The sequence below is a fragment of the Castor canadensis genome, chromosome 5, assembly GCF_047511655.1.
Source record: "Castor canadensis chromosome 5, mCasCan1.hap1v2, whole genome shotgun sequence".
Lineage (NCBI taxonomy): Eukaryota > Metazoa > Chordata > Mammalia > Rodentia > Castoridae > Castor > Castor canadensis.
In genome coordinates, this window is record NC_133390.1 from 145,077,022 (window position 1) to 145,149,110 (window position 72,089).

At 37.6% G+C, this 72,089-nt stretch overlaps 1 protein-coding gene across 4 annotated transcripts; it reads right to left on the reverse strand.

Annotated features, from left to right (window-relative positions):
* Window positions 1-23,562: 23,562 nt before the first annotated feature.
* On the reverse strand, window positions 23,563-54,094 carry Btbd3 (BTB domain containing 3). 4 transcript variants are annotated; one of them, XM_020179629.2, is made up of 5 exons: window positions 53,953-54,094; window positions 31,653-31,935; window positions 31,074-31,164; window positions 30,384-30,502; window positions 23,563-27,513 (listed from the first exon to the last, which is right to left on the reverse strand). In XM_020179629.2, the coding sequence occupies exons 2-5, from the start codon at window positions 31,793-31,795 to the stop codon at window positions 26,481-26,483; spliced, it is 1,386 nt and encodes a 461-aa protein (XP_020035218.1). In that variant the 5' UTR covers window positions 31,796-31,935; window positions 53,953-54,094; the 3' UTR covers window positions 23,563-26,480. The 4 variants fall into 4 exon arrangements, with proteins under 4 accessions (XP_020035218.1, XP_073930440.1, XP_073930439.1 ...); XM_074074339.1 differs by lacking the exon at window positions 53,953-54,094 and adding an exon at window positions 53,277-53,294; XM_074074338.1 differs by lacking the exon at window positions 53,953-54,094 and adding an exon at window positions 32,258-32,655.
* Between the last annotated feature and the right edge of the window lie 17,995 nt (window positions 54,095-72,089).

The window sequence follows — 72,089 nt, forward strand, 5'->3', positions numbered from 1 at the left end:
TATTTTGGTTTTTTACTCAAGGAAATTTCTGCTTGGACTTTATCCATGTACCAAAAGGCTTGACCCCCGTACAACCAAAAGCCTGCTTAAATCTTCCATTCATCTCAGAACCATTTGAGAACTACAGTCCAGTTTAATGCCCATCCAGACATCATATATGTCTCCCAGACTGCAATCTGGTCATTATCACTAAATGATGTCTGGCAAATTCTGATGATGATAGAGATTTCATTCACATACTTGAGAGTAAATAGGTAAATCCCAAATGAATACACATGTTGGACCTGAGTTTAACAAAGCGTTGGTCAAGGGATGGAAAGCAGGAAGATAAATGAGAAATTTGCTTGCAGGACTCAGAATACACTTCCTCTCCTAGCAAGTTCATTTCCACTCTGGTTGGTACATATTCTCAAATGTCTGAATGGAATTTATACCATTACAAGAATTTGCCAGATATTATATAGTAATGGTGGCCATTAGGACCTTTTAAATCTCCTTCTGTAACCAGTCACAGTACCTTTCCAAATCTTCCTTATTGATTCTGCCCAACCTTCACACTATCCATTATGAGAGGCATCCTGAATTCTCCCTGGAAGGAGATGGTTTCCCTTGTCCAATATACAAGTTTAGCACCAACAGAGACAATTTTCGTACTTTGGTTATTCATCAACATGTTTGAATTAGATGTAGTCAAATAAGCATTATTTATAAGTCTTTCCTGAATATCTTTTGTGAGCCTCATCTCTGTGCTATATAAAATAGATAATTTGATTACTGACCCATGAGGACAGAGGACCTTAAGGAAATAATTTGAACCAGAAGTAAAAATTCTACTTCCTACCTGCTTTCTTCTCCTTTCTCCCTTTGATTTTCTTCTCCCTAGATTAGGTACCAGTTGAGCCACAGGGATGCAAGTCAAAGGGGTGGCTGATCTATCTTCAAGGAGGGTAATTTACAATTAGCAGGGCTTTAGATAATAGTTGGGAGATAAAAGATAAATTAAAATTAATAATCCAGAGTCTATTCTGGGGCTAGTACATGAGAAAAACAGAGCCAGAAAACTTTTGAGCCACTTAACATAACCTTGCTAATTAACAGCTAAAGGCTAAAGCCCAGAGATAAAATGATTTTCTCAAATGTAACAGCTAACAAGTAACAAAAAAGTACATCTGAGCATTTGCATTAAGCAGAACTTCAAGTTTCTTCTTATTTTTTCAAGAAAGAACCTGTCTCTTACTGCACCCCTTCTTTTTATTTAAAGGAGACCTAAGTATGTGGGTTTACACTAAAGTTATTTGTGAGTTTGGAAGGATTATTTGAAAAGAGTGATTTTTAAACCAGGCAACAGACTAGAATTACCTAGAAATAGTTTGAAAAATACCAAGACTCATGTTTCACACTTTGCAAGATCTGACTCAGCAAGTCTGAGGTGAATTTGAACTCAGGAGTCTTGTGATTGCTAGGCAGGCACTCTACTTTCTGAGCCATGCTACCAGCCCCTTTTTGTTTTAGTTATTCTTTGAATAGGGTCTTGCCTTTATGCCCAAGCTGGCCTGGACCTCCATCCATTTTTCCCAAGTAGCTGGAATGACATGCACGTGCCACTACACTCAGCCTGAATTGGTTGATATGGGGTCTCCTGAATTCTTTGCCCAGCTGGCCTCAACATGCCATCCTCCAGAGAGCTGCCTCCTGAGCAACTAGGATTACAGAGGTGAGCTACTAAGCTGGGCCAACCAGAGAGTATATTTTTAAATTGTTACCCAAATGCATCCAGATGTTGGACTTGCATTTGACAAAGCTTTAGTCAACCTCAGACTAAGAGGGAATGGAAGGTAGGAAGAGAAAATAGGAAATTTACTTACAAGACAGACAATTTCTTCCTTCCCTACAGATAACATAAGGGATTTGAGTGCATGCCTACCACATACAGGTGTGTGGGTGTGTGGGTGGTGTGGTATATTGTGTCTGGATAAGTGGGGGAAACAGAGAGGGATTTATATCATAGCCTACATAAGCAATGCTTTTTGATGTTGTGTAGTATACAACTACACAGCTGTACCTGGTTTCCTTGCTTTGGCCAACTAATACGGAAATTCTCAGATACCCATTTTATTAGACCTTTGCCTTTGAAACACTGCCAACTTGCACTAGACTAGAAATAATGTAAATGATACAAAGTTTTGGATGGTCTTTCTAGCAACTCAATTTTTCTTCCTGAGAATTAGAGTTCATCTGAAATTGTGTATGCTTTTCCATGTCTTGTCATAGTGTTATAATTCATGTTTAATTTCTCATCACAGTGGAGTGAAAATCATTTTATTTATTTTTAGAGATGTACCAGATGGATTTTTTTGCTACTATTTATGGTAATGTTGTACACCAAAGTTTGCATTTCTATTTAATGTTAAAATTAATAGATAGCAACTAAGGTAGACCCTGCATACTTTGGAATGATGTGTCCCAAAGTTCTTCATGAATCTACAAATTTTCAACTACTACTGAAGATATAATTCTCAAACTGGGTGAGAACAGAGTTTTAAAGAGTTTTGTTGGACTCTCCAAGGACTTTGTGCAGCTTAACTGAAGCATAGTCAACATACCAATACTATTTTTATATAAAGCATGAGCTACAAAGGTTAACAAAAATCCTAACTGGTGGGAATAGGGAGAAAATAAACAGAGAGCACTTCAGAAGATATAAATTAAAAAAATAAAAACCCTTGAGTAACTGTCTACTGAAATATGTAATTTCTCCAATAAGAGACAGTAAATTATAACTGAAAATTTTAAGTAACCCTTTCAGGCTGCTGCATATTCCATAAACATAGGATTAAAGTTACAGATCTGGAGTTCTGTTGAATATTACCTTTCTCTCTTTAATTTATATGAAATTTGACTTTCTGACTAAAAACCACCTTCTCCAATTATTTGAATTCTCTTCACTTCCACAGAAGCACCAGCACCTGGATTTCTTGAGGGAGGAGTCACTTTAACGAGAAGCAAACTATTATTTTGTTGAATTGCAGTTTCATTAAGGTGTCTATGTTCCAAAGAGAAAATTATATAACATGGGCTTGAATAATATCAGAATTTACTCTGTGGAGTTCAAGGGGGGAATGTTGGCTTGATATAGGTTTCCACAATATAATGAGGGCTGTAGTAATTTTCTTTTGCAGATCTTTCTCTTCCATTACTTACTGTGTATTGCCCTGGTGCTCGGTCTGGCTTCCCTCTTGATAGCAAGAACATTGTCAACATCTCTGAGGGCTTCCATCTACTTCCTTGTTCATATTCAGCAGCAAGACAATAGAGACAGAAAGTTAAGCTTTGTTCTTGACATTTCACTCTAACTCTGGAAAATTAATTGCAAAGATGGCTCCAATTCTTCACACCCATTGTGTTCCTCTCATCATGATGTGCAATCTATTCCCACCTGTTGCATCTGGACTGGCCTCATGAGTTACTTTAACCAATAAAATATAGTGGATGTGACAAGGTGCTAATTCTTAAATTAAACCTCATGAGCATTGCATGTTTTCACCCTCTTTTGGAGTTCTGCCTTCACCATAAGAATAAATCTTAGCTACCCTGATGGGGAATGACAGATCACATGGAGCAGAAATAAGCTACATCAGCTGGGCCTAACTCAGACCAACCTACAGCCAGCTTACCTTCAAACACATGAGAGAGCCCAGCCTGGAGCACCAGAACTACTTCCTACAAGCAAGCCCAGTTGAGATCAGATGAGTCACACAGCTGACTTGTAAGGTTATAAGCCACAACAAATGCTTATTCCTTAAACTATCTGAGTACTGCGGTGGTTTGTTACATAAGAATAGCTAACTTATACATCAATCTTGTCAGGTTTCCTTGATTGCCTTGTTTTGAGTCATAGATTCCCCACTAAACCAATGACTATGACTGGACCTAATTCAATCAATGCCCACCTTAAGCTGTAATGAGGAAATGGAAATGGAAACCTAAATGAACATCAAGGGGATGGGGAAGAAAGATGAATGCAATCACTGTGGACAAACAACCTGTTCACCACCACTTCATAAGAGCTCCCAGGTGGGTGATGATGAAATGAGATGAGGGTACAGAGGTAGTCTTGGTGGATTAAATGACTTCTAATTCAAAAGGCAGCGTCACAAATCATTTATATAAAATGTCTTATCTTAAAAAAATTGCAAATTAACAAACTGCTTTGAAAATAACAGAAAATTCATGTCAAATCTACCAATGTCAATGTTTTAAGCACTTAGCAATTTCTCACACTCCATATAAAAAATATTAACAGACCAAATCTCATGCTTTTTAATCTCATAAAGCCTTCAAATAAGAGAGCTGCTTGCACTGAGGGCACACTTCCCAAAAGTGTGCAATATAGGCATCCAAGGTCCATAACCCACACATCTTTTTTATCTGAATGCTTTCTGAAAAAGGGGGTTCCTCAGGCAATACAAATCAATGCAATAAGACCACTAGGTAACTCTACTTGGAAACACTGTCAAGTGTTGCATCAATATTTTTTTTACATTTATGTTCTAATTTTTTTTCTTGAAATGCAGCTGGAAGGGTTTTAAAATCATCCTTTTACAAAAAAGGAAACAAGAAAGAAAGAATATGCATTAGAATCATGGTGGACTAACAGGTATAAATGTCTTAAAAACATCACCCAGTACAAAATCAGTAATAGAAGTTGGACTTCAAAGGGCAGACATCTACCATTAAGTGAAGGGAAATAGTGTTGCCTTCCAATTGGGGGAAGATATAATCGTGGGGTTTTGGGAAGCAAACATTCCATACCCTGCATTTTCTGTTTTGAATCTCCCTTCTGCTGTTGGAAGAAAAGCGCTAAGGAATGTGTGTGCTGGGAGAAGTAATCTCAGTTCTAAGAAAATGATTTAATGGCATTTAAAAAGTATTATTTGTGTGTAGTCAGTTTTTATTACTAGACAGCATATCAAAGCTTACAGGCAGCCTCTGGCAACCAATGAAAGAAGGTAACTCCAAGGGATTTTGACATGAAAATTAGCCAGAGAGGTTGGAGAGGATTTAACATTAAAAATTCTGTGTACATTCAAGGACTCATTCATATAAAATTAAGGAAAATTGGATTAGATTAAACAGCTATGGAAAAACGGACCTGTGAACAAAGGTTTTGGCATCTTGAACATTTCCTTATAAACCTGAAATTTTTAAAGAGACCTAGTAGATTGTTGTGGAACATTAGCAGTGTTGATACTCTCAATCCATCACAACTGTCCATATCCATGTCCCACAGTGTCATCACTCTTATCAGGTGACTCTATAATTGGCCATGTGCTTCTAACTTTGGCAAATGGGACAGCAGTAAATTTGACACAAATAAAGACTTGAAAAGAGCTTGCTTATTTTCTCTGTCATGGATTCCTGTCATCATGTTTATGAGCAAAGACGAGCCTTTAGTAGTCACATGAAGCTGATCTGAGTCATCCAAGCCTAGTGGGATTTAAATCCATAAGAATATTGTGTCCATAGAATCTGTGAAAAGGGACATACTCTCTGATGTCCTTATTTCTGGCACTTATTTCTGGCTGTGTAACAAATTTTCCTAACATGCGGGGGCTTAAAAAAACACATTTATTATCCTATGCAGTTTGTGTGGATCAGAAATATGGGTAAGCTTAGCAGTGTGGCTCTGATTTGGGGTCTTTCAGGAGGTTGAAGTCAAGATGCTAACTGAAGGCTTGAGTAGGGCAAGAGGATCTACTTCCAAGATGATTCACCCTCAAAGATAGATATCAGTAGCCCCCAGGTTCTTGCCAGCTGTTGACAGAGGTCTCAGTTCTGCCCCACTTGGATGGCTCCATTGGATGGCTTCAGTGTCCTCACAACCTGGATACCAGCTTTTCAAAGCTATTATGTCTTTTATGACATAGTTGTAAAGTCACACACACCATTATTTGTGTGATATCCTGCTGAATTCACAGGTTAGCACATTCATTGTATGGGAAATTACCAAAAGGTTTGAATACCAAGCCCCTGAGATCATTAAAGGCTGTTTTAGATGCTGGTTGCTAGAACAATTTTATAGATTTAGACCTACAAGCTTAGTACATTCCCTTCTAGATCAATCTCTCATCCTACCTGACTATCTTCCCTTACCAGTTTTCAGCTTCCAGAGAGTGCTAGTTCAACAACTCGTGCTGAAGTCCACAAACTCACTGGCCACCACAGTCAAATGTCGAGATTCCTCTATTTCTTCATCAGTCAGAGAACTTGGCAGAAGTGGATCTTGTCTTTTCACATGTTTAGTTCTTCCAGCTTGTCCTTCTGTCAGCAAGTTACCACTCTTGCCTCACTGGCTCATATGGTTGTATCTCTGCAGGTCGTTCGTGGGCACCACTTCTTTCTGATGCTTCTGTGGTTGCTGCCACTGCCACCTGAACCTCCAGCCCTGGATGCCTTGTGGGGTTATGCTACCAGAGCCACACACCATCTTTGAGCTCTGATCCCCACCTCTCTGGCTGACTGAAAGGAAGTATCTCTTCACACCTGTAAATGGATGCATCATGCCTGCATGTGGTCCCTCGGACATCTCTCTCCTTACCACGATGCAGGGAGTCCCCTCCTCCACCCCAGACGGAGCTCTCAAACTAAACCTAATACTTCCACTCTCCTCTTCTTGTCCAAATTACTGACTTCTAACCATTTTTGTAATGTTTTTTGAGGTGGGGATTCTTGACGGTACTGGGATTTGAATTGAGAGCCTTGTACTTGCCAGGCAGGTGTTCTACCACTTGAGACATATCCCCGTCCTTTTTTGGTTTAGTTAATTTTTGGATAGGATCTTGAATGTCTGCCTCAGACCATAATCCTTGGACCTACACCTCCTGCATAGTTGAGATTAAAAGCTTGAACCACCACAACCAGCTTATTTGTTGAGATGGGGTCTTGTTAACTTTTTGCCCAGGCTGGCCTCGAACCTCAATCCTCCTGATCCCCATCTCCCAAGTAGCTGGGATCTTCCTTACTTTTTTTTTTCCTTTGGACCCCAGGATACTTCCTGCAGTCTACCTTCAACTGTTCTACCCTTCAAGTCTATTGGTTATAAAACATTACTCAAAGTTTTCGTTAAAATTTTTTATAAAATTGATTGCTCAAAGCAAATGAATTTTGAGGTGATTTTTTTTTTTAACATAGCTAACTGATACACAGACTTCCTAAAACTGAATTTACAAGCTAGTTTCTTTGGGTCGGCAGTGCTGGGGATTGAACCTAGTAACTAATGCATGCTAGGCAAGCACCCCGAGACTTTATTTAGCTGTAGATTATTCCACTTTTAAGGGACTTTTACTTTGCAGGAGTATTTTTTTTTTTTTACATTCCCATGGAATATTTTTTTTTAAATTTGTTTGCAGGCATATTTAAAATGAGAGATTCTCAACACAGGTCCTCCTGTGTATACCTCTCCCATCTAGGGCTTTACTTTGACCTACCTGGTCCTCCACACCACAGCTCAGAACTAGATCTCAGATGGTGGTACAGAGCTGGCAAAGGTTTGACTCAGCTCTTGGTCTCAAGGCTGCATCTGTGCCATCCATCTCCCCATGCCTGCACTTATGAGGAGTGATGGTCAAGTGCAGCACTGGGTGTGGTTCTTTTCAGTCTCTTTTTATTGAGTTTGGGAAGCTACTCTCAGCCTGTGACTTCTAGCAGGGAAGTCATCAGAGGAAATGTCTCACAGAGCACATGGACCTTTCTAGAACCTATTGGCGGTGTTGAGATCTGAGGATAGAAAGATTGGAACTTCAGTCTCCTCCTCATTGTGTGTGTGTGTTTGTGTGTTTATGTGTTTATTTCATTCATTTCCTTTTCCTAAACATATTTATTCTGTTTTTCAATTTTACATTTTTAATATCTAACCTTTGTTATTATTTATTCAGAGAATTGGGGAGGTAGGTGGGAAGAAATGAAGCATTCACTTATCATACTCTCCTGACCTGGGAATCCTGGTTTATGTTTCTGAGAGATCTCACTGGCTGCTATATGAAAAGCAGACTTGAGTAAGCTGGGGTTGGATGCAGGGAAATGTGTTAGAAGGCTTTTTCTGATAAGAGACAATGGTGGTGAGGGTTCACAGGAAGGCAGAGAAGTTGCAGAGAAATGGGCTGATGAGAGATATGTTTGCAGTGTCAAAAAAGCAGGATTTTCTAATGAATTTGATATGTGTGAATAAAGAATCCAGGATGACTCTGTCTTAAGAAAGCACATTGAAAATTGTGCCTGTCACTTAGATTGAGAGGATGAGCAGGTAGTTTTTTTGCTTATTTTGTTTTGTTGTTGGTGGGGGCAGTAGTAATCAAGATTTTCATTTTGGAAATAGATATTTTGAGATGTCCGTTTAGAGATTCAAGTGGAGTTGTGAGAATATCTTCCCACACAACTGAACATACAAACCTGGAACATGGCTCTGCACCAGTAATACACGTATGAGTCGTTATACATCTTGTCCCCAAACTCAGTGTGGTGAATAGTAACCATTTTATTCTGTTCACAATTCTGTGGATTATACTGGAAAAGAATAGCAAGGGCAAAACCTATCTGTTCCCTGATGTCTGGGGTTTCATCTGGGGGTGACTTGAATGGCTGAAACTGGAATACCACTTCCAAGCTGGCTTCCTACTCCCGTGTCTTGTCCCTGGACTGAAAGGCTGACTAAGCTGAGAATGTTGACTAGAGAACACCAACATGTGACTTCTCTAGCACTCCTGTTGCAGGGTCGTCCTTCTCTTACATGACCACTTGGGTACAAGAGTGACCAAGGTTCACAGTCGCTGAAAACCTGGACTTTGAAATCACACAACATCATCACCACTTTCACTGAACAGTATGAAACAGCTAAATTCAAAAGGTAGACATTGACCCTACTTCATACTGCACAGAGTAGCAAAGAACTTAGATTCAGGCTTAAAACTATCATATCGTATTCATCATCAACCTAGTTCACTAGAAAAGAAGCTCTGGGAAACAGGTATTTTTGTCTGTTTGTCTACTATCATATCTCCATATATTAGTTACAGGTCTTCAGAGAAATACAGTAAACAAGATATAGTTGTAGGATACAGTAGGTTCACTACTGAAGGACAGAAGAAGTTGTATGTCTCAGCTCAATAAGACAAACTTCACCTGTCCTCTTCCTTTTTGGTAATTTAGGATCCTCAATGTATTGGATGATGTCCAATCCATTGGTGGATCTTCTTTACTTAATCTGCTGATTCAATGATAATCTCTTCTAGAAGTACCCTCATGGACACACATAGAAATAATATCTTGTCAGATATCTGGGCATCCCTTAGCTCAGTCAGGCAGATATATAATCTTAATCACCACTCCTCAGTACCAAGAAAGATGTGTATTTGTTGAATGAATAAATGAATGAGAGGTATAAGACTATAGAAAGTTATTAGACAAAAAGTGTTAAAGGAAAGATTATAAGGGTCAATAACAAGCTCTTAAGGGGAGTCCATCATTTAGGGATCTAATAGTGGAAATGACTTCAAAGTTCTTTCTCATAGAGCACTTCAGCCCCACACAAATCAGCCAAGGGGACATGCCCACCTAGAATCTATGCTGCAACCCCTCATCATGCATTATGTGGGACCTTGGCCTCTCTGCCCTCCAGCTCCCTTCTTCATGAACACAGGCAATGCCACCATTGTGTATACCCCTAGGCTCTATGGAGAGTTCTTTGGTATTGGATTGGAATAGACCAATTTGAATATATGGCCCAAGGAAACCACACATAAGCAAGGAGACCTGTTGTGCTATTAGATCAAGTCAGAGATCTAGAAAATAGAAAGGGTGTGAGCTATGGGCAGGAGCCCAGGACCTGAGGTCCACCTCTCCTCAACCACAATCTGGGGCCAGAACGCTTAGGGGCCAATAGTTTGGGACTTAAACCTGGCCTTCCAGGTTGTTAGAAAGCCATATTTATCAAAGTAGGATCCTAAAACGTGTATTTTCCTTAGCAGTTTATTTGCTTGATTAGGATGGACAGCATATTTAATATAATAGTTTGCAAGCTTAACGTATAACTTTTAATGTTTAGGTATATAATATGTAGGTAGACACTTGTGAAATAGTCCTGGGTCCTATAACTATTGAGGTCAGGCATGGCTAGATGGAGACTCTTCAGTGAAAGAGATAGTAGTACAACATCCAGTAGCCAGAATATCTGACACACAACTCCAGTCTACATAAGCCCTTGCTGCACTTGCAATTAAAATTTGCTAAAATTAGATTATGTTTTCACCAGGGGAACTGTGAGAATGCCCTAATGAAATCCTGTTCTAAACTTCCAGCCTTCTCCCAGATATGATTAACAAAGATGAAGAATTTAAAATGCTTTTCTATTTAATTAGGAAATTTTATGAACTAACAGCCCTCATTTCAATTGCTAAGCATAAATATCAATCCCTGCATTTAAGAAGTTATATAATTTAAGTTTTAAAATTCATGAATCCAGTGTTTGTGAAAATCTAGTCTATGTTATATGAAGCCAGAGCTGAGTTGATCACAGAGACAGACCCCTTTGTCCACAGAAGAGTCTAAAACAAACCATGGTTCCTTTCAAATGTGGTTTCTGTAAGTTATTGGAAAAGGTCCTGATAATATTGTAAATTAAGTTTAAGGGGAAAAGTATCTCTACCCAGGAAAGACATGCTACATATAAGCTCATTGATCCTATCTTGACCACAATTTTAAATCACTTTTATTATGGAAAATTTCAAACTATAGAAACATACACTGTACAATAAAACCCATGTCCTCTTCATCTAGTTCACTGATTACCAACATTTCCTTCCATTAGTTTCATTGGTAGTAATACTATACTAGTGTCAAATGAAATGCCCTTCTTTTAATTTTTTTATTTGCACATGTTACTTGTACAAAGTATGTATTTCATTATGACATCTTCACACATGTATATAATGTACTTATATCTAACTCAAAACCCCTCCCCATTACCATCTCTTGTCCCTTCTCCCCTACTCCTGCTGGTCCCCTTCCTCTTCTGAAATAGCTCCTTTCTAGTTTCATGTGATTTTTAAAAATCTGATAGAACCCTCTTCTTGACTAAAAGCAGTGAGGGTTTTTCTTGGTTTAGGTTTGTTTTTCTTTCTTTATCTTGCTACCTGAATGAGACTCATGTTTCTTCTTTGTATCATTCAGAATGATGGAAACCTGCTCCTCAATGGACATCTGCAGATAAATACAGGCATTCATCCTGTTATGGGTTTTCACAGCATTAGTATTTGGCTATTCTTCTCTACCATTATTGCAGAAATGTTTCCATTGTTAACCAGAAAGGAAAATGCTTGGCAGAAGAAATGGGAAAGGTGACATCAATTTAACATCGCCTTTTGGGGGGTTATGTGCTAATGACAGGACAGCGGGAAGTTAAGTTCTTTCTTTGACAAGAGAAACTAAATGATTCTGAGAGCTGCTCCCAATCAGGCATGGTATTGACAAGACACCCACTCTGATAACAACCTATGAAAGATTACATTCTGGCTGCACACAGTTAGGTAATTTGTTTTTCTAACCAGGGCATCCTAGTGGGAGATTGGGAGTCTGCATGACCCCATTGTAAATGGCAGGCACATGGTGAAGACCAGCAACCAGCCTGTTGTATTTATTTAAGCTCTGAGAAGCCATTTGTCAGTGGTCTGGTAACATTGTCCTCTCTCCCCTCCCCCAATTCTATCACTGTGACAACATGGCATCCATAGACTCTTCCACCAACCTGGTCCTTCCCATTCTCCCACTTGTAGATTGGTCTTTTAGTTAAATGTGAATGACTTTCTGCAAGAGAAAAACTCCCTACTTTCAATCTTTGCTGATACATGAGGTGAGGGTAAGGCAGGATATGGGACAGGCTTCCCAACTTCAAGGATTATAGCTAGAGGTCAGCTGCAGCGTGAGTGAAGCAATTGAGGCAAGAAAAGTGGAAAGGGAAGGAAGGATGAGGCAAGCCAAGAGGACTTCTGGATCCCCATGACTCAGCCCTGGAGGAAAGCAAACCAAAGCAGTAAGAAAGCTTTATAGCCTCTTCTGGACTCCAGGTATGTCTGAGGCTTTCAGACCTTCTTCCTGGTGAAGAACAAAGCCTAAACTTCCTTCTAGCTGCTGTGAGCACTGCAGGGAGGTATCAGGACTGTCCCTGTTTCTTGCCTTGTCCCTCAACCTTGAATGGCTGGTGGGTCTGGATTTCACTTCAGATTCCACTTGGAAGCCCAGAAGGTAAAAAGCTTCCAAGGAAATGACCAGAGAAGGTCATTCATGGGACTCTGACAAAAAACTTGGCAAACACATAAAGGCTCCTTACAAGGTCTGGACAGTAAGGAAGGGAGATCCAATAGAGCCACTTCCCCTACCTCTCCCTGGCAGCCTGTCACTAGCCACATTCCTCCCTCCACCCAGAGGAAGCTGACGCCTTTCCTGTATCCTTTCAATGGCTTTGCATCTCAGAAATAACGGCATCTCCCTATCCTCTCACTCTCACTCCTCATTTCTCTACCACTCCCATTCCTTCCATGATTTGTTTTGTCTGTAGTATCCTGGTTCCAGCTAGGTCACATTCATACTCATTTTGGGTCTTTCTTTAGTCAGAAGTTAAAGTGATTTGTATATAAGGACAATCTGATTTTATCTATCTAAACTGTTTACCTGAAAAGGTGGGTATTTCTTTGCCACTATGTGGAACAGCTCACTTCATTTCCTACTTGACTTCTGAACTCTGTGAAAAAGGAGATGTTAAAGAAAACCCATCACAAACATCCAAAAAACTACCCTTAAGTAGAGTTTTCTGGCATGTATAGTAAACTCATGTATTGGAACTTATTAAAAATGACGCAGCTACTTCTGCTTGGTTATATGTTCTTAGGGCATTGTCTTTACAGGAAAGTGTATTCCTCCTCGATACAGCAAGGTGAGGGTAGAAAGATGGGAAGTTTTAACATTCTGCAGCTGGGAAGAAGTTTGGTCTGGGAGATACTCAACTACATTCTGTTTGGGGTGAATAACTCTGGGAAACCATGTTGTGTGGTTCCCATTCACTCTGAATGCTACCACCGCCCTAAACTATATCCACAGTCATGGACATTTTATAGTGATAACAGCACTAATTGATGAACATGAAAATACCTAAACTATACTACTATTATGCTATATTGGCATATTTTAAAAATAAATGTTGAAAACCTCAATAAATGAAATGGTCCATGTTTATGCTCTCTTAATTTCTAACAAACCTGTGTGGTAAGTCACAAATTTGGGAGAAAAGTGTAATAATTTAGTAATTCTTACAGTAATTAAATTTCTGATTGGCTATTAACAATAATTAAGTACAATTTCTCAGTAAGTGCTATGATCTGAATGTTTGTGCCCAGCCCCGAATTCATATGTTAAAATCCTAACCACCAATGAAATGGTATTAGGAGTGGGCCTTTAGGAGATGATAAAGTCATGAAAGTGAAGCCCTTATCAATAGGATTAGTGCCATTCTAAAAGAGTCTAAGAGACCTTTCACCCTTCCACTCTTTGAAGACACATCAAGAAAGTGCCATTTCTGAACAAAAATGAGGCTTCATCAGACACTAAATCTGCTCATATTTTGGTCTTTCCAAGTTTCCAAAACAGTAACAAATAAATTTCTGTTGCTCATAAGCCATCAAGTTTATAATGTTTTGTTATAACAGCCCAAGCTCACTAAGACAGTAAGGAATGCAGGTTCTAGGACAGCTAGCAACTCATACTTTCTGTATAGTGGAAGAAGGACTACAAGATAGCAGCCAGGGCTTCTCTCCAGGGACTTTGGTGATAGATGAGTTCTTCAGAGAAGAAAGGAATGCCCAAAGGCTTTCTTATACTTTCCCCAGGACCACACAGTAAATAGCTGATTTAGAAACACATATGACACAACAAAGAGCACCATGACAAAGCAGTATTAAAGACGACATAAGAAACCTGTTCTGTTTGAGAAGCCTTTGATGTGACATAGTCACAAAACGCAGGGCAGATTAAGCAAATTTTTGCCAATGACTAGTCTTTTGGAGAATCGGTGGGGACTATGTCCAGGTCACTGACAGACTCACCCTAAGCATCTATGTACTGAACTTCCAAGGTGCTACACTGTGGGTCAGTCCCATGTCAAGGAGTTCAAAGGAGAACAAGAAACTGAGAGGGGCAGGCTGGGCATGGTGGCTCACATCTATAATCCCAGCTACATGGCAGGCACAGATTGGGAAGACTCCATCTCAATAAAAAAGTTGGGTGTGGTATGATTCATCTGTCATCTTAGCTATGCAGACAGCATAAGGAGGATTGCTGTCCAGGCCAGCCTAGGCACAAAACATGAGACCCTGCCTGAAAGGGTCTCCAGGAAAAAAGGGGGAGGGAAGGAGAGGGGAGGGGAGGAGAGGAAAAAAGAGGAGGGTGAAGGGGAAGAGCGAGGATGGGAGGGGAAGGGATGGGAGGGAAAGAGAGAATGGGAGGGGAGAGCAAGAAAAGAAAAAGAAAGGAAAAGAAAGAGGAGAAGAGAAGTGATGAAAGAAAAGAAAAGAAAAAAGTGAGCCAGGTAGTACATACCTATAATCCCAAATACTCTGAAGGTGGAGGCCAGTCTGGACAAGTTAGAGAAACCCTGTTAAAAAAGTAAGAAAGAAAGGAGAGAGGAAGGAACAGAGAGAGAAAGGAGAGACGAGAGAAAAGTTCCAGGTAAAAAGAAACTATGTAAGGTTTCTTGCTAACCAGGGACCCCATCCTTTCTCTCTCCTTCATCCAACTCACTTTCCCCAGTTCTCTCTGGCCCCAGGGTTGGCTTGGCTATAATACCACAGTACAGGTCCTTTCCTTCTGACCCTCTGAGAGCCAGCACTCTGTCTCTGTCCATCTTCTTGTACCTGGATGAAGTTGAGGGATATCCAAGGTCTCCTAGGGGTGTTGCTGTAAATGATGAAGAAACACAGAAGGGAAGGCTCCTTCTTATTCACCCCACAAACTTTCTTGCTTTACTAGGGTCTGGCTTTCTGAGTAAAACTGAACAGGGAGTCTAACAAAGCCATTTACAAGAACAGAAGTGAGACTGTAAATGACAAGACAAAGACTACTTACTATAAGGCATGCACTAACTCCAGGTGAAGATTCCAGTTTGAAGGGTTGGGGATGGAGGGTGAGATGTGGTGTTATGAAAAGCTTTGTCTGGAGGGCAGGAACCTGGGAAAGATCTCTTCTTAGCAGAGGCAACTATCTACTTGTGGTGGAAACATAACAAGTGGGTATATGGTAAATTTATACTGTGAATGTGACCAAGGTTCCTTCTCTATCTCCCTATGATATTTTCAGCAAAATCTTCATAGTCGCTAATGCTTTTGGTACAGTAGGTTCTTTGTGGGGAATTTCAAGTGGCATTGAGTCTGAAGTTCAAGTTCAAAAGGAGCCCAGTATCTATTGGTAGGTCCTTAACCTAGGTTAAATGTTGCAAGGGACTGAAATAAGCCACCTCATTCTGGACCCACAGCCTTTGTCTTTATGACTTTGAAGCCCTTCTCTGTAAAGAGCAGGCATCTGATTCCCTACCACAAGCAACCGCATGGCCTCATGACTTGTTCTAGCCAATGGGAAGCACTGGAAGTGATGGTTTACAATTTCTGAGCCCAAGTCTCAAGAGACTGTGCATGTTTCTTCCAGTTGCATGTGCTTTTGTTGTGCTTTGACCTTCACCATGAGAATGTGCCCAGGCTAGCTTGCTGGAGGATGAGAAACAATCAAAGCAAAGTTGCACCAGCCAAAGGTAGTCCACCTCCACACATGTGAGTGCAGTCAAGATCCACAAAGTTGCCTAAACCATCTGTCCAAGACTAAATGTATTGCAGTATGCTATTGAGGCTTTATATGTGCTTGCTATGTATTATCCAGGTAACAGAAGGCCACACAAATGTATTTTAGTATGACATTCTGGGTGTCAAGTCAGCGGTTAAGGGACAGGGAGAGGGGACTGCAGGACAGGCTGGACAGGGGTTCCATCAAGAACAGCAGGCAGGAATGTTGGCCTGTGTTTGGATGACAGAAGCGGAGACACTGCAGGCAAGCACATACCTGAAGGAAGTAGAATAGGCACAGATAGTACTCCAAATTGAACTTCATACATGGCAGGCACTGAAATCAGCTAATGATAACCAGACAGACCTTAAGCAGGTGGCATGCCAAGGGAACAAGAGCTGGCAACAGCACACTGCTGAACAGACTGGGTTTCTGGGATTCTGAGGTGCAGATGGAGGGGTGGGGAGTTGGAAGACTTTCAAGCTGGAGTGAGACCAACAAACTGAGATCAAGAAGTGAGGAAGTCAGAGGCTGGGACCTTGTGTGTTCCTGGCCTTCTGTACCTGTACCTTCCATGTACATAGACTCAACCAGCCTGGGAAAAAATTGCAACTATTCTGAAATTGTAGATTTTTGCCATTATTATTCACTGTGTGATATAGTATCACAACTACTTAAATAGCATTTACATTGGAAGAGGTATCATAAGCAATCTAGAGATGATTTAAATATTTGGGAGGATGTGCAAAGTTCATACATAAACCATTTTATATAAAGGCCTTGAATATCCACAGATCTTCATATCAGACAGGCATCCTGGAATCAGTCCCCATGGATACCAATGTGCAGCTGTATTCCATCACTAATGCAGATGATGGTTTTGCTTGAGGTCAGCTCTAGAGTTTTTGAGTCCAGGGTATAAGCACTGGATGATTTCTGAGAGCAAGTATTGCCAGGATCCCCAGGAGGGACCAGGATATAAGGTATAAGTCCACATGGGTGTGAATAAAATTTGCAGTATTTGTTCATAAAAGGGGCTCTCAATTTTTCAGGAGTCTCAGCATCATGATGACCCCTCCCAGACTTATATGAATTAAGACAACTGCACCCCTACTTCCTAAATGGGAATCTCTTTGCAAAAGGCTCTTACAGGTTTCTTTTGTGAAATAGTAGAGAATCTGATCCTGAAAAATGAAGGAGGAATTAACTTCAGGTTGTTAGCACCTTTGGGAAATGAGGCACCAGCACTGACTCAAAGATTATGAGCCTTCAGAGAAATGGGAAGCATTGGGGGAACATATAGGTGAGGTGCCAACAACTGTGGGCACCCCAGTTGGGAGGAACTTGAGCTTCTGGAATATCTGTTTATTTGGCAAAAAGCAATTAGCCATTCAAATATTCCCTGTAACACTCACATCACTCCTGATAAAGGTCAAACCTGCTTTCAACACACAATAAATAATTTTTATGCTAAAACTGATTTTAATCCCAATATATTTGGAAAAGGGGTTATAGCAAAAATTATTAAGACTGTAGGCCACAATAAAAGAGGTTATTTTAACATTAAAACTAGTAAAGAGTATTTTTTTTTAACCTGTAAAATAGGCTGTACTTGGGAAATGTCTCAAAACTTCTTGGGCACACACTCTTCCAGTTTTTACAGGGCAATCTTCCATGAATACTAGACAATTCCCCAGTAAAGAAGGCATCTGATGTCCTAGGATCCATCTATATCACAATAAATCATTTCTGTATCTGATTAACAGGACAAAATTGAAATACTTATAAGAAAGGTAGCTAAAGTATGAGAATTTCTCAACAATACAGACCATTGTAGCTTTATATACTAGGTAGTTACTAACCCTAGTGATTTATTTTTTAAAATTATTGTTGCACTAGGTCTACATTGTGACATTTACTAAAGTTCTTACAATATATCATTGTTGAATTCACCCCCTCAATCATTCTCCTTTACTTCCCCTCCCCCCATTCCTGGAACAATATCAACAGGTCTCATTTTTCCATTTTCATGCATGAGTACCTAATATTTCTACCAGTCACACTCCTACACACTTTCCTTATATACACTGCCCCCCCCCACACTGGTACCAACCACCCAGACAAGACCTGTTTTGCCTTCTTGTTCTACATTTTTGTAAAAGGAAAAAAATGGTATTTTTGTTTAAGATAGCTATACGGGGAATTTCCTTATGACATTTCCATGTATAAATGCATGCTCATTGCCTCTATTTTTCTTTTCTACCTTAGTCCTCTTCTTATGGTGATTTCAACAGGTTTAAAAATTCTATATTTATTCTTGTAGAGAAAGTGCATCAACAATATTCACCTTCTTAACTTCCTTCTTTTATCCTCCCTCTCCTGTTGGTGACCTCCCCTTAACGTGATCTGTTTTTCATAACATTGCTTTCATTTGTAGTGATTTAAAAGTACATCAACAAAATTACTTTTTAATGGTCTACATTGATCACTGGATAAAGGTGTGTATAAATTAAAAGTAAGCTGGTTTATATAAATGCATAAATGAGAAAGTATATGGGTTTAGTTCTTGGCCTTTATATTTTGTTTCACGTAATACTTACATGGCACTGTTCACCAAGTACTAATGCAAATGCTCTAGGAATATTGTTTCAGTTGTCATAATAACTTTGTGAAGGTTAAAAGATCATAAAGACTTCACCAAAAACAAAACAAAGACAACAACAAAAAAGCAAACAAACCAACCCTCTTAGGTCTGATAAACACTTTTTGGCAAAGTAGCAGGATATATAAACAACATACAAAAAAATCAGTACCTTTTCTATACAGCAATAATGAACAGACTGAGAAAGTAATCAGGAAAATAATCTTGTTCATAGGAGCCTCAGAAACCTAGCTAGGAATAAACTAAGGAGGTACAAGGCCTCTACAATGAAAACTATAAAACATCAAAGGAAGAAATGAAAGAAGACACTAGAAGATGGAAAGACAGAATTAATATTGTGAAAATGACTCTACTACTGAAAATAATCTATAGATTCAATGCAATTTCCATCAAAATCCCAATATCATTCTTCACAGAAATATAAAAATCAATCCTTAAATTCGTATGGGGGCTTATGGTCCCCAAATAGCCAAAGCAATGCTGGAGGTATAACAATACCTGACTTCAAATTTTACTACATGGCCATCATTTCAAAATTAGTATGGTACTGGCACCACCCCACCCTGAAAAAAAAACCCACAAAAAGCAGATATGTACACTAATAGAAGACTCAGAAATAAACTCATACAATTACAGCCATCTGATTTTTGCTAATGGTGCCAAAAACATGCATTGGAGAAAAGACAGTCTCTTCAATAACTAGTACTGGGAAAACTGGACATCCACATATAGGAGACTATCTTTTATATGGTGCAAAAATCAATTCAAAATGGAATCTCACCCCGGTGAGAATGTCAATCAACAAGAAAACCAAATGCTGGTGAGGATATGGGGGCAAGTAGGACCCCCTACATACTGTTGGGAGAATGTAAATAAGTGCAGCCACTCTGGAAAAGAGTGTGAAGGTTCATCAATAAACTAAAAATAGAACTACCATATGATCGTATTATACACTCCTGGGCACTTATCTGAAGGAATGTAGGTTAACATACAGTGGAGATGTCCAATGCCTAGACACACATTTACTGAAGCACCATTCTCAATAGCTAAGCTAAGCGATCAGCTTAGGTGTCCATCAACCAATGAATGGATAAAGAAAATGTGATATATAATCCCTATGGAGTATAAATTAGCTATGAAGAAGAATGAAATTATGTTATTTGCATGAAAATGAATGCAACTAGATACCATCATGTTAACTGAAATAACCCAGACTGGAAGACAAATATTCCATGTTTCTCTCATATGTGGATCTGTACCTATATATATATATATATATTCAAATATATATATATATATATATATATATATTCAAATATATATATATATATTCAAATGAAAAAGGGGTACTATTTGGGGGTGGAGGAACCAGAAGGAGGGGGAGAGTGGGTGATGACAACCAAAGTACATTATATTCATGTATGAAAATAGAAGAATGAAATCCATTAAAAATTCTTACAAAAAGAGGGGAGGGGGATAAGAGAAATAGAGGAAGGGAACATGACTAAAGTACAATCTATTCATGTATGGAAATATCACAATGAATTCTTTTGTACAATTAATATATGCTAATAAAAATTAAGAAAAGTGACCCCAGCTGATTGAAGTTTCAATAAATGAATGTATGCAAGGCAAGCAGTTTCATGCCAATTTCAGCAAGTCCCCCTTTAAAACCCCACTATACCCTGGGGATCTCCTAGAATCCCACTTCTAGAATTTTCATCTTTCTCTCCATTCCCTGTCTGCTTTAGCCTTCACTTGTATTACTCTAACAGTCCTGACTTCCTCCTGCCACCATTCAGATTCAGTCTGTCCTTCCCATGTTCAGAAAGTTTCTCAAATATAAGGTCTTTATCTGCCTATACTGAAATCTATTCAATGTCACTGCCTTACTTTGAGAGTAAAAGCTGGATAATTTAGCCTTATACGTGAAGTGCTTGCTTCCTGCTCCTGCCAGTTCATTATTGTATTTTAAACCTGGCACACAGTAGATGGTTTCATTCTTCTACATGGACCCTTTTCATGCCACATTGAGCTGTTTGCCATTCTATTCCCCCTTTCTCTCATCCTCCCCACAATTTGTATCAGCAATCTTCACCCAGAAATTCTAATGCATCCTCAAGGCCCAGCCCAAACATCATTTCTTCTTCCACCTTGAAGCTGGTGTGCATGCACCTTTCCTGTGATGTTAGAAGTCACAGCATTCCTCTTACTCCTTAGCTCTACTGATTTGTACCCACAAAGCCCCTTCTCTGTCTACTACTAACTTAGCTCAGCATGGTCTGTAGACAGCAAAGCAGCAACATCATATAGAAGCAGTTGAATATGCAATTTCTCCAGCCCCACCTATGACCAACCAAATTGGACCTCTAGGGATGGGGCCCAGTCATCTATTGATTCTTCGGCATGCTAATAGAACAGCGCCACCCTGGACCAAGTTCTCAAGATTATATATTGCATCTCACTGTTCTCCGACTCGCCAGCCCCTTTTGACAGCTTGGGATGAATCAAAGGATCAATAAAAGATCAATGAATGAAGGAAGGGTGGGTTAATCCTTTGAGTGATTCATTAAACCCTGTCTCTTGTGGGAAGCTAAGTTATACAGGAAACACTATAAATATTCCTAGTCCTTTAATGCCTACACATATTCTTAGAACTATAATTTTTCTTTAAGAATGAAGATCTATGACAACTTCTAATTTTGAATTTGTTAAGGGTCAGTGTATTGCTTCAACACTATAAGGGATGCTGAGATAATTTAAGACAAGAACAAAAATGAGAATTCTTTAAGATGCAGTAATATCTCAAAAGTACATTTTGAAGTCCTCCACGGTATAGAAGGTAGTATCTCTGCTTCAAGCTTTGAAAGATTATTCACACTCCTTCAAACAGTCATTCATTCTTTTGACCATTTTTTGAACATAGTAGTTTAAAAAGGAAAACACAAATTGTATAGTCCCAGTCAAGACTGCTACGTATCAAAATATTATCCCAGATTTTTCTGGTTTCTCACAAAACATTCTTAATGCTATATGATTTTTTGTAGCACTTCCTATTAAAATTAACAAAGCCCCTAGTATGACTTGTTTTTACTTTGTTTCCAGGCATAATTTCACTCCTCTAAAACAACTGATAACTGATATGTCTATTAAATATGAAATAGTCCATCAAGGTAATAAAAAGTATGTCTTAATTTTTAAATAACTCTGTATAGTGTTGTTGCATGGAATTGAAAAAGGACACCATCCTTAGAGTTAACATTTAACATATTTCCAAGTCACGACCATCAGCTTGAAGTGAAATGAGTAACTAGAAAGAACGCTACTATTTAAGTGCTAGCAGTACAATATGCAACTGTAATTATGTCCAATACAGACTTATTTAAAATACAGATTTGACCAAAAAATGACTTGTTTTGTTTAAATATCTTGAGATTTGGGATTTTTTTAGATGGCAGAATACAAAATAGCATCTGCTACTAAAAATGCTATCCACTGGGCATTTAAATAGATAGGCAAATAGACACTGATTCGGACAGTGTGCACATGTGGCCTATTGCCCTCCATCCCCCCACAAAGGTTTAGAAAAGACAACACAAAGGAGTTGCCCACATTGGGTAAATGTACCCAAACATTCTTCTGAGACCTATCTATAGCTGCTGGAGTGTTACACTGCTTGGCATGTGACAGTCAGTAGAGCTCTTAACTTCTTCACAAATACTTTCATCTCACTTTCCTGGCAATTTCTTGATTGAGATACTTTTCACCAGTGCTAATATTGGTTATGGAAATAAATGAGTAAATTCTATTTTTGAAAAATGTCTCTGGTATTAGTTTTGTTAGAATATATTATCCTGAAAAGTAGAGGATAGCTGGAATGCTGAGCAAGAGTAGTAGCTGGCCAATAAATGTAAATGTTTTCAACAAATGTTTAAATGCATTAATTAAAAATCCAAAGTGTGCTTAGCTTTTACTGGAACTCCTCAAAGGCATTCAAAACCTTGCTCTAACAAATATATTTTCAAGACCACTTTTGTCTCCTAAGTTTTATATCATTTATTTCCTCAGAAATGCTTCCCATTTTCTCCCAAGTTTAAGTCCATAGTTTTCCCAGGCAAGCCAGACCTCATCAACTGGGAAGAAAGTGTAATTTCAGTAATTTGTTGATTTTGAACCCCAACAATGAAGGAGGATCATTCCTAATGGTCTTGGGATAATGAAAACAAACATATGTGGATTAAGTTTAAATAGCAACAAAGAAGAGATAATAGTTAAGACTTTTCTGGATTAAAGATTTTTGCAATTCAGGTTGTAACTGTGATTAAGCTGATGAAAATGGGGAGTTTCCAGTTCCCTTATTCTTTGGAATAATTCCAAAATTCTTTTGAGTAGGTATACTGTACAAAGTGAAGTGGTTAAGTGTATACACTGGAGTTCACAATAAACTCTAGTAGAAAAGCATCAGAAAGGTGCAGAGAAAAAAACTTGTAATTATCAATGAGTATGTGGGTGTTATGTATATAATGTACTAGATATGGGGAAACAGAATAGAAGGAAAACTGAGTACATAACAATTATATTCAAAATTCTCATATGACATTTTAAAAACAATCCCTAGATCCATGCTATTATAAGAATGCATGAAGTAGCAGTACTGGTCACATCAGAAGCCAGATGTCGTTCAGTATGAGATCCCCTTAGTACAGAGAGATCCAGACATTAGGGCAAGCACAGCTTCAGAATGCCAGCCAACCACAAATTCCATAACAGGAATATAAATGCATCCATTCACTCCCTCTCATTAACTTAACAGTCAGACTTTGAACAATGCACTTGATTAACATATTCATTGTTCTCTTATGCTTTTGCCTCAAATTTTTCCTTCTTTAGGAATCAAAGGTATCTGAATGCTTAGCAAAACAAATGCTCCTGAGAAACCATGTTGCTAACATGCAGTGGCACAAAATTGCAGGATGATTTTTTTTTACTATTTTAAGGGAGAGACAAATATGCTAAGAAAACAAATCTATGAACCAGCTTTATTTTATTTGCATTTAACATGATTATACACATTCATGTGTCTAACAAGATCTGCACTGTTACATTAAAAATACAGTACAATAACATTCAACATGAGGTACTTCATATTTATATATTTTCCTTCATAAATAATGCTTTAAGCTGCGAAAGTCAAGCACGCTGACGCACAAGTGGCTACAGTGTCTTGAATTAACTGAGCTTATTGAAACACCTTAGAAAATAAAACAGACAGTTCAGTGCAATAATCATGTAGAAATTAGACCATTTACTTAAATACTATTTTAAGATATACTTAAAGAATGTTACATTACAACTGCTAGCCTAGTTACCCTTTATCCCCGTATGAACAACGACAAGGACTGCCAGGTATATTGGGAAAAGCATCTGTAGCATACGCTGTTTAATAAAGCTGTGTTTATACATTAGCTTTGCCTGCCTCGTCAGAACAATGGTTTCTAATTTTAAAAACTACAAATTCAAAATTACCAAAGAAAACAAAGCAAGCACATTAGCTTTCATTCCATTTTGTTACAAATGCAGAATAGGATTTAAAACATAAAATTTCTTATTCTACATAAAATTTTCAAATTTTATCCATGGCTCTTGGCAAAGGACAACCAGATGGTGGATGTGTGTATGTTTTGAAATTAACAACAATTAACATTAAATTAAGTTCTTTTACACCCAGTGTATAGGATCTTGTGGCTTTTACCCAGCAGTTTCTTAGCATGTGGAGGGCAGCTCAGTCACAGGAGCACTGACACAGAGTAGGAAACAAATGACACACTCTAAAGCCATGTCACCCACCTCAACTATTGGATAGGACAAAATTTGTACTACACAATGTTTCTTCTCCTCTGGCTTATGAAACAAGTGCCTTCTAATCAGGTTTACCAATTTTCATGGCAGCTATGGGTTATTGAAATGTTTAACCATAATTTAAAAACAAAATTCTTTGTAGAAATGTTTTTCATTAAAAATGTACCTTTAGTTCATCAACACTTTGCCAAAACTACTGTCTGTTATCTCCCTACTAATAAATTATTGTCAGATAGCTTTGAAAATTGTCCTGGGAGTACTCATCTATAGTCACTACTAACAGCTTTTGATCACTTATGCTAACAGACGTAGGTAGCAACAAAAATGATTAAAACATTTCCCATATTTCCCATAATCCAGTGTTCTCCTCCAACAGGGAAGCAGGCCAAAGGCCATGAGCCCACATCTGCAAAAGAAGTGGCCCAAAAGCACAGTGCATAAGTAATGACAGTCACATATTGGGCCTTGTTGGGGCCAGCAGGGGGACCATTCTTGTCCCACTCCTCACTAGCCAGGCAGGGAGGAGGCAATTCCTGAGTAGGCACACACACTTGCATGCGCATGGGTGTGCAGGCACACACACCCCAGGACTAACCCCTTGCTCCAGACAAGCCAGTTTTGGGCTTGCAGAGCAGGAGAAGGAGGCGGCCAGGGACCACACTCTGGGTGGTGGAGAAAGCCATCTCAGGAGCACACTGAGCAGAAAACTGCCCAGAAACACATGGATACTGCAACTCGAAGTGATCATACTGGACAATGCCAGGGTCAGAGGCACTAAACCAAAATAAGCCATCACTGAAGGAGAATCTTTTAATGAGCTTTTCCCTCCTTTGCTTACATTATCCATGGACAAATAAGAGAGCTGGATGTGATGCTGATCCAGTGAATATTAGTTATAAACAAGTATGTTTCTTTAAACCAGTTTTCAAAAACCCTGCAAGAATATATGGCACTTTAAGATGGCCAGAGGCCAGGTCCTAGCAGTCCAGGAACAGCACAGTCATAATCAACAAATAAGATAGCATATGGTCAAAGATCAGATAAATAATATTTCTGCCTTAAAAAAAAAAAACATTTTACCACATTATCATGTAGTGCTACAAAACTGTTACTTCACTCCTCTAAAGAACTGTTTGGTCCTCTTTTAATAGGAAGAACGGTAACAGGAATTTTATACAATATGACTTAAAAAACAAGCAAATTATGGGGATCCAAAGCTGCCTGGCAAGAAGAGTTTGGCTTTTTCAAACTGCATATTCTAATATGTCAGCAAACTATCTGTAGTACGGGACTTATTGGGGGATCCTTTTAAAACCTATTTTCAGTGTAAATTAGTAGGTGTTCAACATTTTTTCTATTGATAATGAAATTTTGTAATTTGGTTTTCTAAAAGAAGTGCCTATGTTGCAGTGTCTTGTCTTCTACACAAAAAGAATATTTAATCTGCTTTGTAGTAGAAGTTATGGCCTGAACAAACACCCAATTGCTTGCTTTCCTATTTAATATTAACACTTCCAATTATTTAATATATAACAACCATACGAGTTTAAGACTTAAAAGAAAAAAGAAAAAAAAAAAGCAAAGCCCAGAGCAACAAATTAAAAAAAAATAAAGTAAAAGGTAAACATGACTTCTTTCTACTTTCTAAATTACTTGTTACAAAGCAAAAGTTCTTTCAAAATTGTATACTGAAGTTTACCTGTGTTTTTGGAGGAAGGGACTATTTCCATTCACAAATAAAAAATTCAAAAGGAAAGTGAAGTGATCCAAAATTTTCTTTAGAGGGATAAAACTGGGATGGGTGGCAGGGCACTTGGAAGAACATAAAATCTCCCCAGATGTACAGATAAAATTCTGAAAACCAAAGCCTTAGTAAGAACTTGGCTCTTCTAAGCATTTAGTTAAAAGCGGAATGCTGCATTTTAGCCTGTACATAATTAAAATGTTAAAAGAAATTAGAATATGCCTACTGCTTCATTCATTACAAATTACCTGCGCTGATCACACATCTGCAGATGAGCTAAGCATTAAGTAAGCAGGGACCAGATGTGCACCTCGAGCTCACACTACTTGGGAAAGTGAAGGTTCAAGCATAGAATATAAGTTCAGGGATCTGCCCTCCTTGTACCCCAGTGCCATTGGTACTATCTGAGGAGCACTGAAACTGAACAGTCACTTTGCCACACTGAACTTCCGTCATGCCTTCTTGCCCAAAGTAGCTGAGTTCATTGCCATCCAGTATCACGCTGGCTGTGTAGAAGGTGTCTGGCTCGATCTGCACTGGGTACTCAAACCACACGGGGAAGGTATTGCTGGATCCATCTGAGAAGTACTTGCTCAAGTTCTGCCCCAGGACAACACCCTGCCGCTTGAGTTCAATCTTGGCACTGTACTCTGCAGAGCCACAGCTGGAGCCATATAGCCCAAAGCCTGCGATGAACACTCTTTTGTCCACTGCAAACTGGATGCTGTCACATCGACCCCGATAACGCCACTGATTGCTCCGATAGGCACATGACTGGAAACGGTGACAGCGCTGGGGGACAAGGCCCTTACGGGCCTTACTCACAAACTGCAACTCGGGCTTTTTGGCTGCAGTGTACCAGAGGAAGATGTCATTGGTCTCATTGAGAGTTAATACTCCAGACTGTGCAGCACCATTTGCAAAGTCATCAAGGGCCATGGTGGGTATGCGGATCAAGTAAAGTGCCTTTCCTAGAACCTTGCGTTTATTTTCAATGCTCAAAGCCAGATCTTGTCGCTGGCATTCTACTTCAGCCCAGTTGAGAGCGGCCTCAAAAACCACAATTTCTTTGGCATTCAGAGTTTCCCTGCGGAGTATACTTTCTAATGTCTGGAAGTCGATGTCGCAGAATCCCTCAGACTTGAGTGCTAACTCGGCCTGGGCATCAATCACCTCCCAGCAACGCTGTGTCAGGTCTGGCTCCTCAAACAGGCAGCTCTGGGAGAGGAGCACACAGGCATTCTTGGCACTCAGGCTGGTCTCCAGGAAATTAACACAGGCTCTTGCAAGGTGAGGGACAATGTACTTTTTGGCAGCATACAGTGTGGCCAGCACTGTGTCAGCAGCCAAGTCAATTTCATCACAATAGATATATCTGAAGGAAAGCATACAACATATAAATGAAATTTTCACAAGATGAGGATACCCAGCAAGAAGCATCTACTTTCAAGTTTGTTCCAATAACATCATCTACGTGACAGTTATTACAAACATGTTTAAAGAAACATTTGAAATACATTAATAAATTATTAATATTTTAGCTCAGTAGTAAGTTTATAATTAAAGGCATTAACTTTGTGTTAACACTCTAACCTCGCTTACAAGCTGCATTCAGTGTCTTCAGTACCTGAAAAAGAACTCTATATCAGAAAAAGGCAGTATTAGAAAACAAATAACAAAAATCTAATATACATACTATATTATATTTTATCAAATAGTCCCTATGTTTTAAGGATAATGTGTGTGTGTATATAAATATATACATGTATATATATTTTAAAAATTATAAAATTTTTCTGCACATTCAGATAAAAACAATTGCCTCTAATACTATAATGTCAGCAATAATTGCACCTTGATGCTTTTGGATTTTTCCTAAATACAAAATAAAAGTTGGTGTTAAATATTTTTAAGTAGTTTCTAGTTCAATGAATTGTCAAATATGGACTTCAATGCTTTCTTCCAATTAACTTTACATAAAATTCAAAACTTTGTACCTGTTTTTTAAATCTAAACTTCTAACTCTTCTTTCTCCTCATACATTCTTTCTACTTTCAGAATTAAAGCATGTATTATTTCCAGATGTATTAATTAAAAGATAACAAAGGAAAGCCTAAGGGTACATTGCTTCTGTGAACTGTGCCATCTCAGGAGATGACACACTTCTTGGTGTTTGGAGGATGGTGGCAATTTTCCAAAATGATATGTAAAGGCAGAAATGATCATCTGCTTCTCTTAGATTGCTGTGGATGGTGTAAGAAACAGAACTACATGTGTGAAAAATACTAATATTTAACTTTTAAATTGTTCTAGCTAAAACATACAGTACTTTTTCTGTAGTTTTCCTTTACTGTATTTCATTTTAACACACACAATTTAGGATATCAGCGATAACTTTTGCAAGAAAATACAGAAACACAAGGATGCAAAGACAAAAATGTCCAGTCAAAACTGGAATGCCTTTCTGTGCCCAGGAAATCTTTTTCTTCCATGATGGGCTAAGCCAGCTACCACAGGCCTGCAGATCAGTTATATTTTGACCAACAGCCCATGGGGAGCATCTAGGAACATAGTCAGGACTTAGTAGCTCTGGACTGTCAAAGAAATAGCTATCCCCTTTTCTTGACAACCTCTTTTCCAGGAATCTGATTATTCACCCACAATGTAGGAGGAAGGAAACCTCTCATCACTATCTTAACTTTGGCATGGCAGCAAATGGTACCTTACTGCATTTTTAGTCTTACCACCTTATGTGGACTACATATGTAATTTTAAAAAACTGTATGAATATGTGCTCTAGGTAATAAATCTATGAGAAAAGATACATGACAAATGATGATTCAAATGATTTGGATGAGAAGCAGCTCTTTGCTGTTCCTGCTTATGTTTCCTGATGAGGCATATGTCTACAACGACACAGTGCTCTACTTGACTGCAGTAAAGTCAACATGCTGAACTAGTGCTGCATTCTACTCAACAGCAAATCCCACCAGTTCATACACAAAGCTGACTTCACTTGGTGGCAAGGACAGGGATTCTTACAGGTCAAAGTGATGTCTGTACAGACATCTCTAAAAGATTGCGAAGGTTTAAAAAATGGTGGAGTAGTTTAGGTTTTGGTACTTGACATGTTCATTTGCCTTTAATTGCCCTGCCTCCCACTGTGGAAAGTTCCAGTCAGCAGCAATTAGATTTCAAAAGTATAATATGAACAAATAATTACTTTTAAGCTCTAAAACTAACTGTAACTTATTTTCAGTAGACATTAAATAATACATAGCAACATTTTAACTATTTGTGGGAGGACTGTTCAACTTGATCCACTAAGTTATTATTTTCAACATTTTATTTATTCCAGTGAACTGAAATCTCTATCTAAGCAGTAGATAACTTTAAACTCAATACTTTAATGTGCTAGAAATACAGAATAAAAAATATCAGATAACATAATTTAGAGTAATAACTGCTTTTAATTACATGGTAGACTACCCCATTGTCTAGCATCAGTACATGGCAAAGATGACTCTATTTACCTGGTTAACATATATCAGTCTGCAAAGACCTACTAGATATAAAACTCATTTTATAAACATATAATATACTTTACACATATATTTCTCTATTATCAATTGATGATTATCTGTATAAATCCATGACTATTCATACCTCTCAAAAATTTCTCCTCTATTATCAAGTGTAGATGTTTCTTACCCTAGAGAAAGAGTGTCCAATTCTGTATGTCATTTGTGTGTACACAAATATCAGATTATTTCAACAAATATTAAGTTCTGCATTTGCTGCTAGGAGATAACAACTCTTAGGAAACTTGGAAATTTCCCAATTCGTGGTATAAGTATATAATTTCTATACTTGTAAAGAAAAAATGTCTTCCTTTGAAGACTTCTTCATGCATACTGCTTTTAGAGAACATGTTCTATTAAATAATGCCTACACCTGAAAGCTATTTTTCTATAATTGTAAGTCATTAAAAGCAAAATTGCTACACATGCATTTGCCCCCAAATCTTATGCAAGGTGTGATTATAAATGCTTGCATCATTCTACATGCCTTCCTCTGAAAGATGAACAGTAGTTTTTTTTCCCCCAAAAATGTTTACAAGATAAGCAGCACCCTCTTTCTTTAGAATCTCCTTTCTGTTATGCAGAACTGACATATAACTTTGAAGCTGGGAGAGTACAAGTACAGGATAAACAAACTCTTTCCAAACACACAAATAATGCTTACTTCAGCATAGCAAGAAAAGCAGCAGGTTCGACATCTGGTATACGGATTTCATCTTTGTCCTCAGCAAGTTCTCCGTAAAACATTGCATGGAACACAGAGCTCCCAACAGCTAAAACATACTGTGGAAACAGGGAAATCTTATTTCATGCACTAAATTGAAAGCATTTTCTCCAAATAAACCCAGAAAAATAACTAAAGCAGTCATGCTTAGTGGACATAGAGTATCTAAACTTGTTTCTTTGAAAAAGCCATGGTACAGGGTATCTTGCCAGGGAAGCATAAGATGTTCACATAAAACACTCTTTATGGTAATTATCTAAAAGCTTAGCAAAACTAATGCATAGATCCCTCATTGCAAAATAAATAAATAAATAAATAAACAAACAAACAAAACTAAAGCTTATTTAACTGATTTCTATGAGAAGGGTAAACACGACTTTCTTGTCACAACTTCCTATAACTGGAGAGTTAAGAGAGCATGTTTTTGTGTGATATATAAAACAGTAGAGAAGGAAACAAAGAAAAATTTAAGCGTGGCCAAAGTCCTTTGGAGAGGGTACGTTTCTCTATAATCGGGTGAAACATGCACTGCCTGTCATCGGCAAGCTGCCCACATCAAGTTCCAGACTGACTGAGAGAGTCCCTCTTTGTAAATCTCAAGACTAAATCAGTAATGCAGCTGTTGCTTACTTTGTGTCCTGGCAACCGCTGAGTCCCACCTGGTGGCCCAACCACAAAATGTACATCTGCCATCAAATCATTATTGAACATCACTGCATTTCTATAAACAGAGGCAATTCATTAATTCACAGCAGCCAGCATTCTTAACATCCCCTTCCCCAACATAGGAAACCTACAAGAGTCACAGGCTAAGCAACAGTTTAATAACTTCACTGCAAAGCACACATACAGATTCTACTAAACAACCTTGTTTGTAATCATTGCAAACACATGGGAAGTATCTAAAGTTTAAAAAAAAAAAGTTACACGAACTTTTATATGCCTAAGAACAAATAAAAGGTTTCTATCTTCTATGGTCCGTAGATACAACCCTGTCATTTAAATGTTACAGCTTGCAAAAACATTTTTATCTAAGAGGGAAACAGCTGTAGTGTTTTGGAAAAAATACAAGGCAGTTTTCCATTACCAGCAAAGCTTCTGGGAAAAGAGGAAACACAGATTTGTGTTAAAATATATTACAGGTCCTACAATTGCAGAAACTTCAACACAGGAAAACTTTTAAAGTAAACATGATGGCTCGGCACTTACCTTTCTCTGATTGTGGGGTAAAGACCCTGCCAATTGGGGGCCGGGATAAGGTTGTTGTTACTGAGATTCTGCTGGTGGTACTGCTGGACAGTGGAGCTACTGGAGTTGGCTGGTTTTTTACGAGGGAATATATCAGCAGCCATCTTCTTCTTCTTTTTAGTCTTCAAGGTAATTATTTCATAACAAACTGGGGGCAACTTGCTGCTGCTGCTGCTGCTGCTGTTACTGCTACTGCTGGTATTTGTTTTCTTTGAGCTTTTCTTGGACCTGTTCTTTACCGTCTCTGGAAGCATCAAGAAGAAGGTGAGACATTTCATGTTCTTTTCCTTGTCATCTACCATGAGTACAGTATGTCCCTCTTTAGAGCTAGATATTCCAAATTGGCTCAAACATCAAGAAAAAGAGGCTAAGCCAGAGCTAAGATGTTAATAGAAACCAATAAGCTGATATTTTGCTTCTTTTCTCAGCCAGGCAAGGTGACCTTTTCACTATGTTGAATAGAAACTGGCTTTAAGTTTTATCCAGTACTGGGTCTGTTAAATACATCCCCATCATGACTTCTGTTTCTCTTACTTGCTCATAAAAATAAGCGCTTTCTAGATCACCTGAAAGTGCTACACTGAGCAAAGATGACAGAGAGAGCTGTAGCACTTGTTTTCTGAATTAGGTTAGCAAGATGTACTGGAGCCGAGTGAGCGAGCGAGGGAGTCTGTTCAGCCGGCTGAAGTTGTATGGTGAATGGATCGGAGGAGAGGAGAGTAGGTATTACAGCCCTGCAGATGGAGTCAGCCAGCCAGTGCTCAGAGCCAATAGCTGAAGTCACCAATCATGATTGGACCAAGTAAAACAGTGACACCTATTGTAACGTGCATAGTTCTGATATTAAAGGAACAGCAGCTGCATTTTCTTGTCTACGTATATTTAAATAAGCTAAGCAACATATGAAATAAATGTATTTGAAAACAGGAAGGGAGGAGTTTATGTACACAGATTTCTCTTTAGTATACGTTATATTTTCATTTTCTCAGCTAAATAAGCAGGACCAATTAACAAAGAAGAGAATATATACATCTACTCTATACTTCTGGTAAGAAAGATATTTTCCAGCAGCATCTACTTTCAAATATTCCAAACAAAATCCTCTTAACTATAAACAAGTAAAGATTAATAACAGCAAATCCATACCAAACACATTTATTACAGCTTAAAGGGAGAGGGTTTTATTTTTTCTCTTTTTTTCAGGGTCTTTGAATCCAAGATGTATTCTGATGCAAACGAGAGAAAGACGATGTGTTCAGTTTACCTTTCAATGTTTTCTAGCTCCAACAGGGATCTTTGACAGGAGTCCCACATCACAAAACACTGTTAATTAGGATAAGATTATTTCTGTACGCTTTGCTGCACTGAAGCAGAAGACAGATTCTAAATGTAAAAATAACATTCAAATGAGATGAATCTGGTAATCAGTGTTTAAAAGCTGTAATTCACTAAAGATATGTCAGATGGGGCCGTTTTCAGAATTTCAAAATTCAACTTAACTGTTATGGTTACATTTAATCTTGCTATAATTTTAAAGAATATAATCCATAGAACCAAAAATAAGGCTATTTAAAATGATAAATGTCTGATGCTGCCTAGTAAAAGTACAAACAGGTAATCTCTGTTGTGGATCAGAATATAAGCTCCTATATGATTTTCATAGCTGTAAATCCCCCAATAATTTCTAGTATAAAAAAACAAAAACACCTGCTAGAGGTTCTACACATGCTTATTTGTTTGTAAAAAGGGACTAAGCAAGATATTTAATCTTATCCCTATCTATTTTGATTACTCCCATTTGTTCAAAATGCAGCAGTAAATTTCTGGCACCCCCATAGAATGTATCTGTCAAAACCACAGCACTGTTTGCTGCACAATATTCATCTGAATAGTAACTGCAACTAAGCAAGAACTCAGCAAATGAGTACTATGGTTATTGTTATAATTAATAAGCTAATAAAGACTATACACCAGAAATTAGTCTTTACATCCCTAGGATTGTCATTATCACCACCATCATTAAAACTATTTGCAAAGCCACAGTAAAACATACTGTGTAAGAAAGACATGGACCCCAGTCCAATGTCTCCAGTCCCCATTTTAGAGGAACCCTGAATGCTTCTTAAGCCTTAAAATTATTGGCTCTATCAACTGCAGGGCTAACACATCATATATCTATGCACCGGCAAATCACCTTCAAACACACTTAGTAGTACAAGGTTTCTTCCTAGAAACCAGTTTCAAAACATCTGGAAAAAGACTTGAAGAAGAAACAAGTAGTTCTTATTTAAGGTAGCTATTCAGAATACAGTTAAAACCAAAGAACTACCTCCACCACAGCTGAACTGCTTGATCATACCCCTCCTTGGAAAGCCCCAACACAGGGCAGGTACTTCAGACTGGAATTAATCTCATGCGTGTATTTCTAACAAATCTAGTATCTGGCTTTTCGGGTCAGAAGTAATCAATTGGAATGGAAAGGACCAGTCACTTTGAAGCAGACATTACTAATTGGCATCTAAATAAAAAAGACAAAAAAAAAAACAAAAATAAAAGAACATAGAAGGCCTTATAATTTTAATTCATTTTGCATGTAGCTCAACATTCACCAGAGCCCTCCAAAATCCATGGCTCTTACAATCACTAAGTTCAAAAAACAAAAGTGCTTATAATAGTCTGAGAAAGAAAATTATGTAATATTTTAGAAAATGAACATTTCAGGCATTTGGAAAATTAAGTTTTGTAGAAAAGCATGAAAATCCAAGTTAAATTAACTAGTGCTAACTCTAAATCTCCTACAAAAGTGCTAAAGAGGGGCATTACAGAGGCTTAAGTGGAGAATGATAACAATAGAAAAATTATCTAGCATTGTCTTTTCTTGTCACAAGAATAAGGAAGGTAATACAGGTGTTTGCTACTGAAAGTGTAGTCCGAGGACCAGCAGCAACATCCTCCAGGAGCCTTTAAGGAACCCAGAATCTCAGTCAGATTCTTGAGATCCTTCATAAAATTGGTTTACGTTCAAGTTTGAGAAAACCTCATAGAGGTAACTAGGAATTATTAGTGACTTCCCAAAGATTCCCATATATGTTGTCAAGTTTTGCATTCAGCTGTCAACTGAATTAACAAATCAATCAAAATAATTTAATTTGGTTGAGACATGAAACTCAACCCCTTATATCTTGTTCTGAAATTCTTCTGATTAAATGTCAAATTTTTATGATTTAGGTGTGCAGACAGACAACTATGAATGCCCAAGATATTTGTCCATTCTCTGGAAAAGAAGCTCAAGCCCATATTATATCAAAAGATACTAATAGAGATAATTTTAGTAGGAAAAATAAAGGGCTCAAAAATGCCAGTTGAAGCAGACAAACTATGTAATATTTTCAGATAACCTAGTTCACAATTCAATTTAAATTAAAAAAAACTATCAACACATCACATCAAAATCATCAATTAAGCAATGTGGCTCGATCCTAGATGGGCCACCTAAAGGAAAATAAAATGGGGAGGGAGGTAACTGAACAAATTATTTAGCACTTAAGGACCTCAGCTTCCTAAAGCTATAAAATGAAGAAGATCACTTAGTATAGATGAGTGTTTCTCAAGCTTTAAGCTCAATGTACAGTAAGAAATGCATTTTATATTCTAACTTAGTACTAACACATAGATGCACACAAACTAGAACAGTTCAAAAACAAAACATACTCAAGTAATTTCTATTTTATTCCTTTTTCTTTAGATTTTAATGTTGGTCTTGATCCATTCAATAGTTCTCATGACCACAGTTAAGAAACACTAGCCTAGATTATTTAGGGGTCACTTAAAGCTGAACATTCAGGGTTGTTCTCCCCCAATCAAGAATTTGGACTAGGAAGTACCAAAAGAAAAGGCAGACAATCCTATTTACTTAATAGTGTTACCATGAAAGCCCTCAAATTGCATGCAAAATTGTAGATTTACTTTTCTGGAAACAATAATGATAGCTTTAATATGTCCTTTTGAGTAGTCCATGATCTATAACACAATAAAATGTGAAACAATCTAGTATTGATTTGAATATACACAATTTTAGTATCATTTTGTTCTCTGCTTTAATTTCTATAGTCTACTACATTAAATAGAAATTATGGCTTTTCTTACTTGTATAAATATTAAGGTTAAAATTTCATTATTTAGTCTGTAACCCAAACATATTGCCTACTGTGTTGAAGGGTAATAAAGGGTAACAACCCAGTATCTACTGTCAAATTTTACCTCTAAAATTTCTTTCCTACTAGCATCTTCTCAGTTGTTCCTATCTATCCCTCTTGGATTTTATAGCCATTGTGAGACATAATCTGCCTTAATGAGGTAAATAGGTCAAGAAGCCCATCAATCTTTAATGAAAGTATTCCCAAAATATACCTTGCTGATCATGCGGCATATTAGGTACTGGGCATACAGTTAGGAAAACTAAGAACCAAGCTGAAAAGGTTAGTTAATAGTGGGTTTCAGTTGATTTTATAATTGACAGAAAGTAGAATCACAATTACCTATTTCCACTCAATTCTCAATTAACAGCAAAATTACCAACAGAATTTAAAATCACTTAGAACACCCTTTTCACTACTGGAAGGTTTGCCAGCCCTCCTACCTTTAGTACAATTATCTTTAGGCTGAGGACGTGAATGAGGTTTGGGAACTCTCAAAATCATAGCAGCTCCTGTCTCAAAGACAAGGCAACTGAATGTCGGACGTTTAAGGGAATGATGAATGAAAAGTCCACAGTTATGGAGTTAGGCAACACCTGGCCTGAAAGGCCGATCTGCTTGCCATGTTCTGTTTGTTTCACTCACTCTGATTTACACCCATAGCAATCACCTCACACCCTTACATAAGCCTCTGTTTATATTTCTAATCTACTATAAAAGAAAAATGTATGTGCAAAGTTTACAAAAATGAAAGCCATGAGCACACACAGTCTCACACCCCCTGTAGGACACACTACAGGAAAGAATGCAGAAAGGATACTTTCTGGAAATAAATGGGGAGAACCTCTAACAGGAAGGAACAGCCATGAGGAAGCTGGTGAAAAACAGAAGAGACTCTCCAGGTAAATAGAAAGTTAGAAAACCAGCCATTCATGGCTAACATCAAGTTCTATGCTACAATACTGACAATGCTGGCAACTCTTGTTTAACTTGCTCTAACTCTGGATTCCTTGTCTGGACTTGTATATGGCTTACTAAAAGACACCTAAAAAACAACTGTACTGAGCTTAGCTGAGGTTTAAACAGGGCAAGGTAGACTTAAGTAATATCTATCAATTCCAAAACAGATTTGTAGAATATAACAGACAAAAGTAATCTGATAAATGTGATGGGAGAGTGGTTTTTTGTTTTACTCTTCCTTTTAATACAAAACAAAACTCATGTTTGTGATCTGGGAGGCAAAAAGATAAGCTACAAACTGTTGGCAGTTCCTAAAGATTGCAGTGGCTGCTGAAAAACATACGTGTTCTAAATTTGAATAAATATGGAGTCAAGCACTGGCAGCACATACAGGGAAAAAAGCAAGAGCCAATAACAAGTGACATTAAGGTTAGTTACTTAGTATCTATAAGCCTCATTTTCCTCATCTGACAAATGGGGTAATTATAGTAAACCCCTCTCAGGTTTACTATAAAGGCAAGATTATGTTTATGAAAGCACTTTGATAAAAGTTGGTAAAGCTCTTATTAGGAGCATAATAAAGGTAAGCTCTTATTAGGAGCGACTGTACCCAAGCAGTAAACATCATTTGTGCTACAACCATTCAAAGCACAAAAACCCCAAGAATCTGGTTCCCTATCCTAGCACCCCTTCCAGCTGTACAACTACTGACATTTCATCTCAGCTCCAGGCTTGCTCTAGCCACCCCCCACTGTGGGCCAAACAGGTCCAAAGTGGCTACAAATCTTGTTCCCATTTTTTAAGTGACTCAATAATCAAGATTCATGTTGTGCATTTTCAAAGTTCACACCAATGTCTAAATTTTGTAGCATTATTTCCAAATCTGCACATGGGAGTCCACATTCCAGGCCATGTTTCTACTGTGAACTTCAAACCTCCGTGAGGTCACCACTGATTGACACTCTGCTGTACCTATCAAACAGCCTAAAGTGGCAAGTAGTCTGTCTCACCATCCAACAAAATCTACACTAGCAACTCAGTTTGGCCTTTCTCATTGATGACCCAGAGTTTGAATTCTAGCACCAAGGGTAATAACTAATACAAACCTGTGGGCAAGCCATACTTCAGAGTTGTCTAGATGGCTGAGGCTTACCAAGTCACTTCCTTTTTACCACACAGAGCTAATTTTACCACACAAAGAATTGTACTTTAAATTTGGCAAGGAGAGGGAGGTGGAACACCCTAAGTTAGAATGCAACAATTTTCAGAAGGCAGTAACACTGTTCTTTTAAAAATTCTGTAAGGTCTTTAACATGGTATTTGATGATTACAGCTCTTAGAACATACTTTGTCTCAATGTGCTCGTTTGGAATACAACTCATCTGAGTCTCAAATTATTCTTTTTTTTTTTTGGTTAAGTGAAGAGATCTTGAAAAGGAATATATAAAGTTAAACATAAGGTACCATAAATTCTTTTGTAAAGTTTAAGATACTTTGTTTTAAAAAAAGGTATTCAATTGTTAATGTTTACACACTTTAAATGATTTTGTAGTAAATCTGATGTCTAAGTTATTGACTACATAATCTCTCTTCAAACCCTAGGTTTCTAGAATTAAAACATCTACACAAGACTAGAGGTGTGGCTCAAGTGGTAGAGTGCCTACCTTGCAAGAACAAAGCCCTGATTTCAAATCCCAGTCTCCCTCTCACACAAAATCTATGCAGGAATCTTACTTAACAAAGTTTCCTTTATATTTTAATATGATGATTATGACCACTACCCAAATAAAACTCTATCTGTAAATATATGTGCTGTGCTTTATTGATTTTCACTTTCCCACACAAATTTTAGTATCTCTGAAGTTGGGTTGTACCTTATAATTAATGGTATCTAATAAATATAACTATTAGGCACTTTTTGTCCTTTGGTGGTACATAACAGCATCTCTAACAACTAATGGCACCTTTATAGCTAGTGAAATAAGGTAAAATTTATATAATTCATGAGAAAGAAAGAAATCACTCCTTTAGGTTGGTTAATAATTCCCTTAACCGAACAAGATGATGGCTCAAAATTTTAGCTGAACTACATTAGAATAATTGGGTTTTCATCAAGTAGTCATTTTATAAAGTATATAATCACAATTCTCAATGGAGAATGCTACTATGATAACGATTAATATGGTAGAAAATCTCAAAATGAGAACTTCTATTGCCGGGACTGGTAAGAATTCTAGCATTAATATAATCCATCCCTATTATTTTCTGTAGCACACAACTACATATGTACATAAAACTGATTAGAAGCATAACTCTGGAATATTTATCAATCTAAGATTTACTGTAAAACAACTTCATGTAAACTACAGATCTGGAGCTAAGTGAGTCCTTGGAAGATATTTCACACTTTCAAACAAGTATATTATAATGATACCATTATATAAATATGACTCTTAGTAGTATGACTTGGAAACAGTTCATTCAAAGAAAAGACCAGGGCTCAGGAGGCCTCCTCTGAAAAGTTCTGAAGGGAGTCTGTTCTGATCCAATAGGGAATTTTAATCTTACTAGAAAGGGCTGGAATGGAACAACCTCACCCAACCATTGCTATGGCATTCTCCAGGTCATTTGTTTGCTTTAGATGACAAAGGAAGAAAATAACATGTTTTGGCTAAATAAAAAAAGATATTTCCAAAGATGTTTAATTTGGCTGGTGATTTTTTCCCTAATACTAGGAAGATAATCACCAAGAACATCTCCATAATCAGATCATTAAAATCCAAAATCTGTGTCGCTTACACACTTAAAAAAAGAACATCTTGCTCTACTTGATAAAGTCACTCTGTTCCAAAGAGCACATGGAATGGGAAGGAAGATTCCAAATACTTCCCAAGCCTCCAGATATTCTACATCAGTCCTGATTATTACTGGGGTTCCAAATGTCACAGCTAAATTTCTCCCAAATCCACAAGTCTTAGTGGATTAGTGAAAAACCCTACAAAAACTAAAAACAAATTCCCAAATACAAGTCACCTACATGCATGCTGTTCCCTTAGTGACTCAAGGGTACTTAGAAATAAAGGCTATTATCCTGTCTTTCAATTTAACCTCTCTTCCTACCACCATGAAAATACCTGAACAGTGTAAATTGTTGTAGATTTTACATTGTTTTGAGGAAAGGCAAGGCCAAAAAAGACATATATATTTTTTTAATTTTAGCAAAACCACATAGATAAGAGCAGTTATAATTTTGTGTACTGACCATCATTATACATACATCCCTAATGGTCACAACTGATTAATACTTAACTGCCTTCTTTCATTTTCATACTGTATGTGGGTTAGAATGAAATAGTAATTTTAGGTTATGATCTAAAAGTGAGAAGTCTGTTATGCTGAGTGAGATATGAGAAATTCTGCTGTGGGAAAACATGGAATTACAAGGTAACTTCATATTCAATTTCTTTTTTATTTTGTTTTGTTTTGTTTGAGACAGGGTCACTGTGTAGCCCAGGCTGGCCTTGAACTCATAATCCTCCTCCTTCCTCAACCACCAAGTGCTGGGTTTATATGTGAACACCACCACATTCAGCTGGCTTTTCTTTTTTTTTTTCTTTTTGATAGCTTTGCATTGAACTCAGGGCCTTGTACTTGCTAGGCAAGTGCTCTGTCACTTGATGCACAACTCTAGCCCTTTATGCTTTATTTATTTTTCAGACAGGGTAAGAGGCAGGCCTCTGACTGCAATCTTCCTACCTATTCCCTCCTGCATAGCTTGAATTCCAGGCATGTACCACCAGGTCTGGCTTGTTCTTTGAGACAAGTTCTTACTAACTCTTTCAACTGCAATCCTCCTTATCTCCTCCTCTGAAGTAGCTGGGATTATAGATGTGAGCCACCATGTCTGGCCTCACATTCAATTTCTAACACACACACTCTCTGGAGTAGACGCCACCACATGAAATGAGAAGGTGCATAAATTACTAATATGAGTGATAATATTCCCTAACAAAAATTTCATGTAGAATTAGAAGCCTGTGACAGTTACTATTGAAACCAACTTCTGGCAAAAACTCAAAAGTAAAATCTGCTCTAAGTCCAAATTAAAAACAATTTATGCTACTTTTAGTTAGCTTTCAAGTATACAATTCCTTAGGCATGTTGTGAAGAACACAATAAAAAGGTGCAGTGTACTGTGAATGTTGGCATGACCTTAACAACATTGACACCAAGTAACATTCAGAGACTCCCTCCATTTGTGCAGGAAGTCATAATTTGGCATCAATAAAGTTGCTGCCATTTCTTATGTTGTTGTAACAGTAATAGAAGCTGAGGAATTTCTTGATTTTACATGTTAGGCTTAAGAAAATAAGGTACTTGAAACAAAAAATTCAATGCTAATAAGATACTCAGTTTTTTCTATTTTTGTAATTAAGAGCTACTATATAATTAAGCAAGTATTTGAACTACCCAGAGGTATAAAATAATCTAATTACTCATAAAATAATGTTCAAATAAGTCTCACTTAAAAAGTCAACTATTTGTGGACTCTTATTCTAAAATTTGGGTTCCCCAAAACTCTGTACCACACAATCACAGGCAAGACAGCACAAGCAAACTAAAAACATTAAAAGTCAAAATATGTCTTTAAAGAGTGGTGATCCACTTGTCAGTACCTTAATTTTTTTAAATAACACATAGAGAAGTAACAAGTTCACCACAGTTAATGGCTACACATGATCCATGGTAATGATGAGAACTGGAACCACACTAAGGAAGAACAGCAGTCTCTGAAAACAGAGGTCAAAAGGTACGTCTGAGTTGGGTCTCTCTGCATAAGTATTTTAGTAGGCAGCTGTGAAGATGCCAGTTTCTAAAGGTGACAAAAAAGATATTCATGAAAAGGCACATGGCCATCCCAAATCTTAATTGTACTCCATGATGCTCTTCCTAAAGAGACATTATGTGAACTGAGAACAGACTCTGTGGCATGCCAGAGGAATGCCGAGCAAGCATCTGCATCTACTCAGAAGAGAAGAAATTTTATCTCACTTTTCTCAATGAGGGGAAAATATGTGGCTTGCAATGCACTTTTGGATCTCCACGCCCTCACTGTGATTCACTATTATCTCTTTTTGACTTCTCTTCTTCATTCTTCACACTACAAATACCTCCACTGCTTCCTGCCATCCTCTCACTGTCTTTTCTACAAACCTATCTAAAACCTACCCATCCACAGGATATCTCAGTCAAAAAGGTTTCCTGGAATTTACAGACTTTCCTTGCCCAACTACAGAACTTTTCACATTCTACCCTGCCTTATGTTGCTTGATTAGACTGTGAATTCTCTGAGTTCTACATCCCTTATCTCCAACAAGAGCTAGTAGTGCCATTCCCACACACCTGGCATTCACTGGTTACAGAAAAAGAAGGTTCAAGCTCAAGACTTCCAATTAGCACTCTAGATTATATTTATGGAGTTCAAGGGATCCTGTGGCAAAATGATTTGAAGAGACTAAGGTCTACAAATGTTTCCAATTGTCTGAGTTTCAAGCTTAAACTAAGTGCAATGGTAAAGAACCTAGATACCTATTAAATGTGTCCTGGGGCTTTCCTGAACATGTCTAAGCACAAATGTGGTATTATAACACTACATTCATCTTGCATCTAATCTTACTGTTCTAAAGCTCAACTTAAAACAAGTTCCTACATGTGCTCATACTAAGGCTTTGCTTCATTATAAGTCTAAAATTTAATGTAACATAAATATTCACAGAGAAGTATAAGTTAAATAGAAACAAGAATCAGTTACCAGGACAAAACTGCTTTTATCAGCCAACCTCAATTCATAGTCTGGCATATTTATTTATAGCACCAGTAGAGAATTTTAGTGATTTATTGAACTGGAAAGAATGATAAAAATTACCCCAAAATGGGTAACTAAAAAGACTTTTTATGTAGCTCTGAAGTGTGTTTCATTGTACTTAACATTGAATAGATAAATTTCCACTACATTATACACACCCAAAATTCAAACAAAGTAATAAAACAGGCTTGTGTGTACTGGGTGGTTGAAAAACTCATGCCTCCCATGCAACAAACTACTCTGCTAGGATGGGTGAGGTCTCACTTCAGATTACTGTGAACAGAAAAGCACATGTACAAAAAGCATCTGTGACTTGCTCTACTAAGAACTAGAGTGTTAAGCAATCTGGTTTTTTCAAAATATTTTTAAGAAGTCAGGTTTTTGACTTTTTAAAAAAAATACAACTTCTATCTATATATTACCTTACAATATCACAATAAGGATAAATGGAGATAGTAATGTCAACAGTGGAGGAGTTGAGTATTTTGACCGTGGCTGGAAAGTCTCTCACTGGGCCCATATGTTTATGAAAGGAAACTTTTACCATCAGCAATGATTTTAAAAACCATTAGTAGTGTTGAATATATAAACAAACTGTTTTAAAGTCATAGCATGAATTTTACTTTGGCCGAAAAGAAGAAATTTAAAACTGCTTCTTTCAACTAGAGTTCAGATGACTATAAAAGTGTATTTCTTGGAAGGGGGGATAAGCTAAACGTATTCTGTGTGTGCCTGTTTGATGTGTGTATGATTTTAAATCATTAAGCATTTTAAGAAGCTCTGAAATGCACTGGCTAAGGAAGTATTTGAAGTAGGCACCAGAATCCCTCTGCAACATCTCAGGAACATCTGGCAGTGGTGATGCGTAACTAAAAGCCCTCACAGGAGGGCCATTTCCCTCAAACCAAAAAACAGGGTTTTCTCCAGGGGCTTCGAAATTAAAGGATCCATAGCCTGATCCTGCAACTTTCCTTTCACTGTTGATGCTAAGCCAGTTGAAAGTCACCTCAGTAGACACTGAGCAGCCAAAGAGAAGATAAACCGCAGGACACTTCAAGTAAGTCATGTTACCCTCCTGATTAATCCCCAGTCTACACCCAGATGATGGGGGAATTATGCAAGAAGTGAAAAGTCTGGGTGAATGCAGATTTGCGACTGTGTGCTCCTTTGCTATAATCAACCTACTGTTTCGTTGGAAATCTCTGGGCAATGCACCAATAAAAACTCATTTTATTAAACTTTAACCCTTGAGTTCACACCTTTTTAATATTTTGTCTTATGAAATGGGAAGTACACGAGGCATTTCTGATGCCTTGAGAAACAGCACTTATGCTACTACTAGTGTTCCAAGTCAAAACAGTAGCCTTCTTTTTAAACTACTGTTACTTGGGAAAGAAAGCAAAGTATGCTGATTCAGAATTTGATATCTGGCAGTTTCTCAAAAATGAATGAAATGAGCTCGTCACTTCAAGGGAAACTGACAGTATTTATTGCTGATGATAAAATTCAAGCCTTCAAACAAAAATTAGAATTTTGGAGACCTTGATTAAGACACCATGGGCCTGACAGCTTTCCTATACTTAAAAGACTGAGGCAAGCAATAGTATTAAATGAATGTAATATCCAGAAATTTATAATGAAATGTGTAAACATTGAAAAGATCTGTATAACTCGGTGTGCTGTTTTCTAATAACGATGCAATTATGGTACAGAATTGTGCATTAATTAAAAAAAGATATAACAGAAAAAAGATAAACCTACCATGCAGTGGTAAAAGATCCCTTTCAAAAGAAATCAACAGATTTTAGTTTAAAAATAAAAAAGTTCATTGATGTAGTTTTAGATTCTACATGGCAATTAATACTTAAGAAACTAATAATTAATAACTATATAACATTATAGAAGGACTTTAAAGTCTCAATACAGGTTGTGCCGATCTTGTACATCCCATTTCCTATAACCCAACCCAAACACCATGATACGCTGACATCCCTAACCCACACATGTAAGGTCAGGTACATACCCACCTGATGATGTTGAGACTATCCCTGAAGCCATTTGCTAAACAAGTGGTCAGAACTGACTTTCACATTCTGGGAAGACTCTCACAGCAGTAGTAAGAGAAAACTAATAAAGTAATCCAAAATTTCAGGTAAGCATGGGCTGATTCCACAGAAACATTTATTAAATAGTAGCAAAATTTTTAAATCTAGTAATTCAAGAAAAGAGGTTATACACCATTTATTAAGTATACACTGAAATAATCTAAGAGAGGAGTAGGAAGTCTGCCATGAAACTGACCATTACTGCACATATACAATTCCCTCCACTGCTGGCAGCATTCAGAAGACCGCCCACACTCCAACAGATCTGCTTCAGCTTTAAGCACTTAGGGTTCCTATCTCCTAAGTCCCCAGGAAAAGGTAAGGGAAGCAACCACAGGAAGAGAGGGAGCTTATGAAAGGCACCCTTGTCTACGAAGCAGGTGGAGGGCAAGGGCTGCACAAGAACAGCAACAACCAGCAGCGATTGTTTGAAGCCTGATATATCCTGAACAGAAGTAGGTGATTCTGGGTAGCTTCTTACCATGTTGATGCTGATAATTAGATTATTTTGGGAAATGTTTCCCACTGTATCCCAAATTAAAAATTTTAGGAATTTCTATGCTTTTTAGGAATGTAGCTCATTTACTCCTCAAAACATATTATTAAATATAGTTTGGCTTTACAACACTCAACTTTTCCCTAACAAAAAGTAAAAAAATTTAACCTTTCTCTTTTCATAGTATCATATCATAATAACTGAGGGCCAAAATTAGTCCCTCACTAGTGAGTAGATATGTTTGCTGGTGCTGGGTAGGCAAGACCACTATTTCCAAACAACAAAAAGTAAGTGTGTAGAAGAAATGAGTTAGTAATTAAAAACAAACAAACAAAAAACAAAAACAAAACTTTCACAAAGACAGCAATTACTTACAGGAGTCTCTGAACAAAATGTAAAACTGTAAAAACAAGGTGTGTTTTCCAATTGGGCTATGTAGTAATGGCCTAAACTACAGGAAGTGTGATTCATCACCAGAGATGGAGGTCAATGCTTTCCATTCCCTCTTGGCCAACAATACTGGCTATTTAGGACTTAGTATAAAATAAATTTGTAATAATGTTATTTTTGAAAGAGTAAGTATTCATAATAACAAAAGTAGATCTAACCAGTTTCAAAGACAAGGTAAATTCATCCAGTAAATATATTCAGAACAATGGTGTTTATAAGATTTTACACCTATATATGATAATCATGGCTAAAATGTTTACACCCTCTAATTGAATATGGGGACTGCCCTTGCTCATACATTAGCACAAAATTAAATAGAGACAACATACACATGAGGAACTAGATATATCCTGAGGGAAAAAACAACAGGATGGAAGAAAATCTTCACATTTTGGTAATGGCTATCAGTTTTGTGCATTTCTAGAGATTCACACATCATGATTTTTGTTTATTGTCTATTCTTTAGTTGCTTAATCACAAAAATAATCATCTGTTGGCTTACAAATGACACTACTTATTTGCACAGCAATTACAACAGTACAAATCATACAAATACTTACTGCTTTATTAAAAAAGAAAAGGTCTGAGTTTTAACAATATTCTTAGATTTAAAGGACACAAAAGAAGGCTACAAACACTAAGTGAAACTTTAAAACAACTGACTATTATAATGACTGCTATAGGGAAGACTCAATGTACTCTTGTCTGGGAAAGTGAAGGTAAAGGACTGAGATCCTTTAATTTTTGTGAATTCTGTACCACATTCAATTATGTAACTGTCTGTGGCTATGAAAGATTTCAAAATTACCTCATAGGAGAAGTGATTTTAGCTAGAACCTTAGAGGCAAAAAGGCTTAAAGCAGACATGAAAAATGTCATGAATAACAAGAAAGCATTAAAAAGGGAAAAACAAATGGTTACATTCTATTTTACGATGCAAACACAGATTGGCCAAAGACCAAAATATAGTTAACAGTACATTACTGATACTTCCCATGGAACAGGCATGTCTTGAAAAGCTCCCAGGCAATGTCACTGCTTACCCTTGGTTAAGGACTAAAACCCAAAGGGAGGAGATTGCAGAATCTGCATAATTTAGAAAGTAATTGGAGCAACTGTTTTTTGTGACAGTTAAGTAACCTGATCCTATACCTTAGCACAGTTTAGTACTTTACAGAAGATACCCTATTTAATCCTCATAACTATTCTCTATTATCATCTTCATTATCAATTAAACATGTTCTGGAACTTCTCTCTTGCTAAATTATCAATATTAGGTCCACAAGTACCAAAGCACTATGCACATACTGCTTTCTGAGAAATTCACTGAGGGGGGGGCGGGCGGGAAATGGAGAATACTATATTCACTCAAAATATATACTGAACACCTTCTATGTGCTAGGCATTTGGGATGCAACAAATACTTCCTAGGGATGTTATAGTCTAGAAGGGGTGAGAGAGAAGCAATTCACAAAAGTCAAAACGAATATATTTTATTAGATATTTAGAACGTAATACATGTTACAGAAAAAGAAAAGGCAAAGAACTGTAAGCAAGATACAGGGTACAGCTTACAACTACAAATTAGGTATGTTTCACTGACAAGATGATATTTTAGTGAAGACTTGAAGGAGGTTGAGGGAGTTAGCCATGAATGTATCTGGAAGGTAGAAGGTAGAATATTACAGGAGGAAGGAAAATTCAGTATGAACACTGAAAATGTGCCTGCTACTGTGTTCAAGAGTTAGCAAAGGGGAAAGAACAGCTGAGAGGGAGAGAAGTGGGAAAAGAGGTCAAAGTTGATGGGAACCAGATTATGAAAGGTTCTGTGAATCATTATAAAGAATTTGACCTTTATCTGAGTGACACAGAAGGCCACTGTAGAGTTTTAAGCATATTTTGACTTATATTTTTAAAAGATCATTTGGGGTCTATGGGTGTAATTTAATGGTAGAATGCTTGCCTAGCATGTGTGAGGCCCTGGGTTTGATCCCTTTTATGGTGATGGCAGTGGGAGAATCACTGTGGTTGTTATGTTGTCAAAGAGAAGCCAAGGAAGAAGGAGACCAATTTTATGTTAGGAGGTCACCACAATAATACAGACAAGAGTTGCTGGAGACTGAGACAAAGATGCTGGGAATAGAGGTGAGAAAAACAGTTAAATTCTGGATTTATTTTGAAGGCAGAATTCTGGACATACTTTTGAAGACACAGCAGCAGCTGAACCCCCTGGAAACAGAGTGGGAGAAAAAGAAGAACTAGAATGACTCCAATATTTTTAGTATAAATAACCTGCAAAATGGGACAGGCCAAATGTGGAACAGGTTTACAAAGATCAGAAACACAGTTTTCGTCCTGTTAAGATTATCTTTTATACATTCAAATGAATTATTCAAAAAAAGTACTTGGACCTGTCTGAGCTGCAGATATACATTTGCGAGTTTTACACAGTTACATGGTATTTCATTAAAGTTTTGTGACTATCTGTGACAAGAGCTTTGGCTCATTCCAAATGAGTAACTGGTAAGAACAGAAAACTAACACAAAATTTAAAAACAACTGAAAAGAGGAAAACAACAGTATAAGAGGAAAAGCAGTTGACCTCAAAAATCAAATGCAGAAAGTATATCTAGAAAGAAGGGTGACCAATCACATCAAATGCTATCAATAGGTTAAGATGAGAAATGACTGTTGAATTTAGCAAGTTGAAATATTTTTCTTTCAAAAAGCCCTGGTGACTGTCTCCTATCCTGCCTCACCCAAGAAGGAAGGGTTATGCTTTGAATATGATGTTATGTTTCAATCTTCTCATGAATTTAATTTGTTTTTGCTAAAAAAAATTATTCACAGGAAGGGTTTGATCCAATTTGATATCTGAGACTCAATCAGCAAACTTGTTAAGAAATCCCAGTGATAAACTGCGATGCCTATGGTCATTTGTATTTAATTCCCATTTCTTAAAAAAAAATACTTCTAAGTAAATTGGAAATAAAAAACAGATTTCCTTTGTCCTGACAAGGAACTATGATAAATCAAAAGCCAATAGTGCAGTACTTTTTCCTATTAAAATAAACAAGAACACAAGTTTGTACACCATTACTGTTTGATAACATTCCAGAAACATTTTATAATATTGCAGAATGCTAACTCTATTGCACACTGCCATAAAACCAAAATAAAAGGTATAATTACTAGAAAGAAGTACACATAAGTGTCATCATCTACAAATGATTATATAACTAGGAAACCTCAGAGAATATGCTGCAATGCTCTTAGTAAGAGCCAGCTATAAAATAAATACCCAAAATCAACAATTGTCTCAGACTAGCAATAGCCAATTTGATGAACACAACACAAACACAGTATAAACATAAATATCTAAGAAGAATCCTAGCAGAACTTTGACAGATAAAAGGTTCAATAATCTTTCAGGTCCTTAATAGAAACACTACTCCCCTACTGGTGGGAGTCTTTGTCAAAGAAACAAAATGCAACATGATCTTGTAATTTTCAGTTTAAGGATTCACTTTTGGAGTCTCCCAGATTAAGATGGCAGATTTAAAATATACACCCAATTATACCTTTTTCCTAAACTCCAGTAAAGTGACCATAAGAGAGACATCTTTCTAGAAAACACAGAGACCTAAGGACTGAAAGAGCTGAAGTAAGAACTACAACACAATCATCGAAATGGTAACTGTCTTAGCCAATTTAGGAGAGCTACAACCACCAGTGAGAACACTGTGAAGCGCTCAGTCTATTCATACTGCAGGTGAGAGGTTTCCAGGCCAAAATAAGATTAGTAAAGGTTGTTTGAGAAGCTCAAAAATCCCTAGATTCCCTCCCGATTTTCTCATTGGTGGACAATCCCAGAACCCAGCAAAACTACAGATTTGGTTTTGGAAGAATAAATAAAACAGGTATGTTTAAGGGGCTATGAGCAGACAGTGAGACGCTGGCCAGATTCTTCTGAAAAACCAATCTGACCCGTTCAAGAAGAAAGGACCTGCAAGTAAGCCCAAGGAAAAACTCAGGAGAAACAGTACGCTGCCAATGGTAGGCAGACTAAGGAGGTGGGGAAGAAAGAAAGGTTGGAAGACCACTCATTTTATAATAGGGCTGCCAGACTTTTAAAACTATGTGCATATATTAATGCAAATATAGCAATCATTGTCTGAAAGGACAGGTGAATAAAATTATGATTTTTGAAAGAATAGTGTGACTTGCTCTACCAGATTTGTATGAATTCTAAATCTAGAATTAAAAAGATTTGGCATTGAGATTAGAGGTTAATGTGTAAATGAGTAAGACCTGATACAGAAGTGTATTCAAGCTAATCAAGATTTTTAAATATAATAAGGGAAAGTTAACAGACTAATGAATAAAGGATGGAGTATTCAACATTTGGTGTGGTACAACTGGCTAACTGGGGCAGGGGTGATATAAAAACAATTCATATCTACCTACATTTATAGGATTAAAAAAGATCTGATGAATTTCTAGAGTGTTTGTTTCATTTACTTCTCACCTCAGCATTTCACAAGCATAAATGTTTATAAGGAAAATTCGAAAAGTACAAGATAAGAGACCTGATCTTATAACAATGAAAACATGTTGTTATTTGGAAAATATCATAAAATTAATTAAAAGCCAAATAATGTGCTATGGGAAAGAATTCTTCTACACATATATGATAAAGTCACAATATTTTTATATAGAACAGGTATTCCAAATCACTTTAAAAATATCATAATTTAGAAGTAAATATGGTTTCAACAGTTCCAAAAAGTACTAATTAAAACTAAAATGAGATCAATTTTTATAGGAAACCAGGAAGGACTACGCACTGGAGTACTGACACACTGTGGGGAGACCACAGAGTGGATAAGGGAAGATGGCACGGCATATGCAATTTGACAACAAGCTTCAGGAGTCATAAAAGAGGTCACCTCTGCCCAGGAATTCTGCTATAAATCTAGCCTAAGCAAGTCAAAAAGCATTTATCTCAGCTCTGCTAGTATATCTATTAACTGAGCCCAGACCCTGTTGGCCTTCCTCTATTTGGTTTATTCCATCTCAAAGGAATTTTACAGTCCAGGGACAGTAACGCCTATCCTAAAGAAAGGAGATTAAAGAATTAGGTAATTAAAGTCACTTAGGACAAAGGATTTGGGCAGCCTAGACTTTGAAGCCTAAGAGTTTAATATCATATTCTAAACCATTAAAAATGTAAATAAAAAATTTAAAAATAAAAATACTAAACAATAGAAAACTATTTAAGTAAACTTAAGCAAATTCATCATTAAAAACCCTATTTTCAAAGAATTTAAGGACAGAGGAAACATATGAGATATAATATTAAGTAAAAGGGCCATATTTAAAACTACATATGAAGTGAAAATGCCAACTTTATTTTAAAGTATGTTCATACACACAAACAAAAACAGCCAAATTAACAGTTATTGATTTCTGGATGTTGTGACTGTGATTCTTATTTCCATAATATTTGTTTCAGTAATTCCCAAAATTTCTAAAACAAGGACAAGTACATTTTACTTTAAAATGTTGAAGAACTCCATAAACACCACAGTTGCTAATTAAAAAAAAAAAAGATATTCCAGTATTCACAATTAATGCACGTTTTCAAGGATTTGTTACTGGGTAACTGGATTGACAAACACTACAATGAGAAGAATTCAGTAATTTTTCAATGTGTGATGGCAAGACTACAGGGACTACTATTTTGCAGCATATCATTACTGCTGGAACTACAAGGTCCAAGATTCCCACCGTTATTTCCTTTCCATAATGAAATAGTAAAAAATCTGTCAGGCAGAAATTTGCTTGATGGCCAGTTAACAGAAACTTAACTAGTACATAAAAACAAGAGAGAACAGCAAAAGAAAACCACTGCAACTCCCATGCACTCTCAGAATCACTGGAGTGCTACACACAGTTGAATTAACTGAATTCTGATTACTTACACAGCAAAGTTTGAAGGCTTTAAAATAAATAAATAAATAAGCCTGAGACATGTAAATAACATACTTGTGAACTATTTTTATTCATAACAATTTTAACAGTTTCTTCCAAAGCAAACTGGAATTCGATGACTACAGAATATTTCTTCTGAGGATAAAAACAATGAACATTTTTGAAAAACTGATCTTTGGATGTGTTTTGGGAGAGGGAAGAGATGGACAAATGTTTTACAAGATGCCTTTCCTTTTGTTATTTTAATGGATAACACTGACATGTGGTGTATCTTTTTTGTAAAGAATCTGGGCAGCTCCTTCTAGGATCAACTTAAAAAGTAGATAATGGCATTTTTTTTAACCACAAATTACCAGAAGTTTTTTGCGTAGTTGTAGAAAGATTCAATTTTAAATAGCTTAAATATAAGATGCCTTAGGACTTTAGAAAAGTGATGCATAAATTCTCAGGTTTGTGTGAAAGGAAAATTGTTAGGTACAAATTGTTTCCACCTCGTTTTGGAACTTTATTAAGCAAGTTTGAGTGCAATGATTGGGGTAGAATGACTATTCAGAGAAGAAAGGATTTGCAAGTCGTATCGCTCCAGGCACAGCATCAATAAGTAATTCTGCAATTATCTTAGAAAGAAAACCTGGAACTGGATGAGCTCACTCATACCTGCGCTGAGGCCAGAACGTGAAAAGGGCGATTCAAACTCTTCAGAAAAGGAAAAGTCCTATTTAGAAACCCAATGGAAAGAGGATCCGCCCACTTCCCCTGGGGAACCCGTTTCTATGGGAACCCTGTAACTCTTTAGATTCATTACCAGATCCCAGAGGGAGATTCTCTTTGAGGCTGGGGTACCTCGTAAAGGGGAGGAGGGAGGTTAAGAAAGGAGTAGAGGCAGGATTAAAAGAAGAGACCTCATGGCTGGGGCAAGGGATCAAAGACGGCAGGCTAGCAGCAGAGATTCAAAACGTTCTGGGTGCCAGAGTCATACTATGGTTCAGCTGAAGTCTGAGCCATTAGAGACGCATCCCTCCCTCTCTGGAGGGGGACAAACCACCCTTTGTGAGCTCCTGTCTAGTAAAGATGAACTAGAGTTTCATCCCATCCACAATAAACACAAAGCTACAAGTCTTGACTTTCTTATACCGAACAGTGATCTCCAAACTGCAATACATGGAAACACCTAGGGATCTTTTAAAAGTACACTGTGTTTTAATTGGTCTGGGGTGCAATTTGGTCACGGTAAGTTTTAAAACACCCCAGTGATTCTTCAGTGCAACCAGTAAGTTTGGGAAATACTGTACTGCAGGATTTGGTGAGGTGGCGGGGAGTACTTTAAAAAGAAAAAGCACAATTACCTCCTTGATCTTTTTAAAACTAAGAATTAGCCAGTTTTCTCCCAGCAAACACAGGACAATAGGTTGCTTGACAAACAGGAATACCCAGCACGCCCTAACAATACTTTCTTTGAGATAAAAAGATCAGGCAGTCTGAAGCTTTTCTTCCCAAGAGAATAAACATCCTTCTTACCAAAAGAACAAACTTCTGCACATTCTGCGAATGAGAGCCACGAATGCCACTCCAAGCTTGGAGGACATGAAGAAAACTGATCCCCGCAATCGCTCACCCTCACTCGCCGGGGTCCTGAGGGGACCGGGGCTGGGCAAAGTTGGGGTGTCTCCAGCCCTCGTCGGCTAGCTCATTCACAAAGTTTCTTGGGGGAACTTTGCCCAGGTTCCCAACCGTGTGCCTCCTGGAGCGAGGGGAGGGGGCGCGGCCGCCGCCACCTGCAGGGCACCAGGGCTCCCCGGCCGCGCCCCCTTCCCGGACCTGCGCCACCTCTGGAGTCGCGCACCCGGCGGGCACCAGTACGGCGGGCTGGTCGCAGCCCTGGCGGGCTCGCCTTGCCCTCCCCCACGGTCCCCAGGCCGTGGCTGGCCCTGCCCCTCGGTCCGGGGCGCCCCAGCTGGAGTCCCCTCAGGAATTTCTCCAGCCGCGCGGCCAGCGCCAAACAAGTCCAGTCGGGGATCCCAGGAGCCCCTGCATTTCCGACTCCGCGGTCGGCCGCCCACCGGCGGTTCGTGGTCCCCAGGTCCGGCCCCCCGGCGCTCCGCCACTTCGGCCGGGCGCGCGCCCCTGTCCGGTCGGTCCGGCGCTGCGCACGCGCGGAGGCGCTCGCCCGCTCGCCCGCGACGCCCGCACTTACCGCCCGCGCTCCTCGTCGCTTCGGGCACCGCCGCCGCTCGCCGTCTCGGCCCGGTGCCCGCTCGTCAGGCCGCGGCCGGGACACTCAAGGATCCAGCGCCCGGCGGGCTTGGCGGGCACCCGCACGCAGGGCACGCTCCCCGGGACCGCGCGCGCGCGCCCGAGCTCCGGGAAAGGCGGGGCGGCGCGCCCGGAGGCGGCCCTGGATACGGGGCATGCGCAGTAACGGCCCCTTCCCAAGGCGGGTGAGGAGCGGATGGGATGCTGGACTAATAGAAGGAAGGACGCTGGAGGTGGGCTAGCGCTTCTTCTTCACTGAGAGGCATTTTTACCTTTGCCCCACTAGTGCAGCTTCTTCTCTGGTTCATGCATCAATTAGTGCACTAAACATTTATTGAGCACCTATATTGGCAGGATACATGGTGTCCTCCCAGAATAGGGAACAGATTGCAATTGGCTTTGGGAACTGTCTTCAGGCATTTACTTAAGCGCTCTGAGCAGATAAGAGTTCATACATAAGAGATCTCTCAGTAACTAAAACTGCAAACCCTAATAAGGAGAGGAATAATACCCAGTATACTTATTTCTAAGCCCACTCAGAGTACTCTTAAGCAATCTGGGGACAGAAGGTACCTACTGAGATGGTCATGCAAACTTTGTTAAGAAACAGAATGATAGGCACAGCTAGAGTTAAGGTAGGTTCACGTGGCGAGAAAGGTGAACACAAAGGCATAAGTGGCAAAGCATCGAAGAACATGTGAGCCCATGGACGTTGTCAGGGGCAAGTTTAACCTGACTGTTGTTCACGATAAAGGGTTGCAACAGCAGCTGGAAGGGTTGTTGAAGCTCATCTGGAAATAATCTTTAATGCTTAGCCCAAGACTTGAGCCTTATTTACTGAGTAACTGAGAAGCACTTAAAATGGGGGACAGAAGGAATCCAGTAGTGGCCTGATTAAATACAGAATTTGGGAATATAAAGTGCAGACTCAAGATTTGAACTGCTTAGTTTACATTCCAGGTAAGAAATAGAAGATTCTTAAATTCAAGTGTTGACATCAGGAGTGAAAAGGACGCAAACGTTTCCAGAGATTGTGAAGCACAAAATCACTCCTAGCTCTTTTCTGTTTATCATGACAGGCACTTATCCCATTAGATTGGATCACCATCCTTGGTAAATGTTATCAGTAGATAAATGAGATCTTTTTAAAATATATAGCCACAGACACTAAGTGCTTGTTGTAGCATGAGTTTGACCTTGGAAGAGCATATTTTGCTTAATTGAAAAAGCATGAATTTGAAAGACAGTGTATATAGGGAAATATACCTGAGCTTTAGGAAACAAAACCCCTTTTGTTGAGCACAGATGCCCCATAATAAACTGTCAGTGTCCTAATCACTTAGTGTCTCTGAACCTTACGTTGCTCATGTAAGGGATCATAATATTTACCTGTGCAATGGTTAATTTCATGATCAACTTGACTAGGCATAGTACCCAGATAGTTAAACATTATTCTAGGTTATTTCAGTGAAGGTACATTTCAGATAACATTAGCATTTAAATCAGAAGACTTTGAGTATAGCACATTACCTTCGGTAGTATGTGTTAGACTCATCCTGTTAGTGGAATGCTTAATGGAAAAAGTCTGACCTCCCCTAAGCAAGAAACAACTCTGCCATTAGTCTACACTGCAGACTTTGAACTTGCCAAGACTCCATAACCACATGGACCAATACTATAAAATAAAGTTCTCTTTCTCTCTCTCTCATGCACACATATGTAACATATATGCTATCTCTCTATATTCCTTAGAATATGTAGATATATATTCTTTAACATATACATATTTATGCATTTATAACAATGTTATATGCATGATATATATGTACATATATATACACATATATTTATGTATTGATAAAAACATAGCAGGTCCAAAATGGAGTCATTCTTACTAAAGTTTCACATCGCCAAACTAAGACCTGAGTTGTTTATTTTCAAGATCTGACCTTCTGAGAAATCATGATAGAAATAATAGCCTAATCCTACTAACCAACAAGATTTTATTGCATCCCTATAAGGAAAATAACCTTAAAACAACCAATCCTCTATTCGTTCCTTGTTCCTTGTTTCTTTGTCAGAAAGCTCACTCACTGAGGGTAGCTCATAGGAGTGCCTTTCTGTTGCATAGACTGGATGCTGCTCAGTTCATGAATCACTAATAAAAGCAAATCAAATCTTTGAACCTAGTGTATTGAAATTTTGTCTTTTGATATATAAATAATAATGTATGTAATTTATATGTATAAACTATATCCTGCTGATTCTGTTTCTCTGGAGAACTAATGTACCTTAGAAGGTTATGAAGAGTATGTAAATTAATTCTCATTTGAAAAACAAATGTTATGATCTTTAACTTGCTAGTTTATAAAAAATTAAATATAAAAGTGAGTAACTAACCTAGTACACAGTAAGTATGGTTTGAATAAATGGCAACTTGTGAATGAACACTGAAGACAAAAACCAAAAGTGGAGAGGGTAGATATTGGCGCATTGAAATAACTTTCTCAATCAATTGAGTGATAAGTATGTAAAAGATAGATTTAAAAAGTAAAAGAAAATTTTGGCTTTCTGACACACTAAAAAGGTCATAAATATTCATATTTTAATTACTTGCCAATAAATGTCCTAAGGAGCTATTAATTAAAGATAGATCTTAACTGTACTTACTGTAAAACATTGAACTATGAAGTCACATCTAAACACTTTATTCCAATTTATGTTCCAGTTCAATTCATTCTACCTGCTACTAGGAAGGAGAAATCTAGGAAGAGCTTACTTCTGAAATAATTCCCAATCTCACAGAGTAATTGCATGAATATGCATGTTTTTACTGAACTCTTCTGGAGAAGCCTATAGCTATGGGTAGTATGAAAATTGGTTTAAAAATTCTATTCTATAAATACTACAATTTATTATATACTAAGCAATGTTCCTGTCCTCAGGGAATTTGTCAAATAGTTTAGAAAAAAGAATAACCATAGCTAGCATGTAAGGCAGGCAGAACATAAATGATTAATGATTTGGTCAATTGTGCCTCATTCAGGTGATTTATGCTAGGTCTCACTTTCTTAATCATGGCTCTGCTATATACTATATTTTGGTTGGGTGAAAGTCAACAAAGTACACCAAATCTTTTAAAAATGTTTCAAGTTAATAAGTATTAATTAAGTTAACATTCTCATTCCACTGACTCTCTGCTTCTGAGTTGGTAAGACACTGGAAGAGACAAGGAGACGAAAGAGGCACAACCCATTCAGATCTAAAACCTCGTCTGTGCTTCCTCTTTGTTTGTTGTCTTGGCTCTTTACAGGATAATTTAAATTTAAAGTAAATAATAATAATTTCTCTGATTTAATGGAGATTTATAAGAAAAATACATAAAACTCATATGAAAATAGCAAAAGTGAAAGTTTGGGTTTATGACATGTGAATCAGTTGGAAACTGTTACCAAGTAGAAAAAAATAACCATCATTTTAGTACTGAGACAAGTGCTGTTCTGAGGTAATGTTCCTTTTCCTTTTGACTAAGAATAAAATACTCAACTTTGCAAATAACCCAATGTCAAGACTAACAGAAACAGATAGTTTGGGAAACATACAGTTTCAGTAAGCTTTATATAATTAGGATATGTTATTCGGAGAATTTGTGAGTTCATTCATTTCATGAGTTTTTCCACAGCAAGTGGAAAATAAACTCGAAGCCAATTCAGTACCAGAAAAGGGAGCATTTTTAATAAAATTGCAAGGAATGGCCTCAAGCCATGGATCTTAGGCCAGAGTTTTTTTTTTTTTTTTAATTATAAGCCCTTGGAATGATGCCTTACAAATTTAACCAATGTGCTGACTATAAATGTTTTAAAATTAAATTTAAAACACAGTTAGTCCTACATTATTTGTGTGTAGCCCTCTCCTTTCCATGGTTTCTCTTTATATTAATGCTACTTAAAAAATTCATAGGTCAGTATCACAGCAGAGAACGCCAGTATAGGTGCTTCTTACTAAAAGGATATTTGATTATAAAAAGTTAAAATGTAACAAAATGTCTAGCAAACATAGGATTTATTATTCTTTACAGGTTCTATTTCTTTCTGTTAATATTTTATACCCTTGACAAAATATGACTGGTTGAAATACAATATTTCAACATGATCATTTTGCTCATTTTTAGTATACTTCCATCTCAAGTCCTACATAAACTTTGCCTCAGTGCAACATTTAAAATATTAAATTGAGTATAGTCCTAAAAATTAAATTCTCATAATTGTTTTGCTTAAACAGCAGACACATAAGAAAGTCTGTGTTGTGTTATAGCTTCTTTTCTTTAAAAATTAACTACCTACAGAATATTATATCCCATTTTCTTGAATGTAAACACATACTTCATTAAGTTGTTGTAAAATCATGTGAATGTTAAAATACTTATCTCCAGAAATCATATTTCTAGTTAACTGGGGAAATTTAGATCAATGTTGTTTCATATAAAGAAATGTTAAGTACAAATGTAAGCTACATATGCTATTTTAAATTTCCTAGTGGTCACATTTTAAAATGCAAAATAAAATGAATATATATATATATATCTTTCTTGAGACAAGGTTACATAACACAGACTGGGCTGGAACTAGCCCTCTTAAGTGCTCTATGGTGTGCACCACCATGCTGAACCGAAACAGATCAAATTAACTTTAATAGTGTGTCTTACTTAGACTATCAAAATATTATCATTACTTTTTTTCCTGTCTGAAAACTTTGCTCATGATGTACTTTATTGAAAATAAATCCTTGGTTTGCTTAAATGTCCTTCAAAGATAACAAAATAGCTTACTACATATCTTCCACTGACAGTAAGAACTGGAGTTTTTACTTCCATAGCTGGGTCTTTAACCAAAATACACTTCTGATTCTGGCATTAGAAGTGATTCAGATTTTTTCTTTCAATTAGTAAGCCAAAAATAAATATTTTAATTAAAAGAAAATGATTATGTCAGTTTTTCTGAGTGTTCAAAAAGTAGAGTGAGACATTATAGTCTAAAGTAAAAGTGAATTGTCAAGACTAATGTACATGCCAACAAACTGGATAAATTGGAAGAAATGGATAAATTCCTAGATACATATACGATCCCCAGGAGGATTTACCCCTGGATGCAAGGATGGTTGATTTAATATAGGAAAATTAATTGATGTGATACACCCCATTAACAGAATAAAGAGTTAAAATCAAATAATCTTCTCCACAGATGCCGAGGGGGGGTGGCGTGACGTTTTTCAACATATTCAATACCTTTTCATGATAAAGGTTCTCAACAAATTAGTAATAAAAGAAAATTACCTCAACATAATAAAGGCCGTATCTAAAAAGCCCACAGCTGACATAATTTTGGGAACAAAGCAAGGATGCTCACTCTCATCACTTTTATTCAACATAGTGTGGAAGTCCTAGCCAGAGAAGTCAGAAAATAGCATATATAAAATGAATGGTATATGTAGGTCACCAGTATATTTTAATATAATTAATAATTGCTAATAAAATGCTATGCTTTGGTTAATCTGGCCATGAGTTCAAATATAACATGGATAACTCCAGGTTATAATTTAATCTCAGTACTTCATGTAAGCTATTGAACAGTGATACTGCTGTATAAGTTCTGTCAGGGAGGAAAATCTTTTCCTCTATCTTCTTAGGTTCAGTGTTTGGGACATATGAATTAAACTGAAATTGATGGATTAACAGGAAAAAACAAGTCTATCCATATTTATATAGAAACATACATATAAACATACAAAACGAATGTCTAAATATGTACAAATGTGGGTTTATACATACAACTTTATGGGAAGATGGGAGGAAGACATTTATGGAAAGGATAAAGGGGTTTCTAGGAAAAACAATGAAAGATGTCACACTTTTTTAAAATAATTAATTGATAGATAATTGCTGATTGATTGATTGATTGATTGCTGTGTTGCCCAGGATGACCTCTAATTCTTGTGCTCAAGTGACCCTCCTGTGTCAGCCTCCCAAGTAGCTAGGATTATAGGCATGTACCACTGTGCCTGGCCAATGGGATATCAATCTCCTTGTCAACATTAAAAGCAAGTTGTGGGACACCAAGGGTAAGAATAAAGAGTTTATTTAAGTAAAAATAAGGATGGCATCAGGGTAGAAAGCATGAGTTCTGGTTGCCCAATGTAAGTACTCTCAAAATGGCATCCAAGGGGTCTGGGTTTTTACAGTTAAAAAAAAAGCAACAAGGAGTTTACAGTAAACCAATTGTTGTAATTGGATTACTTAACAAGAATAGTACAGGACGTCCTGGGTCACTGATGTTATACATTCCAGGTTAGAATTGTATTAAGAAGGAAATGGCTTTTTTACTGAGGTTATTTATTATTGTATGGCATCAAGGAGTCCACAGAAACCTGCTATGCTAGGTCAGAGTGACCCAAATGACTGTGGTCTCATACTTTATGTTCTTAGCCCCCAAGGCTAAAGAATGGTATGACCTCACTCTTCTGACATTTTAAGTCCTTTCTTAACTTTTATTAGTTTCATCAAGTCTATTATACTGGGTAGATCTGTTCCTGGGAAGGTTTCCACCAAACTGTCATGGACTCTCTCAATTGTTCATATTTACAGGGTGGGTTGACTAGAAGCTAGTTGTTCTAGGACAGCCTCAGATGCAACAACTCACCTTTTCTCCATGTGGTCTCTCTTGGAAGTGAGTCACTGAACTGAGAACAAACCTGGACTAGCCTGGTGGACAGTAAGAGATCATGTGGAACTTAAATGCATTACATTTTTAAGCCTCTGGTTACATTAAGTTGCCACTGTCTCATTGGCCAAAACAAGTCACATGGGTAAGCCCACAGTCATTTTGGGGAAGAGGGGGACACTACCCAAGGACATGGATACAGGCATTAGTGCTTTCACTCTATCATGCATAGTGTTTTATTCAACTAGTCCTACTATATTTTATCCTGTTCATTTTCATTTGCTCTCACTCTACAATGTTATTTTAATTATTGCCATGTTGAATATCTCCCTTTTTTTGTAAACTGGATTTCTCCTTCTCCAAATTTTATTAGTATCCTTTTTCTAGGGATTATTTTTTGCGTGTGTGTGTGTGTGTGTGGTTCTGGAGCTTGAACTCAGGACCTACACCTTGAGCCACTTCACCAGCCCATTTTCATGAAGAGTATTTTTGAGATAGGGTTTCAAGAAACCATTTGCCTGGGCTGGCTTTGAACCGCAATCCTCCTGATCTCTGCCTCCTGAGCAGCTAGGATTACAGGCATAAACTACCAGTGCCTGGCTTTAAGGATTATTTTTTTGGTTGTGTTTTTATTGTTTGTGTTTTGGCAGTACAGGGATTTTTAACTCAGGGATTTGTGCTTTCTAGGTAGGTGCTCTACTCCTTAAGCCATACCTCTAGCCCTTTTTACTCTGGTTGTTTTAGAGTAGGGTCTCACTTTTTGTACAGGCTGGCTTTCACCACGATCCTCCTATTTTAGCTTCCCACTCTACTGGAATGAGAGGTACACACCAATATGCCCGCTTTTTCTGTTAAAATGGGGTCTTGTGAACTTTTTTTTGCCTGGATTGGCCTGGAATCATAATCCTCCCAATTTTAGCCTTCTAAGTAGCTAGGATTACAGGCATGAGGTACCAACACCTGGCTGTTGTGTCCTTTTTATATATGTAAACCTCTTTTTAAACTTGATTTCATGAATAAATAATGAAAATGATATTCATTTTATCAAATTCTAAACCCAATTTCAAAAAAATTAAATAAATATTCATATGCATGTAGTATTGACACATGCTCCCTTCCTGTCTGCCCACTGTGCATGTAAATGTGTATAGTTCACGTGTATTTCTCACTGTATTCCTTCACAATTGATAGCTCTATTTATTACATAAAACATTTCCTTGTTGAATTTCAAGAAAAACATACTGAAGAGCTATAACAGATTCTCAAAACCAGACATTACAATAAATGGCATTGTATTTTACCAATTGGCAAGATGACTAAGCTGTGGTTTAAGAAAGAAAACAAGTGCCCTTCCTTCTCTAAGATGACTTATTTGGTCTCTCTGAGTTTCAGAATCCTAGAGAAGTTTTCCCTTTTTCCCTTTAAACAGGCATTGTAAATTATTTGTTACTAGATTATAACCTTAAAAGAGTAAATTACAGTTCATAGAGCTTTGAATTACCATGCAACGTTTCATGCATACATGAGTAAATGACAAAAAATATACTAAGAAAACACCACCTAGTTATGTTTTGCTGTTTGCCCTTTGGAAAGGTTTATTACTGGGTAAATCCTCATAAGGAAGAAACGACTAAATCCTCTTGTGCGTAGCTAGGAGAAGCCCTGGGGATTCTGAGCCTCCCACTGTAAAACACTATATTCAAGCAGAATACTTTCTTTGGTTTTCATCAAACCAACTTCCCAAACAGAATTCAAGTGAAAGTGGTTTATTTCTTAGTGGTCCATGGAAATGCTGGTGGTGAAGTAGGGAAGTGAAACAATGAAGGGGAGGCAGCCAAGTTACCATTGTGGATAGCTGGAGCTCAGTCCTGCTGGTGACTCTGGGAGCTGGCAGGTAGCTCTCACGGCAGGGATGCCCTGATGAAGGGCCAGGGTTGCTGGGATCATTACCCACTAACTCTCATTCATCAAGCCACAAGAAAGCTGGAATCATTAGCCACCAATTTTCATCTATCAAAGACTGCAGGTTGTTTTCAGAGAAACTAATTCCCCAGCACCTTCATTGAGTTCCTGCTCATGAGTTGAACATGGTTCTGCATCCAGGAAAAAAGACAGCAAATTTCAATAGCTGATGATTAGAAGTTTAGTCTTCTTGCATCTATTTGAGCAGGGCAACACTGGATGTTCCAGGTATATGGAGATACATAATTGCATCATGAAGTCCCTTCCCAGACATAGCTGAACAAGATCCTCATTCCACTCAGCAATTGCTTTCTTTCTGAGTCTCTCAAAATTCAATACCTTCAATGGAGCTATGTTCTAAGGATTAATATGCCAGAATTCACTATTTCCAGAAGACAATAAAGGCAAAATAGAGGTTTAATTAACCCATTAGGCTATGAGCATACCCTCTCAGCAAGGCACTTTACATCCTCATTATATCCAGAAAGTATGGAAGAGATAATATGAGGATTTATTTATTTTTTTATTCATTTATTCACATGTGCATACATTGTTTGGGCCATTTCTCCCCCATACCTCTGGCCCCTCCTTCTCCCCCCACCCCCACTGGCTTCCAGGCAGAATATGTTCTGCCATTATCTCTAATTTTGTTGAAGAGAAAGTACAAACAACAATAAGAAAGACAAAGCATTTTTGCTAGTTGAGATAAGAATAGCTATATAGAGAGATTCCTAGCATTGCTTCCATGTACAAATGTGTTACACCCCAAGTTGATTCATCTCTAACTGACCTTTTCACTAACTCCTGATCCCCTTCTCATATTGACTTCTGTTGTTTTACGGTTTCTGTATTAGTTCCTCTGCAGTGGGGACATCAAATACTATCATATTTTGGGTTTCTTACCTATCCCCATACCTCCCGTTTGTGCTCTCCCCTATCATGTGACCCATGTTCAACCACATTACTGTATTTGCCCTAGATCTAAAATCCGCATATAAGATGTATATGTCTTAAAGTAGATATTAAGGCAAGGGTGCTAGTTGAGATCCATCTAGAGCAATGGTTCTCAACTAGAGAAAATTTTATACCCTGATTTGCCTTCTCCCTACCACTAAGATAATATTTGGCTATGGTTGAAGACATTTTTGGTTTTGGCTGTTACAGATGACAGGGAGGTGCTGCAGGTATGGTGTGCTTAGGGGCCAAGAGTGATGCTTGTTATAGTTTGGATCTTGACTCAAAGATCCTTGGGCTTGGAGCCCAAGGTGGTGATAAATAAAAGAAGGTGGAACCTTTGCAAGGTGGAGACCTAGTAGAAAGTCCTTAGCACACTGGGGGTGTCCCCTTTAAGGAAATTGTGGGATCTTGGTTCCCTCCTCCTTCCCTTTCTTCTCCTGGCCATGAAGGGAGGGGTCTGCTGCATATTTCTACCATTATGGGCTGCCTCACCTCAGGCCCAAAGTCATGGAAGCCAACTGGTCATGAATTGGAATCTCCAAAGCTATGAGCCAAAATAAACCTTCTCTCTTTATAAAATGACATGAGTTTATAGTGATGGAGAACTGACTACCACTATTAAGCATCTTACAACACATAGGACAGCATGCTTCTCCCATAATAATTAGCAGTTCCTAAAGTTCTGCTGTGATCCTATGTAGAAACTCTGACCTAGAGAAACATTAGTGAGAGAAGAAGAAACTGCAGTCCATACCTCCTTATTTCCTCTCCAAATCGTTACTCTCGGTTTTTACTCTAACAAGCAAAGTTTTCATTGATTTCTAAAGGTGATTTGCAGCATGTTAGAGGCGCAGAAAGGAAGCTCATTATGTTTTTTGAAACTTTACTAAATTGAATAAGGGAGTAGCAGTCTGACCTTTCAAAATGTTTCCAGATGCTGAGCACTGGATTGAAATGCTAAATCGGAAGAACCAACTATTCCTGATTAGCAGCGCTGTGGCAAAAAGGGCAGTTTTCTTTTGATGTAGCAAGGCATGAAGGATGGAAAGATACTGACACTGTGACTAACTTCTGGAAATCAAATTATGTATCATTTGATGCCATTAAATTTGAGTTCCTGCATTATATGTAGACCTTTCGCTTTTCAAGCTTTCTCAGCGTGTGAAATTGAATGTGCCATTAACAAGCTATCATGTAATTTTCTGTTTTCTGAAACAAAAGCAACAATCTGGATACATTTAAAGACCATTATACAATTGGCAAACCTGTTTTTTAAAACTTGATCCCAAACACTTACAATTACTATCATTTGCCAAAGGGAGCTATTCCATAACAGTGCAAAATCATTTAAAAATTAGGAAGGAAACCTTTTTTGGTTTTGTTACAATAAGAATGCTTCCATGTTTGTACATTCCTATAGTTTTCAAACTATCTTTTTTTCTACCCATTAACTCATTGGGTTTTTAAAAAAATCAACCACATGTATAGACAGAGCAGATATTAATAGCCCCAGTTTTTAATTGAGAGAGCTAAAACTCCAAAATCATAATTTACTAGTTCAGCAACAAAGAATAGGTGTCAACTATTTGTAAGGCAACTATATTTTCATCACATCATGTTACTTGATGTCTACTTTCAATCTTAAAAAGTGTTATTGATGTATACCATACATATAGAAAAGTATACACAAATCGTAAGTGTACAAGTGAATTTTCACAAACTTAAAAAAACCCATGAAACCAGAACCCAGATTAAGAAGCAGAGAATGACCATCATCCTCCAAACCTCCAATTTTGCTTTTAGGTACTACTGTCTAGTGGGGCATGGTCATATAGGACTATAGTTCCAGATACTCAGGAGACCCAAGAGGCAGAGGCAGGAGGATTGAAAGTTTGAGGCCAGCCCAGGCAGAAGTAGTGAGACCCAATCTCAAAAACAAAGTACAAAATATAAGCAGTAGGGGTATGAGAGAGAGAGAGAGAGAGAGAAAGAGAGAGAGAGGGAGATACCACTGCCCCAACATTTTTCCTTCTGACACCATATATTCATTTTCCAAATTTTTGAATTATTCACAAGGAAATTATATAGTGTTTCTTACTTTGTGTCTTCTCTTACTCTATATTAAGTTCGTGAGCTCCATTCAAATTAGCAACTTTAGATGTACATTGTTGATTCTTATTGTTGTATAGCATTTCACATGTGAATATGTCAAATCATTCGCCCCCTTGATTATTGATGGATATTTAGGTTGTTTCCAGTTTTCCTATTACAAACGATCGTGCTATAAACTTCCTTATAAATGTCTCGTGAACATAGATACATATTTCTATTAAGTTTATACTTAGGAGTAGAATTGCTTGGTCAGGGAATATGCATATACTCTGCTCTAATAGATATTGCCCAACAGTGGCTGCATCAATTTATTCTCCCATCAGCATTGTGTGAAAATTTCTGCTATTTTTTTTCTTGCCTAAGGTTGATATTATCTGTCCTTTTGAATCATAGCCATTCTGTTCAGTATCACATCATGGAGATATTTTGTTCCAGTTTTAATTTTAACAATTCGAACCCAAGTCTCTTGGCATTACTACCCTGTAGGTTAACCAGCAATTTGAACACTGACATTTTCTGTACCTTGCTCCCACCAAAACGTAAATGCAGAAACTTAACACTTGCTTCAAAGCCACTCACTTATTTCTGATTACCCACTGTGTTCACAGAAACCATCTCCTGAAGATGGTTTCTTTTCACTTCACTAGAGTTTGGTTCCTATAAGGCATATAGACAAGTAGGTGCATCAGAATTACAAAGCCAAACTCTAATTGAGTACTATGTCTACATCTGAAGTAATTCTGCTCAGTACTCCAAATTCTTGTCAAAGTCTAGGGCTACTGAAGAACATGGTATGAATTCAGCTTGACCTGACCATAGCCATCTTGAGTCATAACCACTATCACTGTCTTTCAGTAGCCCTGGACAGTTTTCCCACTGCACTATCAATAAACAAAACAATTAGAGTGGTATGTGGAACTTTACAACCACACCCTGGTGCCAGGAAAGTGCCTGACTCTAACATTAGGTTGAGACAAACCATGAACATTCCAGTGTTGATGAAGTCATTTTTGTCCTGACCACTTTATGACCCAAATTGTGGGGAGCCACCTGGACTATATTTCTGTCAGTAAGTCCCACCAAAATTGCATTCAGTGAGCTACTGGATCTATCTGCCTCTTTCTTCAATCTTACAGTTTCTTGTACACTATGACCAGATTTTTCTGGAACATACATATACGGAGTTCCATTCTTCTCTCATTTCATTAGGGCTATATTCCATGTTCCACTAAAAAAATGTTTCTTTGTTACTTAGACTCCAAAGTATTATCTCTGCCTCCACTCCCACCCCACATCTTGATTCTTCTAACCAAAACCCATCCAATTCCATATTTTAGTTCATGTCTTATGCCTCATAACCTTCTCCCTCTCTGGGCTCATCCATGTGTGAGAGCCTGGGATAATATGCTATAATATTTTTAATAAGAAGGACAATTTGGAAATTAGAAAATCATAAGCTGTCAAAAGTGTCTATATATCCTCAACTGTTAAGTTACAAAACTACTCAAGATGAACAATCTCCAGGAAACAAAGGGAAATGAGAACACTTTAAATTGAATATGTTCCACTTTCAATGCTTAGGCACCTAATACCCTACAGAGTGTAACTGTGTATAGAGAGTGATTGCTATAGAAGAAGATTTTCTCTTCACCTTCTTTTGTTTTAGCTTTGTTCTTATCATCTGAGTGGATTATCATGATAACACCTTATAAAGAATCAACTTCAAATTCAGTTGAAGTAAAACAAAAAGCATTGTAGTTAGCTCATGAGTCTGAGGGGTTTGATTTAGTCTGGCATAAACTGGACGGATCTTCTGCTCTTGGTTGGATTCTTCTACATGTCTGGTTCTTAGCTGACTATAAAGTCTTGGTTTTGGTGACTGATATGATGGTCACTGCTCCAGATGTATTTTTCTCCTGCCCCTGAGGCAGCAGTTTAGCCTAGGCAGGTCCTCCCCCTGGCGATAGCAAGGACAAGAGTGAACAAGCCCAGTTGTACAGGGGCTTTCCATGCCTCTGAAAAAGTTTCACTCAATGACACCCCATTGACCAAAAACAAGACAAACATCTGGAGCCAGTCAGAGTGGGAGGTGCAGCAAAGTTACATGACTAGAGGCATGGAACAGGAAAGGATGAAGAATAGGACTATTTTTGCCATCTATCACACTAGGTCATCTTCAACAACTCACTTATATCTTTCTAAAGATCAGTTCTGTTGTCAATAATTTGGGGATAATTATAATCCAGAAGCCTCTCCCAACTATTTTTAATGATTTAAAATGTGATAACTAGATTGCAAAACCATAAGTGCTTCAAGAGTGGTTAAGTGATATGTATGTGAGATGTCATTATTACTATTATTATATTTACATGATTGGCCCTAAGCACAATTCAGAGGTGAGTGAGCTTGGATATCAATGCCTCTGGTTTCATAAGTGAGTTCATGCTTCCATTATAGTAGTCTATCAATTTTTAGGAAGTGCCCTGAGAATGAGTAAATAAATGAATGAATGAAGTTGCCAAGGAAATGGCTTTTCAACCTTCATCTTTTCTTTCATTCAACCAAAGTGAATCGAGTACCTTCTCTGTGCACAGCTTCCTCTACCCAGTTTTTATCAAGTTCTAGAAATACAAATAAGAACAGAGATAGTTGCCTCCCTGGAGGTATTCACAGTGTAGGAGTAAAAATATACTTCCAAATAGAAATTTCCTTACAATATAAAGAACATTATTTGTTGCCAATTGAAGTGAGATCTACAGGGTCTTCTTAAAGAAGGGAGAAGTTTTCAGAGAAGACATTTTGGGGCGGAAGGGGGTAGTGGGAGTTGCTCATGCCCATATGTGTTGCAGTGTTTATGTGTGTGGGGGTTTATTCTAGACTGAGGCAACACCTATATAAAGAAAATGTCAGAAAGAAGGCAATTTAGACACTGTCCAGTATCCTGGAATATATGATAGAATCATAGGTGTGGGAAATTAGACAAATGTGAAGAGGGCACTAAAGGATTTAAATAAGTGTTATGCTCAGAATTTGTGCTAGGAAGACCACAATGGGGAGGATGGACTGTAGCTAGAAATCACCAGGGCAGGCAGGACAAAAGGATGATACTGTGAGAGTTTGGGTGGGAGAAGCCCTGTTCTTTATCCTGGACTATGGTAGGAGGACTAAACAGAAAAGGCTGGATATGTCAGAGAAAAGGCTGGATATGTAGTAGAAATGGGACTTTGTGATCAAGTTGATGGATGAAGGGGGTGTACCCACCCACATCAGGAACATGAACAGCATATTCAATCCATCACTATATGTGTCAGTCAACTGATCGGCATTCACTGAGAGCATACATTGGGCAGACCAAGGAGGTAGTCACCATGAAACATCTATAAAGATGATGAAGATAAGGGGCCCAGACAATCAGTAAATAAGTAGCTGTAGTACGTCACAGAATTAAAAAAAAAAAACAAAACCCTCTGTTGCAGAGCACACAATGTGCTATGAGATGATTGAGAAAGGGGTAATTGAAACTGATTTATAAGCTTTCATGTTTAGGGAGCCAGGACTTAACCATTCAAATCCTAGATCACTCTTGCCTCTATCCATTGCCTTCATGGCTTCTATTTCCTTAATGGGAACCCAGCTAAATGCTTTCCATTCTCCCAATTTACATTGGATTCTCCAGAAGCAGACTCAGATGAGTAGTCATGCTCAAGTGATTAAGAAAGGGAATACTTCCCAGATGAGACCAGCTGGAAGCAGGGCAGACAAGTTGATGTAGCCACAGGAAATGTCCCTGCTTCTCCCTGATTCTGTGAGGAGTTCTACAGAATAAGTTATATCTTAGATTTTGTCAAGCCTTGGGGTGAAAGAAGTTGCTTTTTATACTATGGGACTGATCTGTCTTTGGCTATAGGATTCCTGGGGAGAAAATACATTCCCAGTCACCTCTACCTTTCTCTGAATGGGGAAAGTGGCTGCAAAGCTGAGGAGCAGTCCTTGACAAGGGTTCCCCAGTGCAAACTATAAGGAGCAAATGGTCCTGAAGCTGGGTAAGAAGGGTCAGGATGAGGAGGACAAGAATGAAGGCTGATGCAGCAGGGTTGCTGGAAAGACAGTCCCCTTGAGATTGAAGAATTGTTGGTGTAGAGAAGTAGCAAATGGGCAGGAGAGAGGACATGTCTGGGGGAGAGTGAAATCCTTGAAATTGGAATGGTGGAAGCTTTTCTGTAATTGTTAGTGATATAGTCTGAGGCAGTAATTTTCAACAGAGGAACACTGCCTAGCTCTAACGCATGTCCCAAAAAGTCTGAGGGGAGCTTTTGATTGTCAAAAGAATGGAAGATGATACTGTTATTTGATGGGCCAGAGTCAAAGGTGTGTAACACATTCTCTCATAGTGAAAAATGTCCCTAGCAGCATGATAACTACATATTCCACCAAACATTTATTGAGGTGCATGATAACTACATATTCCACCAAACATTTATTGAGGTGAAAAGTTACTTAGCCTAGAACCTAATTCCATTTTGCAAATCAATAAAACCTTCGTGCAATTTTAGCATAGACTGACTTTTGTGGAGAAGGACTGACAGTGTAAATTGAGGGAATATTGTGCTTTGCCTTACCAAGAATCATTCATCCTTTCAGAAAATCATGACACTGATAGTAACTGCAACTTGGGATACTGAGTGTCTAATACAACAAACCAAGCCTATGTCTCTGCATTTTTTGGAATTCATGGTGATTTTTTAAAAGATAGGTATAGAAATATACTTATGTTGTTCTTATTTCAAGAGGAAGGAGGAAGAGGAGGACAAAGAGTAGAAGAGTGAGAAGAGAAAAAAAAATGAAAGAAGAGAGGCAAAAGGAGAAGGAGGAGAAAGACAAAAAAATATATAGAAGCTGGGTTATAAAAAGGGATCCTGAGAAATCTGAATCTGCTCCAACATCATGTGGCATGCTTGGGAAACAAAGGGTCCCTCCTCAGCAATATTAAGGGGAAGAATTTTGTGATAGCTCAGTCAATTCTGAAGCACATAATTTATAATTAGAGTAGAAGAGTATAACCTTTCTCAGGAGACATTGACATTTATCTATAAAATACTGAGAGTGTCTTCAGGTAGATTATATACATACTTTTCTTAGGGAAAATCACCATTTAGGAACTGGTATTTGTGGGGCTGTTAAATAAAAGGCTAAATTTCTCAGCTACAAAGTAGATCATAGTAAGATCACGTCCAGTAAGTGTTCCTGTTAGGACCATAAAAAATTCAGTGGAAATCTATTCAGTTCCTAAATGGTTCATTAACTTAGAATGTTTCAGCATTAGGTCATCTGTTTGGGTAGGTAGTTGGAAAAAACTTATTCTTTAAAGAACTTATTCTTTAAAATAATGTTAAAGAAAAAATAATTTCCTGAAATAAAATGTCTAAAAAGAACAATAAGCTTATTTGCTATTCTTTTGAAGTATAATTGATAAACTAATCAGAGTTCATAATGAACTTTCATTTCTTTCCCCTAATAATATAAGTTTATAAGGAAATTCAAGATTGGTTTGCTTTATTTTTAAGCTAAAGGAGTCAGGCAATACAACTGAATAAGGAAGGTGAATGATAGCTTGAGAAATTTGCTTTTGTAAAGGAAACAACTATTTTTCAGCCCCTGCCTAGTTGTCATGAGGGAATGAAAAGTTTAATCTTAGCAGATATTCTGAGGATTCAAGAAAAATTAGAAATTTGAATACTTTCAGTATTAAAACTTTGTCAACTATTAAAAAACTAGTATGCTTGCCAAACCTCAAACAGCAAGGACAAAATTTCTCACTATTTTGTAACAAAATAAACTGTGATATTATTGCTAAACTTTGAAGTTATTATTAAAGCTTATGATTAATTTTGGTTCACTGAAGTGAATTTGAGTAATTGCTTACTTTTAACTTATTATTTATTTTATTTTATTAATTTATTGGTTTACTTAGACAGGATCTTGCTGTATAGCCCAGATTGACCTTGAACTCAAGATTATCTGGCCTAGCACTCTGTAAGTGTTAGGATTGCAGGTGTGTACCACTATACCTGACTTTTAACTTGTTTTAATTTGGCTTTTTTTTCCTTACCTCTCTCCATTCTCAGTGTAAAGTTATGATTATACTCTTAATGTAAAGCTCATTCATTAATCAATATCTGTTCATTTTCCAGTTTCTTTTCTGGAGATTTCAATGTTGGAAGCATCTTTTTTATATACAAAGATGTACATATTATATGTATATAATAAGGTAATACAAGCATAGATGCATCTATGGCAAACAGCTCTGTAAAAAGAACAAACAGAATCCAAA

Bases quoted from the DNA above. Each gene is read 5' to 3' on its own strand.
- Btbd3 (XM_020179628.2), bottom strand. From the start codon at position 31,993: ATGGTAGATGACAAGGAAAAGAACATGAAATGTCTCACCTTCTTCTTG. The intron at 30,503-31,073 runs GTAAGCAACAGC...CTGTTTCCACAG, and splicing joins AGCGGTTGCCAGGACACAAA to TATGTTTTAGCTGTTGGGAG. The intron at 27,514-30,383 runs GTAAGCATTATT...GCTTTCCTTCAG, and splicing joins GCTTTTCTTGCTATGCTGAA to ATATATCTATTGTGATGAAA.